General features: G+C 37.1%; 3 protein-coding genes across 6 annotated transcripts in view; 1 reads left to right on the top strand and 2 right to left on the bottom strand.

Moving 5' to 3' along the window:
* The window catches only part of LOC131544671 (uncharacterized), a 10204-nt gene extending 509 nt beyond the window's left edge, over positions 1-9695 (bottom strand). The window contains exons 1-9 of one of the 2 annotated variants that reach the window (XM_058783051.1): positions 9463-9695; positions 9293-9349; positions 3291-3329; positions 2673-2937; positions 2446-2591; positions 945-1224; positions 704-843; positions 477-568; positions 9-105 (exon numbers count right to left, since the gene is read on the bottom strand). In XM_058783051.1, coding sequence (XP_058639034.1) covers positions 9-105; positions 477-568; positions 704-843; positions 945-1224; positions 2446-2591; positions 2673-2937; positions 3291-3329; positions 9293-9329 — 1096 coding nt within the window. In that variant the 5' untranslated portion in view covers positions 9330-9349; positions 9463-9695. Of the gene's footprint in view, positions 1-8; positions 106-476; positions 569-703; positions 844-944; positions 1225-2445; positions 2592-2672; positions 2938-3290; positions 3330-9292; positions 9350-9462 lie in introns of those variants that run through there. The other variant, XM_058783052.1, reaches the window with a different exon arrangement.
* LOC131544677 (uncharacterized) lies at positions 4335-7100 on the top strand. Of its 2 annotated transcripts, XM_058783058.1 has the most exons (3): positions 4335-4872; positions 5764-6815; positions 7055-7100. In XM_058783058.1, exon 2 carries the CDS (start codon positions 6011-6013, stop codon positions 6749-6751), a length of 741 nt encoding a protein of 246 aa, XP_058639041.1. In that variant the 5' UTR covers positions 4335-4872; positions 5764-6010; the 3' UTR covers positions 6752-6815; positions 7055-7100. The 2 variants fall into 2 exon arrangements, with proteins under 2 accessions (XP_058639041.1, XP_058639040.1); XM_058783057.1 differs by lacking the exon at positions 4335-4872 and having other exon boundaries at positions 5609-6815.
* A 22794-nt stretch (positions 9696-32489) lies between the features above and the next one.
* Positions 32490-64704, bottom strand: LOC131544672 (uncharacterized). Of its 2 annotated transcripts, XM_058783053.1 has the most exons (9): positions 64303-64704; positions 63951-63986; positions 59100-59361; positions 50489-50631; positions 37450-37729; positions 37211-37350; positions 32926-33017; positions 32761-32857; positions 32490-32618 (listed from the first exon to the last, which is right to left on the bottom strand). In XM_058783053.1, exons 1-9 carry the CDS (start codon positions 64337-64339, stop codon positions 32593-32595), a joined length of 1113 nt encoding a protein of 370 aa, XP_058639036.1. In that variant the 5' UTR covers positions 64340-64704; the 3' UTR covers positions 32490-32592. The 2 variants fall into 2 exon arrangements, with proteins under 2 accessions (XP_058639036.1, XP_058639037.1); XM_058783054.1 differs by lacking the exons at positions 63951-63986; positions 64303-64704 and adding an exon at positions 60376-60404.
* Positions 64705-72089: the final 7385 nt, after the last annotated feature.

Genomic DNA, 72089 nt, shown 5'->3' with positions numbered 1-72089 from the left:
AGACTCACTTTTAGGAGCTTTCCCCTTCTGAATCACCTGTTCAGGGGTTTGAATCCAACTCAGTGTCACATTTGTGAATCCTTTGTCAGCCAGAACAGATCCAAACTGAAAATAACATTAATACTAAAGCAATTAGATCAGAATATAACAATACACTCAAATCTCTCTCTCTTTCTGTCTCGTATTTCAAAGGATATATATATTAATCACGACCAAACATTTAATTACATTGCAGCTATTTTTTTTTTCAATGAAAATCCATGGGGTCCAGTGTTGTTCGAAATATATTTAAAGAAAAAAGTATCTTGAGAACCCTTGCATGAAATTTATTGGAAGTATTTTGTTTTTTAGATGTGGTGATATAACTGAGGAAATGTTCTTGGAGAAGGAACATGTTTTCACTGTTGTTATGTGTGAACATTCTGTCCATTTACTGGTTATGTAGGGTACATACCTGTGTTCTGTCTTTCTCTCACCTGTATAAGAATGTTTTCTCTCATTGGCTGGTCAGTCAAATCAGCTCTGGAGTTAAACAGCATTTTTACAATTGATCTTTTTAAAACAGGACCTACACACCGAGCATTAATCATTATTATTTGAGCTTGCATTCATTAAAAGTATTAATGCTCCTTTCCGTGATTAGCGATATGATATTATTGTTAGTTGATTTTATATTAAAAACAAAAAAAAGTACTACAGGTACCTTCTCCAAAAACCTCCACCTCACAGAGAGTGAGTGTCTTCATGTCTCCAGGAATGATCAGATTGACGTAACGTCCCTCCATCCCACCGCATGAGTAGCTGTAGGACTCACCTGCAGGAATAGCAGGAATAACAGCACATCTACAGACAGAGAGAAACAGATGGAGATAAAGATAGTGTTGTATCTCCATGTACTCATTTGCGTTCAGTGTCTCATGTTCCTTCATCCTCAAGTTCCTCACATGGGATTGTTGCTGCCGTTGTTCTTCAAAGAGTTTCCGATGTGAATCTCCACTCCGTTCATTTGTTCAGCACAACAGTCTTTTCTGTTGGTAATGACCACTCTACTAACTCGATAAACATCACGCAGATCCAGCCTCCACCATGGGTTAGTCTGATTAAGTGTTGAGGAGCATCCCGTATACAACTGCTGGAGACCTCGATTACCATCAATAGCCTTTTCAGCAAACCTGTCCCCAGATGTTGATGACTGTATAACTGTTCCTCTTGATGCCCAATTTCCTTGAAAATAGGTGAGGAAATATGTAATACAATATGTAATATGACTAAGGATGCTCCTACTCAGAAGTACATCATGTGAAGTGTGAAAAAATGTAGCGTTGAGCCTATTTTCATTTTTGGGGTTATTTTTTTTAAGTGTTGGGTAGATTTTGTGCTAAACAACTACCATTTCGCTATGTACCTTTCTACGCATTTTTATGTAAATAAAGGTTTGTATACCTTAACTATAGAGTCTTCACTGCAATGCAGGGGAGAACAAATCAGGCAGTTAAACGCATGTCACATCAGTCAGGACAACAGGATTACTGTTAATTTTAATGTACTATTTTTTATTTTGTATAAATGTAGGTAATACTGTATTCATGTAGTATAAAACTATATAAAATATACTGTATTAAGAAATGTAAATAAATAAGGGATGTATCAGGGACACAATGCTTGTGTGGTGTATTGTAAAAAAAGACCCAAAAGTCTCATGCAACTGAAAGATTATTTGTTTTTAATTAACTTTAGTCAAATGTATTTGCAATCAACTGTATCCAGCTTATGTTTACAAAAGTGTGAACCAAATGGCCCATATAATTAGCCTCTTAGGTCAACATCAGTTCATCATAAGGTTACACTATCATTGGCTCTCCATGGGGTGTTATTGTATTGTTTGTAGCACATTTGTTACCAGGTATAAAGGTCTGGTCTCACAGACAGAACCTTGGGTTAAGATTGTTTGAAGGATTGACATGCTAACATCACTGATGAAGAACTGCTACACTGCTACCTTCAATAAATTCTTCTCCCCACAAGAACTTTGGTCAAGCTTACATATTTTATGTATTAGAGAAATCTAGTACATTGGCGAGCCACCCAAACTACTGCTCAGCCAAATACAGCAAAATCTAACACAACACAAACCATATATTCCAAGTGTTCTAGGACTATAAGATAGGCTTCGGTGGGAAGAAAAAAAAAATTTTGATATATATTTTTTATATATTATATCTTATATTATTTAACGAAAATCCTGACCTTGACCATTGATCTCTGTGCATGACTGTGCGTTCATGGGACTCTATTACCAACATAGTGTGTGTTTATTCCAATAAGCCAAGGAAATGCACAAGTTGTGCAATGGCTCACTCCTTCACACTTCATCTTTAATGTATTTATATATATTTTAATTATGGCATATTACATATTAAAAAGTGCTCTACAGCAGTGACTTACCCATCACCTTCCCGTAGACTTCGACCTCACAGAGAGTAAGAGTCTTCAGATTTCCAGAAATATGAACAATCACGTAACGTCCCTCAATCCCACCGCATGAGAAGTTGGATGTGGCTCCAGAAGGAATAGTAGAAATTACAGCACATCTACAGACAGAAAGAACATCTGCTATCGGATTCTGATCATTCTCAGTTGTAGACAGAGATAAACCGCAAAGAAATCCTCACACGGTGTTGCTGTAAATGTCGTCAGGGAAGTTCCCAACACGAATCACCGCCCCGTTTATCCTCTGATAAGCGGTGAGGTGATGTCTGTTAGTGATGGCCACTTTGTTCACTTGGTATTCATTCAGCAGATCCACTCTCCACCACGGGTTGGTTTCTGTGAGGGTGTGTGCACATCTGTTGCGCAAACCATCAACAGCATAGCTAGAAATCCAGCTGGAATCCCAATCGGACGATTGGTTTGTGTTGCGCCATAGTGCTGCGTTCTCTGGAAAATGTTTCAAGAATCGGGGGCAGTAAACTATCACCTAAATTGAGTTCTATTTGGAATTGTTTATCAATCTTAATGAATGGATGTCAGAGGAATCTTGAAGTTTGCCCTTGCGGAAGTAGATTTTTAAACTCTGAAATCTCTTTGCTTCTAGGCCTATATTGATTTAGTGATATTATATTATTAGGAGTGTATAATTTAACATAGGAACTGGACAATTGTTTGAAATGCAGTCTTGAAGAGTGTTTGTTGTCTAGATTGTCAATGTTTTACAATGTGAAGTATTTTGCAAAAAAAAAAAAAAGCTGGACCAAATGAAGGTAATGTCATTAAACTTAACAAATTCTTACCATCTGCTCCATTTGCGGTTTCTTGAATTGATAAAAACCCTGTGTGAACAACGAGATTCAAATAAATTCCAGAGAATATTTAAATGAAATGCTCATTTGAATTACTCTGTTGTGAATGAGAACATCACTTGGTCTTTTGGAGTTAAAAGTAAAAAAACCAAAAACATTGCAGTCTGTTAACAGATGTAACCTTGAGAACAAATGAATCAGACTGGATCAAATGATTCAACGAATAGATCGGAGTGATTTGTTCATGATACTTTTCTTATAACTGTCATCAGCATGTGGTGTGGAAAATGTTTGCCTGTTCCTCGCACACAATATTGTATGACTTCCGCACACAAGTCTTGCAGACAGATGTTGTGGTTCTTCATTTAGTACGATTATTAATGTTAAGAATTCTTCATTTACAAAGTTTTGTTTTGTGGTGAACGATCTCTAATAAAATAGTGCAGTAAATAAACCAGCCTTGAAACAAGTAAATTATGTCAATCTAACGTGAATCACGTAGAATCCCTACCCGACTTTAATGAATTTCAAACACTAAATTTGTTTTATAGAGCAAAAAAAAAAAAAACTATTCTAGAAATCTAGAGCTAAATGGTGCAAACCTGTATGATGAGAATAACGAAGTGCATGATAATGCAGAACATGAAAAATAACCATGAAAAAACAATTTATTATACATGAGCAACATGCAATGAAAACTGATGTAGAATATTTTGGTTTGGCAAGAATTCTTGCTGTGAATCCACATTAGAGGATGTGTTTAAACTAGGGATGTTCATTTTAACCGTTAACCGACCGATAAGAATTTTGACCGATTAATACAATCAGTTAAACGGTTATTTTTTACACTTATTTATTTATTTCTGTAATTTATCAAGATATTTTAACAGGTTTAATGCATGGTTAAAATAAGCTACGCGTATAAAATAAATAAATAAATAAATAAACGTTTTTTAGAAAGAGAAAAAAAAAGTCGCCTATAAGCAGTGTTGTAATGTAACGGAGTACAAATACTTCGTTACTGTACTTAAGTAGAAATTTCACGTATCTGTACTTTACTTCGCTATTTAAATTTATGTCAACTTTCACTTTTACTCCACTACATTTCCTAGATAAAATGTATACTTTTACTCCGATACATTTCCACTAAGCATCTTCGTTACTCGTTACTACAAAATAAAATGATCATAAGAAGAAATGTGTGCGACTGCAATAAGGGAGGTTTGGCGAATCACTTCTCCTAGATTCGCACACTCCACACGCTCTATTTCAGCGTAATGCTTGTTTGTTGCCAAAAAGGCGGAGGAAGCACAACTGAAACCGCCGGCGCCATATGGAAGCACCAACTGGAGGACCTCCCGTTATCTTAGACGACCACCCCGACGATAGTGGTGAACTCGGTGAACAGGTTGAAGATAACGTTATACACCCGTGGCCGTATTTGCAAGAAATGTTTCTGTACATTGGAGTGAAAGATTCTTCCTACCGGATGAAGTGCCTCTTATGCCTACCGAAAGTCACTGAAATTTTGGCATTCAAGAACTCCCCGTCCAACCTGAAGAAGCACATCGAGGTAGGTTAAATTAATAGTTATTCAGTAAAGCCACAATGTCAATGTGATTCAACATTAGTTATCATAAGCCGTATCAGATCTGGCTAGCTAACGTGATGGCCAGGCTAACGTCTGCTTGTTTTAAGCATGGCTAATTAACTGACATGGCGCACATGTTAAAACCCCCTCAGCTGTTCTAAATCCACTGTAAAACACGGCTTCAAGGGGCTTTTTGCTTTTATAAAACGGTTACTCTATTAAAATATTCATTTTAATATTTGTTTTATTCATAAAATAGACACCAGCAACAAAAAAATATAACGTTATAACACATGTATTCCTCCGCCAAGCAATGTAGTTCCAAAGAGGTTGCCAAGCAACAAAGCAAACAAATCAACAGAATCAAGGACTTGAACTAACCGTTTTATAAATTGTGAATGTACGCTTGCATTGTTCATCAAAGTCACAGTGCTTTTATTGCCACACAACGAATTGGCTGATTTTTTCTTAGTAGAGCAGTTAACTTAAGGTACATGCAGTGGGAGATAAACGATAACACAAGTACAGTACACTACAGGCTACAAAACACACAACAGCAGGTTGTACCAGTTAATAGTGTTATTGCCTAGGTGTCAAGGGTGGCAGTCTGAGTGTTTATAATTCTATGTTATTGAATCAAGATAATATGGTGACATTTAAGTTAACACGTTTTTAAAAATGAAACTAGGTTTATATTCCCATCAGTAATGCAAATTAGAACTAGTTTCTAGTAATTTGCATCACTGATGGAAATATAGTTTCATAAACATTATCTAACTGCAAGTAAGTTAAACAGTCAAATGACAATTGTTTGTGACTTTTAAATCTTGTAGCTAAAGTTGCTCATTAAATGTCTCTCCCTCTGAAACAGAGAAAGCATGTACACCACCTCAAAAAGTATGAAGGGCTTACATCAACAAAGAGAAAAAGAGCTCCTGAGACTCCCACCACCACCTCCAGCATCAAGCAGACCACATTGGTGAACACCAGGACTGTGTCTCAGAGGTCCATTGACAAAGCTATAGTGACTTATGTGGTCCAAGGATTCCGGCCATTTCATGTTGTTGAAGAACAACCATTTCAAGATTTTGTGAAGGAACTGCAGCCTATTGCAAAAATTATGTCACGGCTAACTCTGCGCTCCATGATTGATGATGCCTCCAGGGGAATGAAGAGGGCTGTGACTGAGGCCATGAGGGGAGTTGACCATATCGCCACCACCACCGACTGCTGGTCTGTCAGAAGGCGGAGCTTCATTGGTGTTACTGCCCATTGGATTGACCCCGACAGTCTCAAAAGATGCTCAGCAGCCCTAGCCTGTAAACAGCTGAGAGGTTCGCACACATTTGATGTGTTGGCAAGTGCCCTGAATGACATGCACTCTGAATTTGAAATTCGGGGGAAGATTGTGCGAACAACAACAGACAATGCTTCTAACTTCATAAAAGCGTTCAACATTTTTGGTGAAGATGAGAACAATAATGCCATTGGAAGTGATGGTGATCATGGCAGTGCACCTCAACCAGGAGAGGAAGAAGATGATCAAGAAGGGGATGAAGAAGTGGAGTGTGTTGATGTGTCAGCACTTCTGACTGAAGATGATGGTTTAGAGTTCCAGCTCCCAAAGCACCAGCGCTGTGCTTGTCACCTACTCAACCTAATAGCTACTGTTGATGCCATAAAAGCCACATCCAATGAGGCGTACAAGAAAGTGTACCGTTCAACATTTGGCAAGTGTAGTGCACTTTGGAACAAATGTGGAAAATCCACCCTTGCAGCCGAAATGGTTGAACCCTCCAGCTGCTGCGCCCGAATTCCACCAGGTGGAACTCCCTGTTCCTGGCAGTGGAAAGACTGCTGAGAATAATCAAAGAAAAGGGAGAGGGGACCATCAGAGTCATCTGCACTGACTTAAAGCTTCCAATGTAAGTAGGAATTATGTGTTTTATTTTGTTTTATTTCATCATCATCGAACATCTGGAATGTCTTTCTTTGTCCCATTCTTTCGTGGACACTAATAATAACTTTACATTACATCACATTGTATCCCAACTTCCACTTATTATTGGTCAATTTTACTGAATTACTCTTCCAGCAGTTATTTTGATGAATCCAATGAAATGGTTACAGTGTTATAAAAACAATGTTGTTTTGTTTTTAACAGGTTTAATCCAGCTGAACTCGCCTTTCTCGCAGAGTATGCTGCTGTCGCTCAGGCTACCAACATCTTGCAAGCAGAAGCAAATGCCATGATGGGCTGGCTACTTCCAACCATCAACCTGCTCACTGTCAAACTTGACAGAGTCAAGTTGCCACTGAAGTACTGCAAGCCTCTGGTGGATGCTCTACAGGTAACTTTAATTATTTTATTTATTTTCTATTGTCTTAACTCTTCAATGATAAATATAATGATAAATTATATTTAAGTTCCTTTGGCACTTTGTCTCAATGCTTAAATGTTTTATGTAAAGTACATTTTGAATTGCCTTGTTGCTGAAATGTGCTATAAATAACCTGCCTTGCAGGTGGGAATCATGAACCGTTTTGGCCACATGTCAGGAGAACCAGAGTTGATCGCTGCTGCGATTCTGCTTCCGAAATTCCGAACGATGTGGACAAAGGATGAAGCCACAATCAAAACGGGTACGATATCATGGTGATAGTGAAACATTAGATGTATATTTTCACAATTTGTCATACTGGCAATTCACAAATCAAGATTCTGATTGCTGCACAACAAATGTACCATCGGTAATAATAAAGAAACCTTGAATTATAGGTGCATGGATAGTACATGAAACTAAAATAACAAACCTTAAATTAAAAGTTTGTGTTGGGGTCATGGCAGATTAGACAGTTGCATAATTTATATTTTTATCCACACTATTTCAGGAACTGACTACATCAGGCAGCATCTGGAAGAGCCCTCACTGCAGATAGGCGATGCTTGCAGGTCCACTTCGTCTGATGAAGATGACTTTTTATCTGCCCTGCAGTCGTCTCAAATACAAGATGGCACCAAACAGCTGGATGGGTACTTGGCCTGTTCAGCAGATCACATGGACTTGCTGAAGTCCTTCCCAGCAGTGTGCAAGCTTTCTGTGAAGCTGAACACCTCTACCTGCCTCAGCGGCCTGTGAAAGGCTATTTAGCATCGCAGGACTTGTCTTCAGTCCAAGAAGAGTAAGACTGAATTCTGGCAACTTTGAAAACCAGCTTCTTTTGAAGATGAACAGACACCTTTTCAGTTTCAACTAATGACTGGCCTATTAGTAGCTGCTGGACGTGTGTGTGTGTGTGTGTGTGTGTGATGGGGAGTAACCCCTACAAATGCTCATACCACATGACCAAAATGTTCTCCCTACCAGCAGGTGTTTTGTTTTTGAAAGAAATTAAGTTATTTATTTTTCATTTTACATTTTTAGTTCATACAAAAGTGAAATTTCTGTTTCTGTTTTTTTCTTTGATGTCAGCTCAAAAAATATGCTGTTTGTTTTTTGAACTTAAGAGAATTGTGCCTGAAAAGTCCTGGAAAATACTAATTTTGTGAGAGTGAGATTAAGAAGATACCCTGAATATGCTTCATGCTTTACTATAAGAAAGCCACAATAAAGTTCACAATCAAAGTTCTAACCGCTTGCTTTAAACATTTTTACTTTTTACTTTTACTTCAAATGCTTAAGTACATTAAATATCAGAAAATTACTTTTGGTACTTAAGTACAGTACATATCAGATACTTTAAGACTTTTACTTAAGTACTATTGTAAAAGGTAACTTTCACTTCTACCAAAGTATTTTTCTAGTACGATACTTGTACTTTTACTCAAGTATTGCTTTCTAGTACTTTATACAACACTGCCTATAAGTCGCATTTTATTATTTCATTCAGAAATAGGCTGACGCGAATTACAAATATTCTAATAAACACTGTAAACATAGCTATGCTATTTTAGTTCCCCTCACTCCACAACAAATCCTTTAAATTAAAAGTAGCCTATGAAAGAACAAGAATTAAAAATGTAAGAAGCTATAGCGACAAACGAATTAAGGCTCAATGAAACTGAAACCAATGTTGGGTCTCTCGTCCTTTTAGTCATGAAGATAATCGGAATTGTAAAAGGTTGCTTGCTGCTTTTTGCGTATGTAAAATAAATCCCCGGAAAACAAATGTTAGTATTTTTAACGGGTCACAGACACTTATTCCTTCTAATTTAATTTTAGTTCTAATTTAAAATAATCTTGTAGGCTAACGGTAAATAATCGGTTAAGGAGCGTCGGTTGTCGGTTAGGAAAAATAACCGAAATGAACATCCCTAGTTTAAACTAAAATATTAACAGTGACATCTCCAAACAAAGGGGAACATCTAGTAAAACAGCATATACTGAATGTTGTACATTACCCAGTAAGATCCACAGGCACTTGCAGAGCTTCTTCATGGCTGATTAAAGGTGTCAGTCTTTCTTTTGGGATGGAGAGTGTGAGTGTTATCAGTTTTATGGAGGATGGTCTGTGTAAATGTGCATCACATGACCAACCTCATCTCTCCTCCTCTCCATCTCCATCACTTACCTCTCAGACTGGAGGGTCTCGCGGCCATCCCGAACTCCCACGCGTTACTGTCGCGGGCTATGGCGAGATGAGGAGTGCACGCTGTGGGGCAGACAAACGGACAGGAACCAAACAAAATGACTTTCGAAAACGAAAAACAAAACGGTGAAAAGGGGGGCGCCGCTTACTGTTACGGTCTGGTCTTCTGTCACGGTGCACACAGCAGGGAGGAACGAGGAACACGGAGACGAGGATAAACTTCAAAATAATAGTCTTTAATGACGACATCAGGGCCAAATGTGGAAACAAGAGGCGGGAACACATGACACACACGACAGATGACTGACATACATGTTCTGATGCATCATAAATAGCTGACTACTCGCTTTGAACTCCATATTCTACACTGTAAAAAATATGTTGAAAAAGTCATGACAACTTATGTTTTAAAGTTACTTTAACTCATCACAATAATTTAAGCAATTTCAACTTTTTTTGTAAGTTATGCTAGATTCAACTTGATTTTTTATGTCAGTTTAATGTTATTGAAATTCAAGGAGACCAATTTAATTCAGTGAACTTAACATTTTAAGTTCTAACTTACTGGCACACTGTAAAAAAAAAAAAAGTTGAGCCAACTTAAAAGTTTGCTCGACTTATTTTTGTGCACTGTAAAACCCAACAAGTTAAGTTAACTCAAACTGTTTGAGTAAACGTATTGCCTTAAACCATTTAAGTTTATAAAACTAACAATTATGAGTGCTCTGAACTTATTTCAGTTGAGTTAACTAAAATAAGATATACATTGCAATTAAGTGATTGAGTAATAATTGAGCATTAGTGATGAACACTTGCTGTTAACAAACATAATCACTGAAGAAAAAGAAACACAAGAAGAACTAACTTTACTCACAGCCTTAGATGAAATCAATTGAAATAAAATACACTAAATCTCTCAAGACCTGATTAAACAACCCCACAAACAGCATCACCAGCTCCACTTATTAATAATCAGACTGACTTTATTTCTGTCAGACATCTACAAAAGATCTTATTGAGAATTAATAAGATGTTGAATAATATTGAGAATTAACTAAGGTTTAGATGTTGATTTATTGTTTCATTTGAAGTAACCATGTTAGAGATCAGTGTCTGCTTTAGATTGGCTCTTGACCCTTGACTTCTGTTTTAGTTTTTTTTTCCCTCCTCTTTTTCTCTGGTTGTTGTAACCATGTGTTCCTCAAACATATTTGTTATAACTCAAAAGCCCAGAGAAAATGATCAGTAGTTGGTTGTTATATGTTTATAATGACAATCATCTGTTAGCGAACTGATCTCATTGTGTGTCTAATCTCTGATTAAAAGAATGTTGTATTGATTATAGTAAGAGTGATTCTAAGAGCCACTGGTTCTGTGACCGTCAGTTAATAGAAAGGACTTTCCAAACAGTTTGTCCACAGAAAGTTTTAATCTATGGTAGCAACTAGACTCACACAGACATCAAGAATCAGCTTGTGAACCTCAACAATGGTGACCATTATGAAACAAGAAAAAAAAGAAAATTCATGCTGCAATGCATGCTGGGTACTAGCATAGTACAAAACTCATCCATGGATCCCAGCATGCATTGCTGCATGATTTATTTTTATTTTTTTTATATGGTCACCATTGTTGAGGTTCAAAAGTGATTACTTTTTTTTTTAACTTGACATGATTAGTTGAAACAACTAATACTGAAAAGTCCAATCAACTTACAGAGAGCAGTTCAGGGCCAGTCAGGATTTTACAAAGTGAGTTGAAATGACTTGTATTTGTAATTTTTTATACTTAAAAATTTAAGGCAGCTACAAAACTTACATTTTTAAGTTGAAATAAGTGGAAATTTTTTACAGTGTACCAGTTCCAGTGAGCCATTGGAAGATCATTAAATGTTTCCATCTTCATTTATACATGTATGTGGCACTGAACTAAAATGAATTATAAAGTATCTATTGCATTTCCCCACATGTTCCAGTGTCAAGGCACATCACAGTATGTTCCCTTTGGCGATGCGACTGGAGAAGAATCTCTCTGCGTGCTTCTGTCACACTGTCAATTTTGACAATTTACAGACTGAACAAAGATAGCTACACTGTTAGAAATCGCTGTAGATTTAGCAGCACACTACTGTAAAAACCTACAGTACAATACCACATTTAGCCATTACAGTAAAATACTGTAATTTATATTGCATTCTGGGTAATTTTGTCTTGGCAGGAATATTTTACAGTATATTTTAGTACTGCTGTAACCTTGCTGTAGCCTGACTGTAATACAAGGGGCAGGACTGCTGTAAATAGTGCACCACCTGACGTCACATCACAGACAACACAGCTGCTGCTGACCGGAGAGAGACGCAGAACAGAGGATTTATGCAAGCTCAGTAAGTTAATTTGATTATTATATGTTTTTATTCTAGCTTACATGATTTTTAATGTGTTATGAAACCGCAAGCTTAGCCAGTGAACGTTAATAATCTCCCTCAAAGCTGTTTGTGAGTTAAGTTACGCGCTCTTTCACCCGCTGCTCTCCTGACATTTTGTCATCTAGTGAATTAGTGTAGGGTTAATTTCGATCAAAACTAGAGTAAGAAACTGCAGAAAGACAAACCCAGACCGTTTTGGTGAGTTTTATTTTGTTTCTGTGGAGTTTGAACGAAGCTTACTTTATTGTGGTATGCGAGGTAAAAATTATCGTGTTTGTCAATGGAGTCTGAGGTGATCGATAAAGGCCTTTAGAGTTCAAACAAAAGGGATATTACCTTAAAACAATAATCTGTCTCTACCCTGCTGGAAAAACCAGCATAGGCCAGCATAATTCCCATGCTGGTTTATGCTGGTCTATGCTGGTATATGCTGGTTTGGTGCTGGTTTAGCTGGTGGACCAGCAAGACAATTCTGGTCTACCAGCATGGTCTTGCTGGTGATACTGGTCAACTAGCATGGTCTTGCTGGTGATGCTGGTCACCAGCATCTCATCAGCATCCCATGCTGGTCACCAGCATCCCAGGTAGCCAGCGGAATCGGGCCGAATGCGGCTGAGTGCTGGCAGCGGCTTGCTAGAATTGAGCCAGGTCCGGCCCAGTAATGGTTGCCAGATTTGGCTAGGTTTTGGTTCTGTGGATCTGGCCCGATTCTGGTTGAGAAACGGCACATTTAGCCACATTCAACCCGACTGTGGGCCAGAAGTCTCAGTCCTAAAATGTCAAAAATTCAGGTTTTACTCCTTATTTGCTCCTTATCTGAATATTTGGTCCCCACAATGGAAAATAAACCTGTACACAGACAATCAATCAATTAGGCTGAATTATAAAATTACAAAAATATATATTTTTAAACAAAACGCTTTAGAGTTGTCAAACCTTTTGCCTGTCAGAGTTATTTAATCAATTTTATTATTATTTTAATTAATATTTCTATTAATTTTTAGGCTGACCTCAAATAGATTTTGCTTATCATTTAAAAATGTTCCCTTCCTCTAAATTGACACTTTTTGACTGTGTGTGATTGCAAAAACTGATACCTCAGTAAGAGGTGGTAAACTTTTACAAAATATGATTTCTGATGTTATAATAGGGATTTTATTATGTCCAAATAAATGTACCACAGCAAAACTTAGGCTAGTGGGTAGAATGAGCCAATAAGTGATTCTCTGCTGCCATCTTCTGAAATCAGTGAGTGAAACTTTATTATTAATAACTGTAACAATATATTTGTGTGTGTGTGTGTGTGTGTGTGTGTGTATGTGTGCACGTTTGGAGATGGTCCTCACTGCAGAACACAAGATCCAGGGGGTGTGGATGGATCTAGATCCAACTCCTCCCACCTTACATTTACCTAAACCTAAACCTACCTGTCTCCACCCCCTGGATGTGGATCCAACCCCGCCCCCTGGATCTTTGTTCTGCAGTGAGGGGCTACTGCGTTTTTGTGACAAATCAGGACATAGGTTTGTATAATGAGAAGAGTATGACAAGTATTACAAGGAGAAGGTGACTTTTCAGGACATTACTCCATGTCCCCACTTTTCAAAACGCTTATGAATCACACAGAATGGAGTGTATTGAAAATCTGAAATAGCACAAAGTCTCCTGTAAGGGGTAGGGTTAGGTGTAGGGTTGGTGTACGGCAATAGCACATACAGTTTGTACAGTATAAACACCATTACGCCTATGGTATGTCCCCACTTTTCACAAAAACAAACATGCGTGTGTGTGTCTAATTTTTTTTTGCCAGGGAAAATATAACATGAGGTAATGACTTAAATGTAGCCTACATCTCAGATTATTAAAAAAAAAAAAAAATCAATCATTAGATATAAATGTAACTTTAACTATTTTACACCTCATGTGCAAAGCCCGCGAAAGAACCAGAGGTTATATAGGGCGAATTCCAAATGGCTTTTTTGCACCCTTGAAGGGCACTTCGAGAAGGGGACACCATTTGTAGGAACGTTCCAAACGAAAGTGAGCAACTGATTCCCTTCACGAAGGGTCCTTCCAGAAGTCCGTTAGTGAAGGGAACATGCGATGGTCACTTCACGGAAGTGATTTCCGTTTGTGATTATATGATCTTCACTTAGGAGATCTTGAGATGCATTTTAAAGCAAAGTTGGGGTTTATTTTGACTTTACATACAAACGTAAGTAGAATAACCTAATTAATTTTTTCTTTATTTTTATGTAATACAAAATATTTTCGTCAGTGATAAAAATATGATTTAAGACTGTATTGTTAGCGAGTTTAAGCAAGTTTAGTTTGAAAAAGTTTAATAGTAAATAAGACACAGTTAGACAATATTTGAATAAAATAATAACAATAAGAAGAAATATTTATTTGCAACAATTGTTGGAGCGCTGAATGCTGCACGCACGCGCAGCGTTGTCAAGGAAACATTTTGTCCATCATTCCCTTCACCAAGGGAGTTCCAAACGCTTATACGAGTCAGTAATGCCCTACACCCTTAAAGAACACACTTCAAGGGCTCTGCCCTTCAAAGGGAGTAGGTCATAGGGATGCTCACTTCTGTTTGGAATTCGCCCATAGACCCTTTTTGCGCCGACGTCACGATTACGTCACCGCGCTAGCTGGAGGCAAAACAAAGGGAAAACTGGAGGCGGCCCATTAAAACCAGCGCAGATTCGGCTACACAAGGAGCTTAAAATATCATCTTGTTGTGATGTTGGATGCATATCTATGTAGTACAGGCTCCAATTTGAAATTTTAATGCATACCTGCTGCCACTCCCAGACAAAAAACTTACGACGGCTGTGTTTAAACGCGATAAAACGAGCGGACTGGACAGAAACGATTGTCAAAAATGCTCACGTTTGCAGCACACACTTCAGAAAAGGTTAAATAAAGTATTGTCTTTTGTTGTTATGGATTATGGTTTGTGTTACGTGTCTAAAGATTTCTTATGCATCTCACAACTATGAAATAATGTCTGTGTGCTTGTGTGTAAAACAACAAACTGACGATGTATATGCTTAATCATCTGTAATTGTTGTGATTGATAGTGGCTGGACTTTCTAAGAACTTAGTAAGAAAGAATAATCAAATACAGAAAGTTCAAAATTAATTTCTGGAATTTTTATTTCTAGAAACTATTCACATCTTCCTTTAAATGTACTGTATGTAAAGTATTGTAAACTTAACTTACATAATTTACAGGATGTATATACTTTAAAATAACTATTTGGCCATGATACATACATCTTCAAATAATATATCATCACATTGAATGTTTAACTTATTGTATTTTGACCCAGTTCACTCTCACATAACATCACATAACGATCTGATTAAGATAGTTCACATTAAAGTTGTTTAGATATAGTCCACAAGAGAAAATGATCCACAGCTGGTTTTTTTTGTTTGTTTGTTTTTAGTGATAGTTGTTCATGAGTCATGACTCATGGACAACTATCACAAAAAAAAAAAAAACTCATTCAGGTAACCACACAATATTAAGAATCAAGTGTATGCAAACTTTTGAACGGGGTCATTTTTATAAATTCAACTATTATTTTCTCTTGTGGACTATATGTAAACATCTTTTATGTGAAATATCTTAATCAGATCAGTACTAAATAAACAATAACATGCATTCTGTAGGATCCCTCTTATTTTGGTAAAATAATTAACATTTTGTAGATTATGCAAGGTGTATGTAAACTTTTGACTTCAACTGTATTTATTTATTTATTTTTCATCTATGCTGCATAATTTTCATTCACTATTTTCCCTATGCTGTCTGTTCATCTTTATTGGTGCTGTGGATAACAGGTTTTGTCTTTGTGTGTTTCATGACTGTGTTTCAGTTTCACCACTGATGGGAAGAAATGTACTGGCAGACAGGGAGTGAGCAGAAGATCAGGACGGTGGTGCAGAGTGATGGTCATCAGCTCTGCATGTCAACAGCTTCATTCAGTCCAAAATTATGTTTAAATGGAGGACTTCACAGACAGGGTCAGTGGCCTGTTTGCCACCACCCACATGCCCTACATTTGGGGTCAATTGTTGTGAGACAATTCTTGTTGTTTTTGCTAAGTTTTAAGATAGTTTTAAGATAAATCATGTTCTTTCTTAGGACAGTGATTCCCAATCCAGCCCTCAAGATGTATGTGTTTGTTTCATTTATATTCTTGCACACTTAAAATGTTTTCATGGCTGTAATTTGTTGATGCACTGTACTCTGGGTAGCAAACACAGTACAAAAATATTTTAAAATGTGATAATAAAAATATTTTTGTAAATATGTTTGGATTGCCTTTTGATTTGTAATGTTATTCTGAAGTATAGTAGTATCACAATTTTACTAACTATATGTATGTACTATTCCAAACACACACATACATGCTGTATATATTACACAATATACTGTAGAAACAAAATTATATGTAAAAATACTACATTTAGATTAGATTAGATTAGATTAGATTCAACTTTATTGTCATTACACAAGTACAGGTACAGGGCAACGAAATGCAGTTTAGGTCTAACCAGAAGTGCAATAGCAGCAAGTGCAGGATATACAATGGTTGAATAAGTGCAGGACAAGGATATGTACTGAATATATATATATATTAGTGGTGGGCATAGATTTATTTTTTTTATCTAGATTAATCTCACTGTAATCTTGGAATTAATCTAGATTAATCTAGATTAAAATGGCTCATTTGAATTCTGCCAAGTAGATCAGAATAAGTTCTAGTAGTAAACAACTAGCAGTCATCAAGAATTTAATATTGATAATAACATTGAAGACATTGTATGATTATTCCTTAAAGATAAGGTTTTAATAGTTTTAGTAGTAGTAGCCTATTACGTTCTGCCCAATGTCTTCAAGTGAAACCGAACTTTTATTTTGACGGGTTGCCGTGAGGATAGTTTTTCTCAAATGAAACGCTCGAATGCTCATGAAGTGACTCTCAGAGCAGTTCTGGAGATGTTGTTCGTGTATTTACGTCCTCATTTAGGGAGACGACAGACGTTAATATCGCCGCAAGCGTCGCGCGGTCTTCTGTATGAGTAGTGAACAAACCCGTGCGTCTGCGCCATACATTAACACAGAGACACACAGAAGTCATATTTAAATAGACGTTTTGCGGCTTAATATTTACAAATAGGAGTGGGAGTGTGCTCACTTGTGTGTGCGCCACGCTTGTTTGTTTGTGTGTGTGTGTGTGTGTGTGTGTGTGTGTGCGAACCGGGGCGGAACTCCGCTGTGCGCGCGATACAGAGAGCGCGACCATGTAATGTAGAGACAGAAATGACTTGGCGATTTCCATTGGGAAGCTTCTTAAAAATAAATTTTCCCTGAAGCAAACCCGGCGGCTTCATAGCTGCATCCATGTTAGCACGCATACACACAGGTTCGAAGACTCGCTCTCGCCCCCTACAGTGCAATTCAGCTAGGTATACATCCGCGCTAAAATATCAAGGTGAAAGTCATCATAGTTTGCGTAGTATAGATATAGTATAGTTAACGGCGATATTTTTTTTATCGCCCGATAAGAGTCTCACGTTAACGCAGCACGTTAACGCCGATAACGGCCCACCACTAGTATAAATATATATAGAAAGATGGTTATTAATATAAACAGAATTTACAGATGAATATGTATAGTGAATAAATATACAGATGGCTATTACTATGAACAGAATTTACAGGTGATATGTACTATCAATATAATATATATACAGATGACTATTACTATAAACAAGGTGTAAAAGTGCAGTGGAAGTGATTGCATATTACAACTAGACATACGGTGCAAAATGTTAATGTAAACATTGATAATGTAAACAACAGTCGGCAGTGCAAATGAGCATAGTCCAATTTAGGTATGGTAGTGCAAGATACAAAAGTAAACAGTTGTTACTGTAATAAAAATTTACATTCAGTAGTGCAAATAAGGCCGATGTGAGGTAGGAGAGAAGAGTTAACAATATATGAGGAAGTGGATCAACGGGGGTTAGAGTTCAGTAAAGAGACAGCTCTGGGGAAGAAACTGTTCTTTAATCTGCTGGTCCTGGTCCGGAGCAGGTTATTTTCAGTGCACCATGTGGCCAGGTGCTGGATCTCCTCCCTATAGGCAGTCTCATCGTTGTTACTGATGAGGCCAATCACCGTGGTGTCGTCTGCAAACTTGACGATGGAATTAGATCCATACACAGGCTTGCAGTCGGAGGTGAAGAGGGAGTAGAGAAACGGGCTTAGCACACAGCCCTGTGGTACGCCAGTGTTAAGTGTGATGGATGTGGAGCAGGTGAATCCTGATCGAACATTCTGGGGTCTGTAAATTATTTTTACATAATTTACAAAATTATGTAAAAATACACCCTGCAGCCCAAGACCGGTTGCCCACTGAAGCTAAGCAGGGCTGAGCCTGGTCAGTACCTTGATGGAAGACCTCCTGAGAAAACTAGGTTGCTACTGGAAGAGGTGTTAGTGAGGTCAGCAGGGGGTGCTCACTCTGTGATCTGTGTGGGTCCTAATGCCCCAGAATAGTGATGGGGACACTATACTCTCAACAAGCACCGTCCTTTGGATGAGACTTTAAACCGAGGTCCAGACTTTCTGCGGTCATTAAAAATCCCAGGATGTCTTTCGAACAGAGTAGAGGTGTGACCACAGCATCCTGGCCAAATTTGCCCATTAGCCTTTGATCATCATGGCCTCCTAACAATCCCCATATCTGCTGATTGGCTTCATCACTCTGTCTCCCCTCCACCAATAAGCTGGTGTGTGGTGGGTGTTCTGGTGCACTATGGCTGCTGTCGCATCATCCAGGTGGATGCTGCACACTGGTGGTGGATGAGGAGATACCCCCTGACAATAGAGTGCTTTGAGTGCTTAGAAAAGCAGAAAAGCGGTATATAAATGTAATGAATTATAACTGTAAGGATCCACCCGCTAGTTCAAACAACGGAATCCAGCGGCCTGGTCGAAGGTTTAATGCACATTCGGTCTTTTACTTGCGCTTCTGAATTTATCAGGATTTAGTTTCAGTTTTAGTCTAACTCCGTGCTTGATCTGACTCCAATTTCAAGTGATCATTAAATTTAGACAATATTTATAAGTAAAAATTGATCACAGACATCGATTGTATATTAATTTAGATATTTGATTATTCTAGACATCCCAAATTTTCAATCATCCGTTCACTGGTGACCTAATGTCGCACAAAGTCTCACGGCCCGGGTTTTGCGTAGATCTCAGGGACACAAACTGGCCTCACCGGTCTGATGCTAGTCAGAGGGTGTAGGTAGACTAACACCTGTTTTGTCTGCCGCCTGCTGCTTGCTTATGACAAAAAGTGTAGTTCATTTAGTCCTTTCCCGTACAACTTGCAATCACCAGTGATAGACAGAAATCTGAGGTCTCCGATGACGTGCCTACTGCTCCGTTCATTCATGAGCCTTCAGTTTGATGTATCCTGGCCGTAGATTTGCGGTAACAAAAGCCTCCTCACAGTCTAATAGTCATAATGATTTCAGGACAGTTCAGAATAAATCAAATATAACAATTTATTATTAGTCAGGTAAAAACGTGTCATGCCAATTGCATAATTAAACAATAAGAAGCCAATTCAAATATATATATAAAAAAATACATAACATCAGTTGTTCAAAGATGAATCTAGGAGTAAAATATTTACCTGACTTTAGGAAGATACATAGTATGGAGCATATGAAATATAATTCACACTATGCGCTGATCTGGCAACAGAATCAATGACTGATTTGCAACTTTCCCTTAAATACTACCAGAACAAAAGGGCCATAAACATTTATTTTCGGCCCCCCACAGATTACATCTGTGTATGGGGAATGAGAAGCCTCTGTAGGAGCTGCTGTCGTGCCCCAAATTGTCAAACCTGGTGCAGAGTAACGTTTATCAGATTTTGAAAGGAGACTGCCTACCACAGAAGTACAGAGTTAACTTAAGTTTTCAATATTTCTCATAATACAAGTGACTACTTTGAAATTGAGACCAATTTACCCATCGCACAGAGACCTTTAAAATGATACCAAACATGAAAGGGTTAAGATCATTAATTCTTAAGATATAATAAATTCAGTTTGTAAGTCTGGCAACTTGAGTTCTTGACACTTCTACGTCATGCCCGGGGGGGAAGGAGGGAGAGGCAGATAGGGCAGGGGGGAGAAAATTAACGTAAATTGACAAGGGGAGTGGTGCTGTTTGTTGTCTTTGGAGATCTCTTCCCCAGATTAGTTTTATGGCTTTATTGCATGGCATCTGTCTTTGGGAGAGTTCCTGAGTTTTGGCCTCAGAATTAATTTAAGGAAATAAATTCACTCCCTGTATAATAATAATAAAAATAATAATTATTATTATTATTATTTAATCTGATATCTCGCAGATGTGTTTATCCAAGAGGGAGAAATGCACGTAACTTCATTTACAACCCGAATTCCAGAAATGTTGGGACGTTTTTTTAAATTTGAATAAAATGAAAACTAAAAGAAAATCACATGAGCCAATTTTATTCACGATAGAATATAGAGAACATAACAAATGTTTAAACTAAAAATTGTTACACTTTTATCCACTAAAGGTGCTAATTACAAATTTGATGCCTGCTAGAGGTCTCAAAAAAGTTGGCACCTTTGTTGGATGCCCGTGGTCTTTGGACCCTCAGACTACACTGCATCACTCATCGGCATGATTCTGTCATTGACATTACTAAATGGGCCCAGGAATACTTCCAGAAACCACTGTTGGTAAACACAATCCACCGTGCCATCTGCAGATGCCAACTAAAACTCTATCATGCAAAAAGGAGGCCATATGTGAGCATGGTCCAGAAGCTCCGTCGTGTCCTGTGGGCCAAGGCTCATTTAAAATGGACTGTTTCAAAGTGGAAAAGTGTTCTATGGTCAGACGAGTCCAAATTTGACATTCTTGTTGGAAATCACGGATGCTGTGTCCTCCGGGCTAAAGAGGAGGGAGATCTTCCAGCGTGTTATCAGCGTTCAGTTAAAAAGCCAGCATCTCTGATGGTATGGGGGTGCATAAGTGCATAAGGTATGGGCAGCTTGCATGTTTTGGAAGGCACTATGAATGCTGAAAGATATATAAGGTTTTAGAGCAACATATGCTCACCTCCAGACGACTTCTATTTCAGGAAGGCCTTGTGTATTTCAGCAGGACAATGCAAAACCACATACTGCAGCTATTACAACAGCATGGCTTCATAGTAGAAGAGTCTGGGTGCTGAATTGGCCTGCCTGCAGTCCAGATCTTTCACCTATAGAGAACATTTGGCGCATCATTAAACGAAAAATACGTCAAAGATGACCACAAACTCTTCAGCAGCTGGAAACCTATATGAGGCAAGAATGGGACCAAATTCCAACACCAAAACTCCAGAAACTCATAACCTTGATGCCAAGACATCTTCAACTGTTTTGAAAAGAAGAGGAGATGCTACACCATGGTAAACATGCCCCGTCTCAACTACTGTATTTTGAGACCTGTAGCAGGCACCAAACTTGAAATGAGCTCATTTTGTGCATACAATTTTAGAATTTCTCAGTTTAAACATTTGTTATGTTCTATTGTGAATAAAATATTGGCTCATGTGATTTGAAATTCTTTTAGTTTTCATTTTATTCAAATTTTAAAAATGTCCCAATATTTCCAGAATTCGGGTTGTAGAATACATTTTATATGACGAATATAGGTACATCTACTAAGGCAGCATCATTTGTTTTGCAAACAGTCTTATCACTGCCTGAAGGGAAAAACAAACATCATAATGCAAATTATGCAAATAAATACAACCCACACGAGCTCTAAATTCTCAGAAACCCAACTTTCATTTTTTTAAACAATATTTGTTTACACATTGTGTTCTGTATTTTGAGTTGAAGGAAACATCTGGGGCCTGTTTCAATAGGGAGGTTCAACCAACTCTGAGTTTAAACTTGAACTCTGAGTTGACTGGGAAAGTGAGATGGGAAACTGAGTTTTCGGTTTCAGAATGACTGGAAAGTGTTAGTTCATTCAACTCTGAGCACGTTGACTCTGAGTTTAGAGCGTCCACCACAACTATGAAAAGTCACGATCAGTGGAGCTCCAAAATTAAGATTCACCATGGCAACAGCACCCAACAAAAAGTTGTCTGTGTACTTCTAAGTCACTGTGTAAGTTTTATTAAGTTACTAACAGTTATTAAGAATTACTGTTATATTATCAGAGGTGAAAACTGTAAATTATTGAACTAATATTATTTTTAATGGTATCCCATGGCAAAAAAAGAAAAAGGAGAAAGACAGAAATAATAAACAAGAACATGGCAGTAGCTAAAAATGAAGTATAAAAACACAATTCAATCAAGGTAAGGATTTAAGCATAAAATGTTCATGGGTGTAGGCTAAATGACTTTTCAAACATTTGACATTAAATATCATTCAGTGTCTATTTCAATGCACTGCAGATTTTTCCACATAGTCTAACACTCTTTTCACATAATTAAATATTCTCTAATCCAACCTGTTACATTTCTTAATTAGAGTAATAAAATTAACTACAGACTTGTACTCAGTCAACAGCAAGAAAGGAAGAGGCTCACAAAAAGGGGGGAGAACCTGCACCAGCACCACTGACAGATGAAGAGGAGATGGTCAAATATTGGAAGAATTTTAAAATCCAAAAAGAAAAAGAATAACTGTTGCTTTTGTATTTGTAGGAAATAAAGATGACTAAATAAACATTTATTTAACAGCTGTGGTTACGGCATCTCATAGGTACTATCCCTCCATCTGGCATCCTTCCATTCCACACGGTAATTGTAGAAAATTGGAAGGAATATTATGCTGGTTTGGCTATTGCTACCGGAATGGTGAGTCAATTAAAACTTATTCAGTCATTGATCTCATATTTCCAGTTTATTTTCTCAACATGTAAGAGTAGACATATCCATGGAAACAAGTGCTGGTAATTGTTGGTTTATTGTCAACAACACAACAATTCCACACAGGCCATGTATGAGTAGAGAGACGGCTTCTCACACACACACAAAGATATCAGGCTTTTTCGAGATGAACTATACTAGCCTGCCACCGGCTGGCGAGAGAAGCCGCTTGCAGTCGGGGCAGAATTAAAAGTGGAGACGTCAAGTCAGACTGTGTTTGCATCACGATAAAGTGAATTAAATACAATATTTGTCAAATACACAGAAACGTTTTTATGAGCAACAGAAACACTTTTTAGATACTGCTTAATACAGCACCATCTGTTCAAGAATAAATTTCAACATTTCATATAGGGTACTAACTTTTGTATTGTCCACTTCTTCTATGAATAGGTTTATCATGTATTGTATAAAACTAGTGTCAATGTCTAATCATTGTTATCCAAGAAAATGTTATAATATGCTTTTTCAATTAGATGAAGTAGTTAGAAAAACATGGTTTACTTGTATTAGAGTTCTGCTGTACTTTTGTGGTTTTTCTAGTGCTTGGGAGCCTCAAAGTGTAGGTGCATTTACATAAAGAACATTTACAGCTATTCTTAACCAACGACTGAAAGAAAAAGCACATGAAGCATGGTATACATCAGTTTTGGAAAATTATAAGTTAAATATATATTCACAATGCAAGTCGTCTTTGATACAAGAGAGCTACATTGCGTCTGTGTATAACATGCAACTGGTACGATCATTGTTCCTTTTTAGATGTTCAAGTCATCATCTTGCTATAGAAACAGGCAGATGAGTAATACACCAATGGCAGAAATAATCTGTAGTTATTGTAAGTTAACATCAAATATTTCTGTGATAGAAAATGAGAAGCATTTTTTGTATGATTGCTCCTTGTATGAGGATTTGCATAAGAAATACTTTGATCTTGTTCTTGTTGGTGGTGTTTGTATTGATGTGTCAAGTGTTTGTGATTCGGGGTATGCATGGAGATTGGCATTGTGTATATATATATATATATATATATATATATATCATGGAATAAAGAAAAGATTATCTGCCATGTAATTATGATTTTGTGGAACTATGAGCCGAGAGGCCACGTATTCCTGGAATAAATTTGAAACTTGAAAACTTGAAACTACAAATAAAGTGTGGGTAAATGATTCAGTGTTTTTTATATCAACATAACAGTGTGACTACACTAAAAAAGCTTATACTGTTATGCCCTCTCGAAGTGGAACAGATCAAACGAGATCAAAGGCAGATATCGCGTTATTTTCACTCATGTGCTGTGCTGCTAATAAATGTGATGTCATTTCAGTTCTGTTGCTTTTATATGATTTAAATATGATGAACAAGACTATCAAAGTGCTTGCTATTTAATTTCATACGAAAGGTGTATTTATCAGTCATTTTTACTTGAATACAAACATGTAGCCTATTTTAGATTTTTATAGAAATATGACAACAATCACATATCTCACACAAAGATCGCGCTGTCATAGTGTTTGGGAATATTCATGCACAATTTAAATACATAATCACATGAAACCAGGTAAAAAAATAAATAAAACATTTTAGAAGAGAACGCAGCATCACGGTTGTCTGAACCAATGAGCATTAAGCTGTGTCGTCAGTCAGTCCTTTCCCATCATGCTTTTGATCAGCGCAGTCGATGGAGAGCAACAGTAGGCTTGTTTGAGATGAGCAACATCTGCGCAGAACCGATCACCGGTGATCACCGCGAGGTGCATGCCGGTTAGAAAAGTGTCCGAGTTATGTCCGCCTTGCTCTGATGTCATGCTGACTTGTGCCAAAAAGCTCTCGCGACGGTGAGGCGGCTGTGTCGGATTGAGCAGTCGCGCGCAGTAGCTCTCCACCAACTGCGCTGATCAAAAGCATGATGGGAAACGACTGACTGACAACACAGCTTAATGCTCATTGGTTCAGACAACCGTGATGCTGCCTTCTCTTCTAAAATGTTTTATTTTTTTAAATCTGATTTAATGCGATTATGTATCTAAATTATTATGCATGAATATTTCCAAACACTATGACAATGCCATCTCTGTGTGAGATGTGATTGTTGCCACATTTCAATAAAAATCTAAAATACACGTTTGTATTAAAGTAGAAATGGATGACAATTACGCATTTCGTATGAAATTAAATAGCAAGCACTTTGAGTGTCTTGTTCATCATATTTATATTCATATAAAGCAACAGAACTGAAATCATATCATGTTTATCAGCAGCAAAGTGTATGAGTGAGAATAACGTGATATCTGCCTTTGATCTCGCTGGTATCTGTTCCACTTCTAAAGCTCAGAACTGTCAGTCTTGACTGCGCTTATTTCACTCCTCCCCTCACTGCAGCCGCCTGCTCTCGCCTACATTCCAGGCGAGGCGAGGCGCATCTCAAACAAGCCTATTTTATCCTACCGGTCATATTTTCCTACCAGGGCTTACTGCGCACATGCGCACATCGATATTGCGTCATTTTTGTCACGCTGAACAACACGCCCATAATTTTTTTACTACTCGCGCGTGGATTTTTAATGTAAGGTAAGTTTTTGACTATTTCTGTTATTTTTATTATACCTAGACAGCTAGCAGTTTTTTTTTTTTTTTTTAAGGTATGGAAGATAAGTGGGAATCACTGTATAAGCTCCTGTCAGTGGGAGCGTACCCATCAGAGTATGATAAGTCCAGAAGGCAGAACCTTCGTAGATATGCACTCAAATTCAACCTAAAGGGTAGTTATTTTGACTTAAAATTTCAATTATGTTTATTGCTATATTGATCTTTCTTTTCCAACAATGCCAAACAATGCCAAACGCCCTTTTAGTGTACTTCAGTCATGTTTCACTTTAATGTAGATGGAGAACTTTTTTATGGAAGTAGAAGAGTGATCAAAACCAAAGAGGAAGCTAGGATGATCTTTGAAGAATTGCATTCCTCTCCAATTGGTGGGCACACAGGGATTGGTAAAACACGTGCTGCCATCTGTGCCAGATTTTACTGGTATGGCATGTGTGTTGACATTGAAAATTGGGTATGTGTTATTTTATGTAGTTATTTTAGTTTATGTGTCAGCACATATTGTATATGTGTGTATATGTATATATGTTTGTATGTATATATTTCTTTCTGATAGGTACTGGAATGTGATGTCAAAAAGTAGAAAAGCCTTTGACTGGTGTGCAGACCTTACAGTGCATTGAGGTAAATAAGTGCAGTATAGGGTCAAAGAAAAAAAAAGGGCTGGTTTTCAAGCATCGAAACACGTATTTTGTGAATACATTAAAATGTGTCCTGTTAAATTAAATAGATAAAATAAAATAAATTATTTAATCAGAATCAGAATGAGCTTTATTGCCTGGTATGTTTATACATACAAGGAATTTGTTTTCGTGACAGAAGCTTCCACAGTGCAACAGAATGACAGCGACAGAACAAAAACACAGAATAAAAGAATAAAGATAGAATAAGTTAACAGGGAATAACAATATTCAAATTGACAATTGTATGTACAGGTATATTACAATAGACAGTTTTTTTTTTATTATATTATATAACATATACGTATAACATATAATAACATTTTATTTTTTTCTATCATACATTTTAAATAAATTCATAAATAATATATAAAATAAATAATAAATACACATTTTTACCATGATCTACAGAAGACAGAATAAAATGTCATTCAGTGCAACAATAGTTTATATCTTGCCATGCATATTTAAAAATAATAATTTAATGACATATTAAAAGAGTAATTTCTTGTAATTGTACATTTTTAAACTTTGCCATTATCCTAGGTTTTGCCCATTTATCAGCAAGAAGTTTTTAATCATTAAAACACAATACAATTTAGTATGGTCACTTATTCTTTGATATATTTTAATATTTACAGGTCAGAATAAGTATGTTGTTTTTATTTTTTTTTTTCTCCATAAATATAAAAGTTACACTGAATAACAATGGAACATTATTTCACCCACATTTTGACATTTTATTTTCCCAAAACATATTTAAAAATATTAAAGTTGACACTTTACTTTCATTTAATGTGCTTTCTATGTATATAAGATCACTTTTGTAAATTTCTTTTGATGCAGACACCTAAATGTATTTGACCTAGTAACATTATAATAATATACACACACACACACACACACACACACACACACATACATACATACCATACATACACAGACAGACTTAACCTACTTTGTATTTTATAGGTTTCTGCGGTTTGGGAGCTTGTTGGAATCGATTTAACTGGGCCATTACCTGAAACTGCAGAAGGCTTTCAATATATCCTAACAGCAGACTACTTCTCAAAGTGGGTTGAGGCCTTTCCTTTAAAGACAAAGACAGCAGCTGAAGTTGGGAGACATCTCTGTTCCCTAATTTATAGACATGGCTGTCCCCAGAGAATTCTCTCAGATCAGGGAAGAGAATTCGTAAATGAAGTAAGTCAAGTGGGATTTACCCCTTTGTACTCACCACTGTTCTCTTACCTGACCAGTGTCCAGTGCAGGCTCCAGCCTCTGACCAGTGCCCAGTGCAGACTCCAGCCTCTGACCAGAGTCCAGTGCAGGCTCCAGCCCCTGACCAAAGTCCCATGCAGTCTCCAGCCCCTGACCAGTGTCCAGTGCAGGCTCCAGCCCCTGACCAGTGTCCAGTGCAGGCTCCAGCCTCTGACCAGTGTCCAGTGCAGGCTCCAGCCTCTGACCAGAGTCCAGTGCAGGCTCCAGCCTCTGACCAGAGTCCAGTGCAGGCTCCAGCCCCTGACCAAAGTCCCGTGCAGTCTCCAGCCCCTGACCAGTGTCCAGTGCAGGCTCCAGCCCCTGACCAGTGTCCAGTGCAGGCTCCAGCCTCTGACCAGAGTCCAGTGCAGGCTCCAGCCTCTGACCAAAGTCCGTGCAGTCTCCAGCCCCTGACCAGAGTCCAGTGCATTTTTATTCCATCTCCTATCCTAAAAAGTTTGTCTTGCAGGATTGACTAAAATGAGCTCCTAAAACTTACTGCCAGATTCTGGAAGATCAATTCTTCAAACAGTGGTACAAGAGGATGTGATGCTGGTCCTTCAAGAGTCACTCTCAACTTATCTGTCCATAAAGCCTATACAAAATCAGTCTTCATGTATTTCACAACACTTCAGCATGTTATTCTTATTAAGTGAGGGTTATTTTTGAGCATTTTTTACCCAAGCAAGGTCTCTGAGAAACTGACACATTGCACTTCTGGAGACTCCAGGAAGGTTGCAGTTCTGGAAAATGGTGGCGCTGGAGACTAAATGGTTCCTGATGGTTTCTCAACTAATTCTTCACCTTAATTCTTGTGCAGTTAACGTGTCTTTTCTTCTCCACCTGTTTTTTTCTGACCCTGCTGACCCAATGAGCATTTCGCTGCCCAATGGTCATGCCTTAACTTTGATAATTCTATTATTGCATTAGTATTGCATCCTTCTCATGGGCATTTAATAATTATTATTATTATTACTTATTTTTTTACTTTTACTCTGAGTTCAATCTCTTTTTTTGGCTCATTTTATCTGTAAAAGAAAACCTGCCTAATAATTCAGCACACCTGAAATAAGGAGTTTTTGACTTTCAGCCTTCATGGACAATTATATATAACTTAGAAATGATTAAATACAAAATCGATAGTAGTTATTAAGATTGATGTGGTTTGGAATTGGTAAAATTTTCTTGGCAAAAAAATATGACCAGAATATCAACTTGCCTAATAATTCTGCACACAGTGTACAGAGATCTCAGTTCGTCATTAGTTGCCAGTTTGGCCTACCTGACCAGTTTGGTCTTGGCGTTATGGTTGCGTGACCATTTTGACCTGTTGGTCACAGGTCACAGTTATTTACAGGAAGTGGACATAATAACAAATAAATCATAAAATAACACAGCCCCATAAATAAGCTTAAAAAGATCAAAATGCATGAATGGAGACAAACAGCATCAGTTTGTCAAAGCTCATTAGTGATCAAAGTTCACTAAAAAAAACCTACACATCTTCAGCCACCAAATTATTACATTTTTCTTCTTTAATATGGATACCATAAATTGTTTTTGAGTTATATCCACTTGTGTTAGTGTTTAGTTAAAACTTAATTCTTTAAACTTAAAACTTTAATTCTGCTACAATTACTACTGGCAGTTGATATAAATAATTGTAATAATGTTAAGTCAGTTCCTCAAAATATTGATATAGGAATTCCTAAGGGAACAATTTTGTGCCCGATTCTTTTTAGTATTTATATTAATGAACTTCCAGAAGTATGTCCAGATGTCTTCAAATGTACATATTTCATTGTACACATGGGGTACTTTTTATCCCTGTGTTCACCAAACCCATCTTGAGTGTTTGCAGCTAAAAAGCTCATTTTTTAGTTTCAACTGACCATAGAAGCCAGTCCCATTTGAAGTTCCAGTCGTGTCTGATAACTGAATATGCTGGAGATTGTTTTTGGATGAGCGAGGAGAATTTTTCTTGAAACCCTCCCAAACAACATGTGCTGATTTAGGTGCTGTTTGACAATTTTTTTAAGGTTTTCTGACCCCGAGACTCAACTGTTTTCTGCAATTCTCCAGCTGTGGTCCTCGGAGAGTCTTTAGCCACTCAAACTCTCCTTCTCACCGTGCATTAGGACGATATAGACACACGTCCTCTTCCAGGCAGTTTCTAACATTTTATGTTGATTGTAAATTCTTAATTATTGTCCTGATGGTGGAAATGGGAATTTTCACTGCTCTAGCTCTTTTCCTAAAGCCATGCCACTAATTTGTGAAGCTCAATTATCTTTTGCTGCACATCAGAAATATATTATTTGTTTTTTCTCATTGTGATGGATGATTAAGGGAATTTGGGCTTTGTTTTCCCTCCTATTTATATTTCTGTGAAACAGGAAGCCATGGCTGGATAATATCATGTTCATAATCACCCTGGAGTGCTCAAAATTGTGAATATGAATGGATATACTTCAGAGATATTTTACTCATAAGAATTTCTAGGGGTGCCAATAATTGTGTCCAACGTGTATTTGAGAAAAAAAAACAACAACAAAAAAAAAACATTTATTTCATAACGATATTTTCCCCCATTTTAAATTCTTATTATCCAATGAAAGGTTAGATTTTTGTGAATTTTTTTAAAATAAAAGATCAAAAGGATTAACAATGCAGATTAATTTTCACAGCCTTCTTTGATCATATTTACCAAGGGTGATGATATTTTTGGCCATGACTGTATATATATTACCATTTCCCTTTGCTTCAGATAATATGTGAATGTAATAATTTGATTTTGAGATACACAATTTCTTAGTTACTCGATTTTTCAGTCCTTTAAAGAACTGCAAATCTATTTCATGTCTAGTTTTAAGAAAAGTCTTTAAGGCATGATCTCTGTTTCATTAATTGATGTATCATATCGTTATCCAAGGAAGCTGTATTTTTCTATGCAATTTCATACAACATTTAATAAATTTATCTACAATACGACCAATATTAATCATAAATTCATCACAACATTTATTTACTTGATTATGTTGTAATACTTCATTCCAACTTACTGCCATTAATTCCTTCTCAGATTCAGCCTGGTCTTTCTGGGGAATCTCACATTTTATTAATCCATCATATTTATTGTGAACCTTTTTTTTTTTCACTAATCAAATTTTTCTAGCTATTAATACCATATTATGATCAGACAAACCACAAACTAAATTATACATTTTTGTTATATGTTCAGGTTTATTCATAAATACCAAATCTATTAATGCTTGAGTTTTCCAACTAATACGAGTGGGTCCACGAATCATCTGTTGATAATCATATTTTGAAGTCCGATCCTTCAGCGTTTTTCTGCAATATTTGTCTAACCAATTTATATAAAAAGTTCCGAAAATAAGTACTTCAGTTACATGTAAAACTCTTAAATAATTATTCTATATTATCATAAAACGTAACTGCACATCCTGAAGGGGGGTTGTACGATACTACAATATTCAATTCCATACGCGGGGAAAGAGAAACGTTCATGCGCAGAGATTCTACTACAACGTTTTCAGATAATGGAATCTCTTTAGATTTAAATGAATCCTTAACGTATGTTAATACACCACCACCTCTACCTGTAACTCTATCTTTTATAAAACACGTATATCCTGGAATATCAACCATACTAGTTAAAATATTATCATGCAACCATGTTTCGCTTAAACATAAAAAAAAAAAAAAAATCAAGAGTAGATAAGTTAGCAAAGTTCTAATTGCATCACATTTAAAAATAGGACTTCTGATATTTAAATGTCCTCCAAAAAAAAAAAAGTTCTGATGTTGTTCAGAAGAATCACATTTTAGATGTGTTTTACCATTAGCGACATTCTCGAGGTTGGAGCTGTTGCTAAAACACTTTAGAGTAGCTGCCACATTGTTAGTTGTTTTCACTCCAAGTCCCGCTCCGCACTACACACAACAGCGATCTGGACTTCCAACCAACTCGTCCCACACTCCACTCTCCAATGCAACCGAATCCACACTGAAGGCCAAACCATCCCGAGGATCCAGTCCAACCTGCCGCCATCAAAATCCATCCACCAACGCACCAGCTACAGGGCACAGTCTCTCACAATCCACCTGGGCCACGCAGTCGCGCAGCAGAATCCGATCAGCAAACCGCAGTCCGAGCTCCTCATCCCGACAGCCCGAAGCTCCTGCCGATCCATCCACAAGCAAATCAACGCCCATTTCACGGCCAAACTGCTCAAAATGAACAATTACTACTCTGATTGTACAAAGGAGCCAAGGTATGGGGGCCCGGATTAAGCTGTATATATCTCCCGCCAACAAGATCAAAAGAGAAAAGTATATTGACTTATGTAAATAGTCCATATTAAATCGACTGGAGTTCAATTTGGTATTTGTAAAGACACTTGATTTGTATTTCAGGGTGGAACAATAAATAGCAAGCTGACCATGTCCAAAATAATTCAGTTGTTGCTCATTCACTTGTGGTTTGCCAAAAGCGAAACAATATTGTTTATTCTGTTGCAACTTTGCAGCAGAAATTCCAGATACCATTAATCCTGAGGTTTGAATACAGAGTAGTACCAGACAGCTGATGGATAGTAGATCAAATCGCCGGAGATAATTGTTTGGCTTGTGCGGTCTTTCATGGCATTGTCTCTTTTAAAAATGACTTCTTTGTCTTTATCCAATTCTGTGGTCCTATCTTTAAAAAGTCTTGTATAAAGAAAAGCTAAACCGTTTTAAAAATAACACAACAAGCACGGAGCCCAACCAACAGTGCAAGTGTGCATGCGCCATCTTGGTCCAGCCTCCTGGACCAAGAATGTTTATTGTTTTGTTGCATGGCATCTGTTTTGTGTGAGTTCGTGATGTTTGGTTTCACGAGGAGATAATTTTGCCTTATAATAGAAATAAGTTTGCATGTTTCAAAATTAAGTTTCAGGAATCAGTAGTTTCAATTTTCACATACAACTTTATTGTGATCAACATTGAGTGATGGAGAATATTCCAGCAGGTAAATGAAGAACATAAGATTTTCTGAAAGATGTTCTGATCCGAAGTTTAGGTTTCCCCATCATCATCATCATCATCATCATCATCTCTTTCTTACAGCACATTGAGCTGTAAATAAAAGTTCATTACATCATAAAATGTCATTTTCCATTTTATTTGTAATATATGCAGATTTATTTTAATAATTAGATTTTTACTTAAAAGTCAACATTCCGTTCAGGTTTTCCAGTATTTGTATGAACACACTCACCTGGTGCAGCTTTCTTCTGCATCACTTCCTTTTTGGGCGGTTGAGACCATTGCAGCGTTACGTCAGAAAACCCTCGTTCCTCCAGAGCAGACTGAAGCTGAAACGAGCAGAACTCTTAAAAATGCTATCAGTGCACTTAGATGTATGTGTGTTTCCCTCTCTCACCTGTGACAGGAGCTGGGCTCTCATTTCAGGTTCAGACAAACTCAAATTGGACTTCAGTTTCATCCTCACAAGGGTCTTCTTCAGTACAGGACCTAAAAGAGTGACACATGAGAGTGGACACATACATGGACAGAAGGGAAACGAAAATGCTAAATGCAAATAAATCATAAAATGCATTGTGACTTCAATGAAATTCGATTGCTTAGGGTGCATGCGCAAGTGCTGACCCAGACGCTGGTGTCTGTTTAAGTTTGTTTTTATGTTATTTTATCTATAGACTTTTGGAAATATGCTTTTTAACTCTTTCAACGCCATTGACGAGATATCTCGTCAATTAAGAGACAACGCTTCCCCGCCATTGACGAGTTTTTACGGCAATCCGTGTTCTAGGTGTATTACGGTGAGGAAAGCCCTAGCGCATGTCCTGAATGAGTTACGGGACTTCCGGGTCTTTAGGGTGAGAATAGAAGATGATCGGCATAAATAGAAGGATCAGAGAAAATGTAGATCATATATAGATCATAGCCTATGTAGATCATGCTTTGGCCATTTTAAATCTGATCGGGACGATGTAGTCAGTGAGAGAGATGCATTTACAGACACAGAAACATCTGTAGTTATAACCGATCCGTCGATCTGAATAGGGGTGTGTGTGTGTGGGCTCTATCTATCTATCTATATGTGTGCGTGTGTGTGTGTGTGTGTGCGTGCATGTACAGTATATGTATGCATATGTATGTATGTAGCCTGTGTGTGTGTGTATAATCATATGTATGTATATGTTTGTGTGTGTGTGTGTGTCTGTTTGTTCTGTTTATTCAATGCAATTTAAATTATTCATATAATTATTTACAGGTGAAAGAATATGACATCTGAATGTATTTTGCATGAAAATGCACTACTTTGATAAAAATGCCTTTTTCTCAGTTTTTTGTCCAAAATGTTGTATTTGTGATGTTACCCACCTGCATTCAAATGGTGATAAAACATGAACACATGAAGATAGAATAAAATGTTTTTTTTTTTTTTTGTTTAAAAGCAGAGACTTGGTTCTTTATTTTGATATATAATATGTTCTTATATTCATAGCAGAAAATATTCTGAGGGCCGTCAAATTTAGGTGAAAATCATCAAAAATGCTGGCGGTGGCTGGCAACTTTTTAAAAAAACGCTGGTGGGGAAAGAGTTAAATTTATCTTGGTCTGAATCTGGAGTTTAAAATGCGCTGTCAATTGTATTCTTGCACTCGAAGCTGAAGTGGAGTTGGGAAGTTTGAAAAACGATGGACTGATTATTTACAGCTGTGATGATTTACTGAATCTTCGATATAACATGAAACTCCCGCCGAGTTCCCTTTGTGAAGTTCCCATCTAAATTATTTATTCCCTACAAACAACGTTGAGGAAAAGAAAAAAGAAGTTATAGAGGAAGAATTCGGAATCAGCTCAAACGACACGGCAGCTGCTTTCCCCTGCCCACAATAACTCTTGACTGATGTTCTTTCACTCAAGAACAAAATGCCTGAACTCTGAGCATTAATAAAATATGATCGAGATTACAAGAGAAGGAATCTGCTCTGCATTACTGAAACATGGTTAACAGAGTCTGACAATATAAGCCTTGAGGGATATTCGTTAATTCGACTGGACCGCGATAGTCAGAAATCATCCAAAACCATCAGAGGAGGACTATGTATGTTTGTCAGCGACCGCCGCGCAACAAATTGTATGGTACATGGGACCTACTGTTCAACTGATTATGAATTATTGTCTCTTTCATTTAGACCACATTACTTGCCCAGACAAATTACTGTTACAAATTACTGTTATCCTGGTCTATGTACCTGGGCCAAACTTCACACTTGCCACAGAGGGCATTGAAGTGAAGTGAAGTACGGCCAAGTATGGTGACCCATACTCGGAATTTGTGCTCTGCATTTAACCCATCCAACATGCACACACACAGCAGTGAACACACACACACTGTGAACACACACCCGGAGCAGTGGGCAGCCATTTATGCTGCGGCACCCGGGGAGCAGTTGGGGGTTCGGTGCCTTGCTCAATGGGCACCTCAGTCATGGTATTGAGGGTGGAGAGAGCGCTGAACATTCACTCCCCCCACCTACAATTCCTGCCGGCCCGAGAATCGAACTCGCAACCTTTGGATTACAAGTCCGACTCTCTAACCATTACGACTTCCACAACTGACATTGCTGACAGTTATTACAAGGTGCTGCGCAACTCAGCGGATGATCCAGTTTTCTCCTCTGTGATTGTAACAACTGTGAAATATCCACGTTTTTGCCGAATTTGGAGCAGTATATAACTTGTCTGATGAGGCTGGGTAAAATTCTGGACAAGTATTTTGGTAATGTGGACGGTGCTTATGTATTGAGGTCGCATCCACCATTAGCTCGCTCAGACCATAACATCATCCACCTTTTCCAAAATACAGACCGATTGGGAATTGTTCTTTAATGATTTTAATTGCTGTGTAGATCTTGAGCTGTTGAATGACACAATTACCAGTTACATTAATTTTTGTGCAAAGACTATGGTTCAATCTAAAAAGGTTAGAATATTCCCAAACAGCAAACCCTGGATTAACAAATGTCTTAAACAACTTTTAAATAAGAAGGGAATGGCTTTTTTATTGAATGAAACGCATAGGGTAAAAGAGCTAAATAAAGAAATTAAACATACAATAAGGGAGGCACAAAGACAGTATAAAAGGAGAGTTGAGGATAAATTTGTAACTGGTAATGTCAGAGATGCATGGAGAGGATTAAATATAGTGATGGGTAGACAACAGAAACAAGTGCAACTGTTTGGCGATGACCCCCATAGCTTTGTTAATAATTGAAATGTATTTTACTCACGTTTTGATACTTTTGCAGGCACTGCGAATAGTTCTAGATGATGGCTGTGCGCCAGCAGCATAGAAGAAAATACTATTGTCATTCCAGTACCAAAATCATCTCAGGCTAGAGATTTCAAAGATTTCACCCAATTGCAATAACATCTATTTTGTGTAAGTGCATGGAGCGTATATTATGTTGAGAATTGTTAGCGCAAATTGATGACTCTGTGGATCCATTACAATTTGCTTATATACCTAAACGGAGCTCTGTGGATGCCTCTCTGACTATTATATAAGGTCCAGCACCACCTAGTTAAAACCAATGCCCATGTTAGAATTATTTTTATGGATTTTACATCAGTGTTTAATACCATGCATCCACAAATTTTAAAAGAAAGACTGCTAGATTTAGGCACAAGTAGTTGGTTGGTTTTATGGATTGATAATTTTTTAAGTAACAGGCCCCAACGAGTTTGTGTCAATGGAATTTCATCTGATTGTATAGTTTTAAACTCAGGTCTACCACAAGGATATGTATTATCACCTCTGCTTTTCTCTATTTACATCAATGAAATTCAATGTAACAGGAATGATCTTACTCTGATAAAATACACTGATGATTTGGCCAAATAGACCCGAACAGTTTAATTTATTTTGATTATATTAAAAGTATTGTACAGTGGTTTGATTACAGTCATCTACAATTGAACATTGATAAGACGAAGGAACTTTTTTGTGGGAACCAAAATAAGGCAGTTACGGCTGGTATTTCATTTGAACAAGTTACTATAAAAGGCATAAAGGTGGAAAATGTGTCTAATTTTAAATATTTAGGCACAGTTATTGATGACAAATTTTCATTTCAGGAAAATGCAGACCACACTCATAAGAAGGCAAGCCAGCATTTAGGTCTACTCAGGAAACTAATGAATCTAAGTATCAATGGGACGGTTTTGACCATTGTTTATAGATAGATGATTGAAAGTATTTTAACATATAATATAATTTCGTGGTATGGCAGTGTAACATTGAAACAGAAAAAATTTAAATAAACTAACACGAGTAATTAACGAGACAAATAGAATCATCGGCCAGAAGCAGAGTGTCACAAATCTGGTCTGTGGATTTCCGACTGCAATTTAGTGCAAATGTATCTCAAAAATATTAAATGGATGCAATGAGAAGTTGTGTAACGATCCTGGAAAATCAACAAAAAAGAGCCAGACAACACTGAATACAGGTTCACTTTAAATAAGGATGGACTTGGTTTAATGTGAAACACAAATGCATTTTATGTAGTGCATTATTGACTGTTGAAAGCATGCATCTCTTGAACTTAACATTTTCAATCAATAATTTATATTTAAAAAAATAAAGCCATTAATAGTTTCCCAAAACACTAAATCTGCTTATTTGATCTCACCTTCTCCATAGACCTCCACCTCACACAGAGTAAGAATCCTTGAATCTCCAGGAATGATCAGATTCACGTATCGACCCTCCATATCGTTACATGTGTAGGTGGAGGAAACACCAGCTGGAATGCTAGAAATCACAGCACATCTAAAGAGAGACACAGAAACCATCATTTAGACTTCTAGTCTTTCTTCATGTGTTTTCAGGGATTGTTATGGATATTAAGCCACAGAAAGAGGGTCTCACATGGGATTGTTGTTGCCGTTGTTCTCCAGAGAGTTTCCGATGTGAATCTCTGCTCCGTTTATTCGTTCTGGACAGCAGTCTAGTCTGTTTGTGATGACAACTCTACTTATTCTGTAAATATAACGCAGATCCACCCTCCACCACGGGTTAGTCTGAGCAGTGGTTGAGGAACACGATGATGATGGTTGTACGAAACCTGGATTGAAATCAATGGCCTGTTCAGCAGACCAGGTGCCAATGGTTGATGACTGTGTGACGGTTCTTTCTGTAGCCAAATTACCTGTAAGATGTCATAGTGTCAAGAATGGTTTTAGTCAGCTTATTTTATACTCTTTGAACGTGCTTTAGGTTTTCTTCAGACTAGGAATGCATTTCTATCAGATCTGCCCAAACTGGTAAAGTCCTTTTCAAGGGATATATTTTCTCTCAGCAACCATATTTGTAGTGCCTCTAAGCAGCTATTTCAGGCATCCAAGACCAAGTCCTGTCTACCTGAATGGGCAAGTAACGACAGCTGCAGTGACACGATGACTTTAACAATTGCCGATAGGCTATTTGGTAACACTTTAGAATACTGTTCCGTCGTTAATGAATAACTACACAGGAACACATGGCTAATGCACTATTAACATTGTAGTAACTACTATTAACTAACAAGAAACTCTGATTAACGATTTATTAAGTAATAGCGCTAAGTTGAAACTGGTAGTTCACTATTAGCTAACCAATGACTACAATTTTTTTCATATATCCTGAGAACTCCTAAGAACTACTTTATACAGGTTCATAATTAATGTGAATTATGCATAATGAATAATTAATTCTAAAATGAAGATCATGGTAACCCACTAGTAATGACTCAAGTATTACCAAATCTTTCTAAATTAACTACTAATTACTTGGATCAGTATTCTAAAGTGAAAATCATCATAGCTTTTGAGATATATGTAAGGTTTTGGATAGTAATGACTCAAGTGTTACTACATCCTTCTGAAGAAACTAGTAATTATTTGGATCAGTATTCTAAAGTGAAGATCACGGTAACCCACTAGTAATGACTTAAGTGTTACCAAATCTAGCAAAATGAATTACTAACCAGGACCTTACAAAAACCACAAAAGTTCACAATGTCTTCAGTAATTACTAGGGAGTTATCACAATCTTCACTTTAGAATACTGATCCAAAAAATGACTAAATCCTTTAGAAGGATGTAGTAACACCTGAATAATTACTATCCAATACTTTACAAAAACCTCAAAAGCTTACAATGATTTCAGTCATTACTAGGGAGTTATCATGATCTTCACTTTAGAATACTGATCCAAATAATTAGTAATTCCTTCTGAAGAATTTGGTAATACTTGAGTCATTACTAGTGGGTTACCATGACCTTTACTTTAGAATGAATTATACATTATGTATTATTCATATTAATTATCAACCTGTATACAGTAGTTCTTAGTAGTTCTTGGGAAGGTATGAAAAAATAATAGTTACTGATTAACTAATAGTGAACTACCACATTCAACTAAGCACTATTACTTACTAATTCATTAATCAGAGTTGCTTGTTAATTACTAGTAGTTACTAGAGTGCTAATATTGCATTACTCATGTGTTCTTGTGTAGTTATTCATCAGTGATGGAACAGTATTCTAAAGTGTTACCGGCTATTTTATTCAGGGTCAGGACCAGAGTGCACAAAGTGAGGGGGCATGCAAAAATTTTTCTTTTGTGTGTTGAAAAAGAAATGCATGACAAACTAGTTTAAGGAAACAGAACCTTGCACACCTCCGCCAGGTATGAGACATAATCCTTATTATTCTTTTATCATTATTCTTTATACTGGCAATAAAACGTTTACCAGGCCACATCGCTTCAATCCCAGTATACATTTACCCAACTATTATCAAAAGTATTTCTAAATAAATACAACAAAACATTTCTTGCGACCTTACGTGAAGTATTATGACAAAATGCATTATGAAGAAGAATTGGACATGTTCTGCAGCTGCATTAGAGCTAACATTAGCATCATGCTTCATAAGACAATTTATCAGATTAATAGTGCACTTTTACTCAGAACTCACTTCAAACCACCATCGAGTGTTTGTAATAACTTCCTTTTACGATCACATGGAATTTGGTCATTTACTGTTGTTAAAATATGCTATTTATAGCCTTTTATATCGCTGCACAAATTAGCATTTCAGATGTACACATTCATCTAAAACAAATCACATACAGACCATATCCTATTGTAATCGTGTGTTTATTATCTTATATAATCTATAGTGGCTGTTGCCATGTTTATTTCTGCTGTGTAAAAGCCTGAACATGTTTGCTCTGCTGAAACTCAGGTTGTTTGTGATGTTACAACCGCCTCTCCGTTCTTAAGTTGCCAGGTATACATTCCAAGTATAATACACATTAGTAAAAAGGATCTATTTTAATTTTTAATTAAAATACACTTAACTATATATACTTTGGGCGGCTGAGGTACATTATAAAAGTAGCCCAAAAAACAGCAAACCACGGCTCTGTAATTTTTCCCACTTGTGCCATTACCCATTCGCTGAACCCTTATCACACAATGATAGATAACCTTCCGTGCTGCGATGACGGCAAGAAGTTGGGGTCAAACCTTATTAAACGATTAATTTGCGTTAAAAAAAAAATAACGTTGACACCCCTAATATATATATATATATATATATATATATATATATGTGTGTATATATATATGTAGGGAAGATGTAATGTGTTCTCCCGTCCTTTGGGGGGAGCTGTGTGTTGTTTCTCATTAGGCGAGTGAGCCCTCCTTTTCACCCACAGTTCTATTTCCTTTGTGAAGGGCTGTCACCATTCTTTTCTGCTGTGAGAGTGACTGTGTGGAGAAAGGAGCCTAATAAAAGAAAGCTGATCTGTTTGACTCAACGATTTTGGTGTCCTCCTCATTCACCCTTCACCTCAACACAACGCAGAGACATTTGGGGGAGCACACCGACGAAGAGGGTTACATTTTATATATATATATATATATATATATATATATATATATATATACTCTCAGAAATAAAATAAAAGCTGTCACTGGGGCAGTACCTTAAAGTGTACATATTTGAACTTACTAGGCACAAAAGTGTACCTTTTGAAAAGGTACTGCCCCAGTGACAGCTTTTGTACCTTTATTTCTGAGAGTGTATATATATATATATATATATATATATATATGTAATGTATTAGAGGTGGGAATTTAATGCATTAATTAGATTGATTAATTACGGTGAAAAATAACATGTTCAAATTATCAATACATTTAATGCCCCGCCCCAGACCCACGTGGGTCAACTGACATTTCATACAGTTGATTGATGACAAATTGGAGGCAGGGCAACAACTCACTGCGTGATGGAGCCTAGAGAATGTAGTTAGAATGTCCCTAAAGTTTAGGATATGGTGCAAAAATGCCCCTGTTTCAGTTTTTGTCTCATATTTACATCATATAGTTAAGCAATATCACACAAGCAATAAGTGAAATAGGCCTATCACACGAGTGCAAATGTGATACTGATTTTATACAACAGTTCAATAAGTAATAAGTTAATATTGTTATTTTAGACACAATGCTGTCTGTTTTGCTCAATTTTGCCAACGAAAATATAAAGACAAAGAAGATCTGTTTGTCTCTGAGCAACACACAGCGGCATTTCATTTCTTAATCCACGTTTTGAACGAATTGGGTGAACCATATGGCGCGTTGAACCTGTTACGTCTACAACGTAATGTATTATAGGTTGGTTCCATCGTTGCTGTTGTCTCTTTCTTTCTTAGGATTGGTCCTGGACATAATGGGAGTCTGCTGGTGGTTGGACCGGAGAAGAGACCTGGGGGTGTATTACAGAAAGATCCTAACTTTAAAATCTTATCTTATCTCTTTGGTAACCATGGTAATTTCAGTTAGGACCACATTTAGGACAAAAGCTATTACAGAACAGCATTTCCTAAGTGCGTTATCCTATCTTAACTACAGATAGGAAAGGGGTATTATAGGGGTAAGATACTATTTTGTAAGATAGGATAAGAATCCCAAATCAAGTTAAGATTTGCTTCTGTAGTACGAATTTGCGAAAAATCCTAATTTAACATATCATATCTTAAGTTAAGACCTAAGATAAGAAATTTTCTGTAATACGCCCCCTGGACTATAAATTCCTTGGAAATCCACTGGAGGGAGCTTTCTGCCTCTTTTATCGATTGCTCATGTCTGTTTGTTGTGGTACTGTGCTAGCTGGTGAACATGTGGTGCGACAGAGTGTGTTTTCTGTTTTAACCCAGTGTTGGTGTGCCATAGTGTGATACTGTGTGAGCCTTACTTTTAGGACCTTGATGTCTTGTTGACCATGTTTGTAAACTACTTCACTGTTCTGGGAAGCTGTAAGGGGTGAGTGCCGTGTTTCTTTTGTAGGCCGGTTGGCCGGTATTTTTTCTCCTGTTTATTGGGCAGATAAGGAGATAGGGAATTTGATTGTATGTTTTGTTTCTTTTATTTTTGATCCATAGGGAAGGTAGAACATTTGTGGGGAAGTTAGTTTATGTTTGTTTATTATTTTGGCATTAGCTCACCCCTGAGATTTAGCTCCTGGATTCTGTTGTTTTGGATGCATTGCTTTTGTATACAATGAGAGAGAAAAACAGATACAATTGCTTTGAAAACGAACAAGGGAGCAAGGAAAGAAAATAAAAAAATGAGAAATTAAGTTAATGTGGTTGGTTCATTTGTTACACTCTGACCTAGACCAGGGCTCGTAACAAACCATTGGCCATAGGCCTCAGACATCACGCTCACGGACCGCTGGCTGAACTTCTGATGCATATGGCACACAAAAGTGGAAATACTTCAGGAGTTTCGAAGTCGTCATCGGATTGGTTGAATTATACAGGATTTCTTTGAGACGTGCGTCGCGTTCTTTAACGTTCCGCCTGGAAACAAAAATGCCATGATGCCAAACCCCCTCACAAAAGACGAAAACCATCATGTTTACAACTGTGATGACGAGCGCTTATCAGGATCAACTAAATGCTGGATTTTCAAAAGTATGTGAAATATTTAAAGTCTAGCATAGAATCTTTAAAATGCGTCCGAGAGTTTTACACACCGGTCTGTTATTGTGGTGACATTTCCACACCCCGAAAATTGACGCTGAACGAAACGAACTGATTGGTTGTTTGATTTGTCGGTCAAGCGGCCTCATGGGCAGGCCTTGGCCAATGAAAGCTGCCATGGATTCCAGACCTTCAGCTGTTAGTCTGAAGGTCTGACTACGCGAGACTATCCTGCACAGACCGATCGGTGTATGACATCAAAGTACCGCGATGGCGATAAGGAGCTGTCTGCTCTCTAAAGCTCTTGTAGTACTTTGATGTCATACATCTATCGATCTGATGGTGATGATCCGCTTCATGTCGAACAAGCCTAATGATTCAATGGACTATTCATAAAGAACCATTTACGTCACTCCTGAATGAATCAGCCATTTGAACGAATCAAATGAATTAATAAATGACTCAATGACTGAACCATTAAGACATTTACCACCGCAGAACCTGATTTTACCAAGTGCGACATGTTTCTGGATCAACACCTTTGTTGACTCTGGGACAACATTGTGATTAACCAATCAGATTTCAAGAATCAGCTTATAGTTTTTGTGAAGTTTAGGCTTACAGTCAGTGTTTGGTGCTTGTATATCAGTGTCATTCATCTGTCATTTCCTCTGATTTTAGGGATTACTCATGGGTAAGGTTAGGTTTAGGTGTAGAGATATGGTCAAGACTAAATTTTTGGATAAAAATGTTGTCCCAGAGACAACAAAATATGTTGAATCAGGAACACATCTAACTCAGCAAAATCAGGACGTGCATTAACCATCACCTACTGGCAGTTTTAATTTATTATTTAGAGAATCATTACATTAAATAATTTCATATTTCCATATTAATAATAATACAATTAATAAAATAGATCATCAAAGGTATAGTTCACCCAAACAAAAATGAAAAAAATTGTCATCATTTACTCACCCTCATGATCCAAAAGGGCATATGTAATACATTTAATGCTGAATCAAATTAAATATTTCTTGCTGAATCTACTTTTTGTAATGTCTGTTTGATGTTTACACAACAATGACTTTATCTTTTGGGAGTAATTTCTCAGGCAAATTTGATATGCGACTAATTAAAAAATTTTATTACAGTAGCAACTGTTTACTTTTGTATCTTGCACTACCATACCTAAATTGGACTATGCTCATTTGCACTGCCGACTGTTGTTTACATTATCAATGTTTACATTAGCATTTTGCACCGTATGTCTAATTGTAATATGCAATCACTTCCACTGCACTTTACACCTTGTTTATAGTAATAGCCATCTGTATATATATTATATTGATAGTACATATCACCTGTAAATTCTGTTTATAGTAATAGCCATCTGTATATTTATTCACTATACATATTCACCTGTCATCTTTCTATATATATTTATACATATATTCAGTACATATCCTTGTCCTGCACTTATTCAACCATTGTATATCCTGCACTTGCTGCTATTGCACTTCTGGTTAGACCTAAACTGCATTTCGTTGCCCTGTACCTGTACTTGTGTAATGACAATAAAGTTGAATCTAATCTAATCTAATCTAATTTGTGATTAATTAGATTAATTAATTGCCACATCATGTGTAATAGAACGCTCAAAGATACAAACGGGGTAAATAATGTTTTATGTTTTGATTAAGAGATAGTTAACATTGGCCGAACGCATCATGTTGTTTATTACTTATCAGAGCTGTTGAAACTGAAGATTTGCACTAAATAAACCCAAATAATCCAACCATAAGATGAAATCAACAGATTCAAGAAGTATTCGATGAAGCCTGTGTTTTGTTACCATTTGATATGTTTCAAGTCTTGTTTTCGTTTTTGAAGCTGATCTCTATGCTTTTCTTTATTTGGTTGTGGTCCCTTTAAGAATCTTAAATTTCAGTAAAGAGTCATGCCATGTGACCATTAATGAGGAAGTGAGCAAGCATGACACAGAGACCTACAGGCCAGTTGGCGGCGGTCGTACACCATAAGTTGGCTTGTCAACCGCCATTACATCTTACAAGAAGAAGAAGAAGATGACAGACAATAGCATGTTTAGTGTATCTGAAGCTGTACTGTGATATTTGCATACATTTTGTGTCTGTTGTAGCATCGTGGGTATGTATTGATTGTTTTTAACAATATCTACGATTGCAGATCATTGTTTGGGGACAGTGTTACATTTTATGGAGCTGATTGTTAGAAGCCTGTTATTCTCTATCTACCTCACTATAGATAATGGACACTTCGTTGTGGTAATGGTTATACTATTCCTAGACCATTAAAAGTTCATATAAATGTAGTACAGATGAAATAGTGATTGGAAAATTTAATGCATGTTAAATATACATACATTACATTTAAAGATGTTTGTTAAACACATGAAACTTGTGACAGTAAAAGGAAGAAATGGAATTTAATTCATTTAATTTGAGTATATCTGTTGATTATGCATTTTGTATGTTTCAGTTTCACCTTTCCTCACAACGACAATAAACCTGTCGACGATGGGGGCTATGTCTTCAGAGTCTTGATGTCAGGGAAGAGTTTACCTGGCTGTCAAGTTATATACAGTACATACCGAGGGCAGCACAGCCTGTGTGCAAGTTTACTCTAACTGTATAAAGATTTTCATGGAGGAAATGAACAAGTCCTTCAATTTTGTCTGTCTTTGAAGCATAGCCAACTGCCACATAAAACTCCATGTGATCGCATAAATATGAGCTGCTGTGAAAACTGCTCAAACACAGCTAGTTTTATCCAGGCCTGCTTCCAGAATTAAATACTAAAGATGCTTTAGAAAGTGTGCTCTAGCTTTAGTGCACATGGATTTTCACATATATTTTTGTCCTGTCCATTGCTCTTTCGTGTTTGAATCCCGCATAAATATGTGGATGTCATTCCCGAAACCTTGCAGTGTGTATGTGCCCGGAAAATAAAAGTTTTATAAAAAATTCTGAATGGATTATATATAGCCTAGAAAGCACACAAAGAGCACTCCATTTAAAATCACAAAAAATCTGTATCTCGTCATCTTCGCGCAATCTCATGAAGTTTTGTTATAATGAGAGGATTCGCAAGCTTGCACTGGACAAAAATAAACAGTTTCATTTTCTCCAGAGCGCAAACACATACATTGTATAGTTTGCCAGATCTGTTTCGACAATGTAATAGTGAATAGATAAAAGTCTTGAGTTTTTCGGAGCCTATGTTCCCAGCATTCAAAAATAAAATTAGAAATGTTATGGAATTTTGTACCCTAACTGATTGAAAAAAATATTTCACTCTGCCCGGATCACGGGAAGTGAAACTTAAAGCTGTCAGAGGGATAGTTGGATTTATTCATGCACGTTAAAAATATTTATTAAAAGCTTCTTTCTTTTCACATTCTTATTTACAGCATTATCATAATAGGCTGTATATCAACTTATTCGGAGAAAACCGTTAGTTGAGTTCAGACATGAGCACCCCCGTATAGTCAAAATCAAGCATAGCGTTAGTTCTGGTAGGTCACTTTAGTAAAGCTCGCATCAGTTGACTCTGTCCCCTTTAACCTAGTCAAGTTGCCTTTATTTTTATAGCACTTACAGCACAGATTTAAACAGCAGGAAATAACGACCATGGTGCAAACAGAATAATTTCTGCTGCGGCACGACAAGAAGATAACTCATAAAACTGATATCAGACATCAGGGGCATAGATTTTGTCTAACAGTAGGGGAGGACAATAAACATAACATTTTTGAAGGGGACACAAATAATACAGCTAAAATTGTACTTGTAAGGATAAGTATCCACAGAGGAAAGCCTACTATTAGTGTAGCAGGGAGACCGTCGGAAAACAAGATTATTTTGCTTACCCCATTGACAGATTATTTAGCTTTTTTCGAGCAAAAACTCACTTAATATTCACTTGTTTTTGCTGAAAACAAGACAATAATTTTAACTTATCTAGAAAATCCTTCTTGATTTAAGAATTTTTCGATATTTTGGCTGGAAACAAGACAAAAAATCTAAGTAAGAAAAGCATTTTTTGCAGTGCACTTGCTGATGTTTACGTTTAAGCGCTAAACAATCAGAAATGAGATGTCACGCCTTGTGACAATAAAAATATTTTTAGGTCCTTTCATTCTGCGCTGAATTAGTTTTAGTACGAACATTCGAGTTTTGAACTAAAGGCAAACTAAGAGTTCCCCTTCAGGAACTCGAGCTGCATCAAGACGCTTTGGGAATGTCTTCAGTGTGACAACGCTCTGAATCACGTGTGTAATCACTCCAATGGATGGGCGAGACGTCACAGAATGGGTGACGTAGCGACCAGGAAGCTATAAAAGCACTTCTGTCAGGACCACTATCATCAAAGATGACTGACAATTAGCATACAGTTTGGATTGGTGGTATGGTTCTGCTCTGGGCAAGAACTCCCTGTGCATCCATGCAGCCTAGCAAGGATAAGAGCAGGGAGAGCAGCAATAACCCCCAAAACAAAACCATACGCCATATCCAACGACACAAAATGACAGCAAAAATCTCAAGCCTTAAAAAAAAAAAAAAAAACTGGGTGAATTTTTTTATCATTATAAGGTGGTTGTTTACACACACTACCAAGACACATTTCAGTTCAAGCAACATGTAAAAATTAATTTTGCATCCGATGACCCCTTTAAGAAAGGAGAGACGTGATTGCAGCATTGCCATGGTCATGCGCTCTCAGTGCGGGCATGAACCATCCTTGAACTCACCTTCAGCATGCACAGACATGGAAGACAAAGCTCGTGGCTGTCATTAGAAGACAGGAAACAACCGCAACCAAGAAGACACAGACGAAGCTGCATCTTTAAAAAAGATGCAAGCCATCAGCGATTGCTCTTTCTTTTAGTAGAAGCGCCCAGGGGAATCGCTGAAAAGGGACATCGCTGTTCATGCCCTGTCACCACCTAGAACAGCCCTCCGACACACAGCACATGACTTTGTGGAGTACAACAGCTTACAACCACTCGGCTCCGAAGCAGAAGTCTGCATGAGTGGATGCACGCTGCAACCTTATATACCTGTGTGTACGGGGAGTGGCTCAGCATGCAAAATCCATTAGCCTAATTTCATTGACATTTTCTCATAAACTCAGAGATGATTGGGGCTCCCGAGAAAACCCTAATGTCGTCACAACATAACTCATAGTGACTGACAGATAGGGAACATAACTTGTACATTTTTGAGAGAACCGATAAGTCACATTTTATTCCATTCTGAATGCCGGCTGTACCAACATTATAAACACAGGCTTTTTAGTTCTCCTCACTCCACAACAATCCTTTAAATTTAACTGTATTCAGAACAGAACAAGAATGACAAAAATATAAGTAAAGTTGGGCACACAGCCTACCTCTCTCATTCGGCACACATCCAAATGTTTCCTATATTCTACAGGCATAATATATGTATTTGAAGCTATTATTTATTATAAGGCGTTGTACTCCACATGCCTTCCAATATCAATGGGGGAAAAAAAGCAAATAATAAGCAAAAATGTACTAACGTGCACCAGAGTGCTCACTCTGAACAGCACGGTAAACGGCTGTATATATAGTGTGCGCGTGAGACCCCGGCACAATCAAACAGCTGAAAAATAAAATAGGCCTATTTCAAATTTTTGGTCATACAGTAAAGGCATAATTCAAAACTGCAAAGTGTTAGCAGTTTGGAGATTCAAGAATATCAGCAAAGTGTAAGGTTCCACTCGCCAGCCCAAAAAGCGGAATCCAGCGGCCTGGTCGAAGGTTTAATGCATGTTCATTCTTTTATTTGCGCCTCTGAATTTATCTGGATTTAGTTTTAATTTTAGTCTAGCTCCGTGTTCTTTCTGACTCCAATTTCAAGTGACCGTTAAGTGTAGGCAATATTCTTAATTAAAAACTGATCACAAATATTGATTATTAATTTAGATATTTGATTATTCTGAAAATCCCATACTTTAATTTCTTCGTTCATTAGCGACAGTGAATGCACGGACACAAACTCGCCAGTCCTGTAAGTTACTCAGAGGATACAGGGTGACTATAATACCTTTAAGTGCCACACCCAGCTTTTTTCTTATGATCACGAAAACTGTAACTTGTTAAGCCAGTGACAGACAGAAATCAGAAGATCCCTAATGATGAGCCCCTGTTTCATTCATTGGTACTTCAGTATGATCTATCCTGGACGCAGATTTGCGGAAATACCACTAGACATTAATCTACTTCAAAAATGATTTCAGAAGTGATCAGAATAAATCAAATATAACAATGTATTATTAGTCAGGTAAAAAGGTGTCATGCCAATTGCATAATTAAACAATAAGAAGCCAATTCAAAAATAAGAAAATGCATAACATCAGTTGTTCAAAGATGAATCTAGGAGTAAAATGTTTACCTGATTTCAGGAAGGGTAACACTTTAGAATACTGTTTCTTACTTACTGCATAATTAATAAGGAATTATTGAAGATAACTACTTCATAGTTACTTTTCTTGAACCTTAACTAGTAGATAATTAATAGTAGTTCTTCAGGAGGTATGACAGAACATTAGTTATTGATTAGCAAACTGTTACTTAACACAATCATACAATTGTATTGCATACTGATTAGTTAACACATCTTCCTTAGTAGTTAACAATAGTGAGTTAAGTGTTAATGAATGATTACCTGTTAGTTCTTCAATAATTCCTTATTAGTTATGCAGTAAGTAAGAAACAGTATTCTAAAGTGTTACCTCAGGAAGATACATAGTATGGAGTATATGAAATACACTTCACACTACGGGCTGATCTGGCTACAGAATCAATGACTGATTGATTGAATGACTGATGGCGGACTGTAATCCAGAAAGGATTATGTGTTTATGAAACACATGTGAATGAAATGAAATTATATTCCAGTTTTAAATGTGCTTCTGATTACAGATAGCTTGGGATTACACATGATTTGTATTTGAAAGAAAACCAGTTCGAAGGGAGCATAGTTAGCTTTTTGGGTTAAAATAATTTCTTAACATTAAATGAATGGTATGACAATTAGAGATTAGACTGTACAGAAATCTACACGCTAATACACACTATACTCATTATCACGCAATGCTGATGTTGTTAACATTAATAATTTGAGAATAAAGTATAACAATAATAATAATTAGCATGTAATATGAGCTAACTGATCATTAGATTTAATCACCATTGTTAGCGCGATTTATTTTAATTATTTTTCCTCAGTTGGGCAGAACAAATGTGGCAGACTTGTTACTTGTTCAGATGGCAATATATGGTGAAAATTCTTATTTGGGTCATATATTCCAACACATAGGCTAGAATCTGTGATTCCTGAGTGCAGTATGCCACACATTCACCTCAAAACATTAGATTCATTAGCGCTGGAGCCGTGCCAGAACACCGGATCACAACCCCGCACACGGAAGATAATTCCACACAGAGCTGCAATTCCAAGTTTTCAAACAGAGATGGCGACAAAGAGGCAAAACTTACGGACTGCAGCTTTAAATACTACCAGAACAAAAGCAAAAGAAGTCTTTAAATCAGTTGTAAAAACATACTGTAAAAGACCTTTTGGTGTTTTTTGTTCTCGTGCTCCAGAGTCGCGCCTGGATGAAGATGGATGAAGTGACCGATGTGGCAGGGCCAGGTCCCCTTAGGCCTCCCCGTGGCACCCATTTTATTTAGAAGGCAGGACTTCTTCTGTCTGAGTATATGTTAAGTCATTGGACCTTATCTCGACTAGAGCGAATTATATTAAAAACTACTGTAATGAAATAAGAATAGCTTTAAAAAAAAAAAATAGTCAAATTCGCCTGGAAAGGGTTTAGACCAAGTTGTTAAGTAGCTCTGAATTACCTGAAATCACATAGACTCCCACTTCACAGAGAGTAAGAATCTTTGAAGTCCCAGGAATATTCACAATAACATAACGTCCCTCCATCCCACGACACAAGTAGCTGTAGGTAGCTCCTGCTGGAATAGTAGAAACTACAGCACATCTGGAGAAAGACAAAAGAGTGAGTCGCTCCTGTGCTTTTGTTGATCATTATTAGTATGACTATTCATTTGTATTTTTTCTTCTCTTATCCCTGAATGTATTTTATATTATTATTATTATGTTTAGGACTATTTTTTTTTCTTCTGTTGCAACCGAGCTGCAATAGAATTAATTATTTGTCACACAAATGAAACATTACACATAGAAAATAAAATGTTGCTGTTTTTATGTCATGTTACTAACCTTCTCGTAACCAAGGCAACCACCAATATTAATGCCTTTAACACTTGATCTACATGTTTTCCTCAGCGTTTGATCAATATTTTTTTTTTTTTTTTTTTTATGTAATAGAACCCAGGGAATGTAGTAATGCAAGCATTTTCTTTATTCTGGAACAATGTTTAGTGTTGTATTTGATTGTAGGTGGCGGTAATTCATTCTGTGATCAGTGGAGGCACGGTCTTGTGCTCTGAGGGAATTGTCTCTGTGCCATTTTAAAAAGTCAATAACGTCAACCGTCTGATCTGTAAACCAGGGTTTCTGCACAGATAATTGTAACAATGAGTTCGCAGTCTGTATTGAGTGTGATATTCGGTGGCCGAGACAGCTCAACGCGCTGCAAATAGAAATAAAAATACCTATAAATTAAGAAAACAACTTTGTCAATTTTACAACACGCGCTGCAAATGCTCACAACACAACCACAAAGAAACACGCTGCAAATAAAATGTTTATTTGGTTGTGTTGTGAGCATTTGCAGCACCTGCTGTCAAATTGATGAAGATGTTTTCTTGATTTGCTGGTGCTTTTTCTATTTGAATGTGTTTTCTGAAGTTGCAGCATGTTGAGCTCTCTCAGCCACTGTTGTGATATAATAAAATGACCATGTACTGCAAAATAACAGCATGAATGCATTTGTATAGTGTTGTGCTCACACACTGGTTGCAAAACAATAAACACAACACGAACACTTATGTCCTGCTTCTTTTAAGTTTAAAAACACTCTGCCTAAATGTAGTCCGATTTAGGAACAAATGACTCTTATGATGAGAGTGACCAGTTTGAATCAGTCAGATGAACCCTTCATTTATTTGCAGTGATGTTTGTGTTGAAATCAATAATGTTTTGGATTATTTATATGACAATGTATTGTTTTGCAATACATTGGGGTAATATATGATCCCTGCTGATTTTGTACATTTGCCCACTGACAAAGAAATGATCAGTCTAAAATTTTAATGGTAGGTTTATTTTAACAGTGAAAGACAGGATAACAGCTAAGAAATCCAGAAAACACATTTTAAAAAGTTATGAATTGATTTGCATTTTAATGAGTCAAATAAGTGTTTGACCCCTTCGCAAAACATGACTTAGTACTTGGTGGCAAAACCCTTGTTGACAATCACAGAGGTCAGACGTGTCTTGTAGTTGGCCACCTGGTTTGCACACATCTCAGCAGGGATTTTGTCCCATTCCACTTTGCAGATCCTCTCCAAGTCATTAAGGTTTCGAGGCTGACGTTTCTACCTCCATGTTTGACGGTGGGGATGGTGTTCTTGTGGTCATAGGCAGCTTTCCTCCTCCTCCAAACACGGTGAGTTGAGTTGATGCCAAAGAGCTGGATTTTGGTCTCACCTGACCACAGCACTTTCACCCAGTTCTCCTCTGAATCGTTGGCAAACTTCAGACGGGCTGTACATGTGCTTTCTTGAGCAGGGGCACCTTGCAGGGTCTGCAGGATTTCAGTCCTTCACGGAGAAGTGTGTTACCAATTGTTTTCTTGGTGACTATGGTCCCAGCTGCCTTGAGATCATTGACAAGATCCTCCCGTGTAGTTCTGGGCTGATTCCTCACTGTTCTCGTGATCATTGAAACTCCACGAGGTGAGATCTTGCATGGAGCCCCAGTCCGAGGGAGATTGACAGTTATTTTGTGTTTCTTCCATTTGCGAATAATCGCACCAACTGTTGTCACCTTCTCACCGAGCTGCTTGGCGATGGTCTTGTAGCCCATTCCTGTAGGAGCTCTTTGGTCTTGGACATGGTGGAGAGTTTGGAATCTGATTGATTGATTGCTTCTGTGAAAATGTTGTCTTTTATACAGGTAACAAGATGAGATTAGGAGCACTCCCTTTAAGAGAGTGCTCCTAATCTCAGCTCCTTACCTGTATAAAAGACACCAGAAATCTTGCTGATTGATAGGGGATCAAATACTTATTTGACTCATTAAAATGCAAATCAATTTATAACTTTTTTGAAATGCATTTTTCTGGATTTCTTTGTTGTTATTCTGTCTCTCACTGTTAAAATAAACCTATCATTAAAATTATAGACTGATAATTTCTTTGTCAGTGGGCAAATGTACAAAATCAGCAGGGGATCAAATATATATATTTTATTTTTTCACACTGTGTGTGTGTGTATATATATATATATATATATATATATATATATATATACATACAGGTGCATCTCAATAAATTAGAATGCCGTGGAAAAGTTTATTTCAGTAATTCAACTCAAATTGTGAAACTCGTGAATTAAATAAATTCAATGCATACAGACTGAAGTAGTTTAAGTCTTTGGTTCTTTTAATAGTGATGATTTTGGCTCACATTTAACAAAAACCCACCAATTCACTATCTCAACAAATTATAATACTTCATAAGACCAATAAAAAAAAAAACTTTTAGTGAATTGTTGGCCTTCTGGAAAGTATGTTCATTTACTGTATATTCGTATGTATACAATTCGTCGTGGCATGGAGGTGATCAATTTGTGGCACTGATGAGGTGGTATGGAAGCCCAGGTTTCTTTGACAGTGGCCTTCAGCTCATCTGCATTTTTTGGTCTCTTGTTTCTCATTTTCCTCTTGACTAGATTCTCTCTGGGGTTCAGGTCTGGTGAGTTTGCTGGCCAGTCAAGCACACCAACACCATGGTCATTTAACCAACTTTTGGTGCTTTTGGCAGTGCGGACAGGTGCCAAATCCTGCTGGAAAATGAAATCAGCATCTTTAAAAAGCTGGTCAGCAGAAGGAAGCATGAAGTGCTCCAAAATTTCTTGGTAAACGGGTGCAGTGACTTTGGTTTCCAAAAAACACAATGGACCAACACCAGCAGATGACATTGCACCCCAAATCATCACAGACTGTGGAAACTTCACACTGGACTTCAAGCAACTTGGGCTATGAGCTTCTCCACCCTTCCTCCAGACTCTAGGACCTTGGTTTCCAAATGAAATACAAAACTTGCTCTCATCTGAAAAGAGGACTTTGGACCACTGGGCAACAGTCCAGTTCTTCTTCTCCTTAGCCCAGGTAAGGCGCCTCTGGCGTTGTCTGTGGTTCAGGAGTGGCTTAACAAGAGGAATACAACAACTGTAGCCAAATTCCTTGACACGTCTGTGTGTGGTGGCTCTTGATGCCTTGACCCCAGCCTCAGTCCATTCCTTGTGAAGTTCACCCAAATTCTTGAATCGATTTTGCTTGACAATCCTCATAAGGCTGTGGTTCTCTCGGTTGGTTGTGCATCTTTTTCTTCCACACTTTTCCTTCCACTCAACTTTCTGTTAACATGCTTGGATACAGCACTCTGTGAACAGCCAGCTTCTTTGGCAATGAATGTTTGTGGCTTATCCTCCTTGTGAAGGGTGTCAATGATTGTCTTCTGGACAACTGTCAGATCAGCAGTCTTCCCCATGATTGTGTAACCTAGTGAACCAAACTGAGAGACCATTTTGAAGGCTCAGGAAACCTTTGCAGGTGTTTTGAGTTGATTAGCTGATTGGCATGTCACCATATTCTAATTTGTTGAGTGAATTTGTGGGTTTTTGTTAAATGTGAGCCAGTATCATCACAATTAAAAGAACCAAAGACTTCAGTCTTTGTGCATTGAATTTATTTAATACACGAGTTTCACAATTTGAGTTGAATTACTGAAATAAATGAACTTTTCCACGACATTCTAATTTATTGAGATGCACCTGTATGTATATATATATATATATATATATATATATATATATATATATATATATAAGAAAATATACACGCATACAGTCATGGCCAAAATTTCAGCACCCTTGGTAAATATGATCAAAGAAGGCTGTGAAAATTAATCTGCATTGTTAATCCTTTTGATCTTTATTTTAAAAAAATCACAAAAATCTAACCTTTCATTGGATAATAAGAATTTAAAATGGGGGGAAATATTATTATGAAATAAATGTTTTTTTTTTGTTGTTGTTTTTTTTCTCAAATACACATTGGATACAATTATTGGCACCCCTAGAAATTCTTATGAGTAAAATATCTCTGAAGTATATTCCCATTCATATTCACAATTTTGAGCACTCCAGGGTGACTATGAACATGATATTATCCAGCCATGGCTTCCTGTTTCACAGAAATATAAATAGGAGGGAAAACAAAGCCCAAATTCCCTTAATCATCCATCACAATGAGAAAAACCAAAGAATATATTACTGATGTGCAGCAAAAGATAATTGAGCTTCAAATATTAGTGAAGTGGCTTTAAAAAAAGAGCTATAGCAGTGAAAATTCCCATTTCCACCATCAGGGCAATAATTAATAATTAATCAACATAAAATGTTACGAAACTGCCTGGAAGAGGACGTGTGTCTATATCGTCCTAATGCACGGTGAGAAGGAGAGTTTGAGCGGCTAAAGACTCTCCAAGGACCACAGCTGGAGAATTGCAGAAAACAGCTGAGTCTCGGGGTCAGGAAACCTTAAAAAAAAATTGTCAAACCGCACCTACATCAGCACATGTTGTTTGGGAGGGTTTCAAGAAAAATTCTCCTCGCTCATCCAAAGACAAACTCAAGCATATTCAGTTATCAGACACGACTGGAACTTCAAATGGGACTGACTTCTATGGCCGTTGAAACAAAAAAAAAATGAGCTTTTTAGCAGCAAACACTCAAGATGGGTTTGGTGAACACAGGGATAAAAATTACCCCATGTGTACAATGAAATATACTGCTGTATTTTTGATGTTGTGGGCCTATATTTCCGCTGGAGTTCCTGGACATCTTGTTTAGACGCATGGCATCATGGATTCTATCAAATACACTGGGGATTTCTTTAAGACTGCAAAGGAAGCTCGGCTTCCCCTATAATGTCAAAAAAATAATGGTCAAATATGTACTATTGTGTTAACCTTTTATTGACTAAAAATGCGTTAGAACACGTTCATCTCGAAGACGAGTTCGTTCAGAATCAGCTACATATAGCAGGTCAGCTGACTCGATTTCCTTCTCATAGGGCTGCTTTGAACAGTTTTTTTCAGGGCTTCGAAACTAGACGGTCATTGGATAAATGCTGCGATTATGTCCCGCCCACAGACGCTCAGTGTCTCTGGGAGTGAATGGAGGAGTGGGCTGGTCTGGACTCCAGGCTTCTGTGTGATGATTAGAGGGTCTGTCAAAAGACTGCATCTTCTTTTGATTGACAGCGATTTTGTACTATAAAAAGTCGCTGATGCTGAAGCTCGAGCTCAGTCCCATAGCGGGTTTTGCAAGTGTAGTCGAAAGACAAACTGCTGCAACCTATTTCTTGGTATTTGCTTGGTGAAATTGCTAGCCGATTTTCATCATACATTTCACACAATTATACACCACATTCCTTGTTTCAGTTTAACCTAATTCCCACATTTCCTCCGTCGAGTTTAATATCTTTTTTTTAGATCGTTTTTTCATTCATTCATTCATACAGTAGGCTAGGCTAGCGCCGTAGGGGTGAACTAGCCAGCTAGCAAACTGCACACGATGGCAGACAGTGCTAATATTGTTAATATTGCTAATAAAATCTTCCTTATGAGGAGAAACTTAGAATTAAACAGCAGGGCAGATCAACACCTAAGACTGATTTAGTGCAAAAGATAGGGAAATGTAACAGGTCTTTTCAGCTCTCCTGGTATGACAAAGTTAGCTGGCTGACTGGAAGTGCTGTGACAAAGAAAATGTACTGCTGGCCATGCCTCTTGATGAAACCATCTCACGGATGTGTTGTTTGGTCAAAGGTGGGGTTTGGAGATCTGTCTAACTTTGGCAGGGCATATAAAAGGCATGAAAAGAGCAATGAACATGTGAGTGCATGTGCAAGATTAAGTTGCATGGACAGGATCAGGGTTGAGCATGCAATCAATGAAGGTGCTCGCATTCAGGTGGCTAAACATAATGAAACAGTCAAACAAAACAGGGCCTTCCTAAACCGCCTTATTGATGTGACATCCTTGCTTGGCCGGCAGGAGCTGTCATTTAGGGGACATGATGAGAGTAGTGAATCATCCAACAAGGGGAATTACAGGGAGTTCACAGAAACATTAGCTAAATATGACTCTGTCCTATCCACACAATTCGAGTCCTCAACTGTGTTTTCTGGTATGTCCCATACTAATCAAAATGACTTGATCTCTGCAGCCACCGTTTCTGATCAGATCAGAGATGAAATTCAGGATGCTCCCTTTTTTGGATGGCAGGTGGATGAAACAACTGATATATCCTGCCGTGCCCACCTCTCTGTCATTGTTCGCTATGTGGATAGTGCAGGTAAAATTTAGGAGTGCTTTATTGGATTTTTTTATGTTTCTGGGGGGCGAGATGCGTTTTTGATTTATTAAATAAGTACATGCAGGGCTACAATTTTAAGGATAAGCTTGTGGCACAGACCTATGATGGGCTGCTGTCATGGCTTCAGCTCTCAATGGTCTGCAGGCCAAAGTGAAAGCAATAGCCCCCAGTGCAATGTTTGTGCATTGCTATGCACACAGACTGAATCTGGTGCTGTCACAGGGGGCTAAATGCTTCCCTGCGTGCAGAATTTTTTTTGCATCACTCTCTGGGTTTGCCACATTTTTTTCAAAATCCACAAAGAGGACGTCTTTTCTGGAGTCTGCAGGCTGTTCAAGGTTGCCCAGAAACGCTCCTACTCGATGGAATTTCACATCACGGATAGTGAGCAGCACTGTGGCAAACAATTATGATGGCCTCCTGCAGACATTTGATAACATCATTGCAGATACGACAATGGATGATGATACACTGGATTGTGCCAAATGCTTGAGGAAACTGGAGGATTTTGAGTTTGTGTTCATGTTACACATATGAACAAATCTTCTCTGAGACTGATGTGGTCTTTGATATTGTCCAGCAGAGGGCGATGGATGTTCTTTACTGCAAGAAAAGAATTGAGTCTCTCCTTGCATTTGTCAAAGAGAATAGGTCAGAGGGGGCTTTCCAAGCTATTTATGCCAAAGCAGCAATTCTCACATCAGACCCACGACATGAGCCCATGAGAACATTTATTTCATAATGATATTTCCCCACATTTTAAATTCTTATTATCCAATGAAAGGTTGGATTTTTGTGAATATTTTTAATAAAAGATCAAAAGGATTAACAATGCAGATTAATTTTGACAGCCGCCTTTGATCATATTTAGCTAGAGTCACAATATTTTTGGCCATGACTGTATACACACACACACACACACACACAGTATATATTCAGAATATATATTTTCAGGCTTAATTACTTTAGTTACTCAGTTCTGAACATCAAATCATTTGTTTTTCCAGCTAATGTATTCCAACAGTTTGGCTGGATAAAAATATTTGGATTTTATATTTAAAAATGACCTCAAGTTAACATCTGGTTGCTTGTTAGCTAGCCAGTTAGCATCAGCCAGCAATGTTTTTCAAAATTTTGTTGTCATTGATTGTATTCTTTTTAATTTTAACCTAAAACTCTTGATTTTACTGTAAATATGTAAGCAAATAGTTTTGTCAGACTGGGGGGCATTTTACCCCACCTATGGAGCAAAACGCCCCCTTACTAATTAAATTTGATTAAATTATTATTATTATTTTTTGTTGTTGTTGTTGTTAAAAATCTAATAACATGAAAACTCTGGACATTTTTTCATACTTTGTCTTTTATATAGATGTCCTAACTAAAACTATTCTGGACACATTTAACTTTTGTTTCACAGAAGAAAAAAAAAAATCACTTAAGAGGGCGTTTTATCCCACTCTACCCTAACATAGTCTGAACACATGCAAATAGGCACTATATACATTGCACTCCTACAGATGACTTGCAGGACCCTGTTCGTTATTGTATTAAATTTAGTTTTAATCGTTTAACCACCACAGCGTCTTGTCTCCATGGGCAACGCACACGATTCATGTCGAATGCAAGTGATGTTGCAGGTAGCGGAAAGTGCAAGCGGCAATTGCAAGTGACATTGTAATTTAGTTTCTTTTTTCTTGTCTTCACCACCTGGCTACTGTTGTAAAATGTTGAGAGATTCAAACAAAAAATAATCAATAAATAGAACAAATAAAAAAAATAAAAAAGAGAGTGCAAGCACTGAGAGTGCAAGTGCAAGTCTGCCGCCAGATCCTTCTCCAATCTGTAGCTATTAAAGTATGCCAGAGAGACTCACAGTGGGTTGCTGAAAAGATCTGAAGAATCGTTTCCAATCCGAATCTCTGCCCCGTCTATCCTGCTTTCACAGCAGTCGTGTCTGTTAGTGATGGTCACTCTGTTCACACTGTACGTCTTCATCAGATCCAGCTTCCACCACGGGTCGGTTTGTGTTGTAGTATGACTACAGGTGGAGCTCGACTCATCCAGAGTGCTTTGGGCAGACCACCCGCTGTTATGTGATGTAGACTGAACGGCTGTTCCCCATGTTGCTATGTTCACTGGAAAAACCAAGTATAATTACAATTATTTATTTCTATTTTGATTGGAATTTGACATGTAATAACAGTGTTTCCCCTGCCATTATATGCCCCCCCCCCATTTTTTAATTTTATTTTCTCTATAGTGCCAGATTACACCACAACTCATTTAACATTACCTTTCCTTGAACAGATCTATGCCTTGTTCTTTTATTGAACAAACTAAATAGCCTTATGTTATTTATCTTATCTACAAGATGGCATGTCATTTCTGTCTCTACCTTACATGGTCACGCACAGCCCCGATACGCACACACAAATGAGCACACTTCCACTAGTATTTGTAAATATTAAGCCACAAAACGACTATTTAAAAGTACTACTCGTAAGCGCACGTGACGCTTCGGGTTGTAACGAGTGCATGTGTGCGGGTCCGATTGTTTTATTTTCATTTCTGTTTCTCATTTAAGTTGTTTTCTTCAAATAAGTACCGCTGTTGACAGAGGAATAAGGCTCGAGATGTGGAATGCGACCTGTGAGTTTCGACTGATTTTCTGTAACTTGAAAGTTAGGCGAGCTATCCTTTACATTCATCCTAACTCAGAATGTTACACGGTGATATTAATGTCTACCGTCTCACTAAATGAGGACATAAATACACAGTACCGCGGGAAGTAGGGGTGCTGAGGGTGCTGCAGCACCCCCTGGCTCGGAGCTAAAGAAAAAATGGGGGTGCTGGTGGTGCGGTGTTAAAAATAATTCAATTTAAATTTTGTAACAAAAAAGAAATAAAACTAATTTTATTAATTTGAATATTCATTAAAAATCATAGGGGGGGGGAAAAGCTTAGGGCTATAATGACAATAAGCAACAATTGTCGCGTGACGTCACCACGTCCGCATCAGTCATTGAAGATTTAAAAATACACCAGGCAACATGGCGCAAAAACGCATTTCTGATTTTTTCACGAAGCCCAAACAAAATAAAAAGAGACCGAGCCTTGAGCTGGCGGATCAGTCGGATAAGGAAGCAGACCTGGTCCTGGAGCCTATGCCTAGTGGGCAGCCAATCAACAGCAGCTGCAACAGCTCCTCCAAAGCGACCACCACATCAGCCCCGGATCTGGGCCCAGGAGCCGCGCTAATTCAAGGTAACATGAACGTCGCCGCCGCGGCAGTACCACCAGCACAAAATACTAGGGTTATTGATTTGGTCGAGGCAATCACTCCCCACCAACCAGCCGACTTCATTTTTCCTGGAAGGCAGTTCGGAAAAGAAACATTTTCTCGTTCATTCAATACAAACTGGTTTGACAAATGGAGGTGGCTGCATTACATTGAGGAAGGTGATCGCGTTGTCTGTTTTAACTGTGTGAAAGCAGTGGAAAAACGTCTCATTAACATAAAACTTGAACAAAACGGATAAACTGATGACGTGTAACCGCGTTGCAACATAAAAATAAAACGTCTTTGTATTTTCCCCTTTGTGGCTCATTATTATTATTATTATTGTTAATAATAAATAAATAAAAAAACATATAGGCCCACAATAAAATAGTATCATTAAGAAATTCATTTTTAATTAAACTGAAGAATATTAAAATAATATTAAACTTTGTTAATAAAACTTCAATTACAATTTTGTGTATAAAATTTGTAACGCAAATAAAATGGATTTCCCCTTTTAAAACGATCGTTTGTGGTTCGTTATTATTAAAACAGATCAGTCATAAAGTAGTACAATGGCAAATTTGCATTTATTAAACATGCAACTAGGCTACATCTTCTTCAATTTGTTAATATTAACTACTTGCTAGGCCTACTTGGTTTCCCTTATTTAAAACGAATGCTTAGTTTGTGGTTCATCATTATTTTTTTTAATGAAAACACAGCAACAATAAAGACCAACTCAGTTATTTTAAACGAAATGAAACGTTTATTAACAAAAATCTTCACGCCTTGAGTTTTCCTCTTTTCCTCGCTTTCCTTCAGATTTAAATAAGCACCGTGAGCGTTTTACTTTCACTTTCAAATTAGGGCAATTCGGTGTCAAGCAGTTGTTTGCTTTTAGTTCCTTTGAGTTTTCTCTTTCCTCACTTTCCTTCAATTTTAAATAGCCTAGTTTGAAAAAGCACCGTGCACATTTTACTTTCACTTTTAAATTGGCGGTTCTGTATCAAGCAGTTGTTCGTTTTAGTTTGTTTGTGTTTTCCTCTTTCCTCACTTTCCTTTGCTTATATAGCTTATAAAAGCATCGTGCATTTACTTTCACTTTTAAATTAGCGGCAATTCGGCATCAATTGCTTGAATTCAATTCAAGCAACAACAAAATACAATGTATTACATATAACATATAACTTTTACTAAAAAAAAAATGAATAAAAATAAACCATGATATGCCTAATATAGAAATAACAAATAGCTTACTGCTGCTTATATAAAGTTTAAATATGTATAGAAAAACTAAAAATCAGTGAAGAATGAGGAACAAATAATTATGAAATGTAGAAGCAAAACGAATAAGAATGTTTGGAGGCAATGACGCCTAACACCTTGATGCAAAATAATGAAAAAAAATAAATAAATACATAGTTTAAATAAAATAAAAATCAGCAAATACTGTGGAACCAAATAAATGAGAAACTAATGTTTTAAAAAAACGTCTATTATTACCTAGATTAATGGCAGAAATCAACAGGCTTTTCAAAATCCAAAATATTTTTTTAAAACAGGCGTTTTTACATTTCATTTTGAAACTCTTCTGCCATCGTCTTGTCTGTCTCACCTCACTGTTCTTGTCAGTCAGCTCGATTCACTCTCCTCACGTGATAAATTAAATCTGATCTGTGATGCGCGACTGTGGTTCTTTCGGTGTGCTGAGCAGCCACGTTCAGTTTTAATTGTAGTGTACTCTAACTGAACTAAAATAATTGTATTACTATTAAAAAAAAAAATAAAATAAAATCAAAACGACGGTGGGGGGGACGGTGCCGCAGTGGACAATTGGTATCACCGCCAACACCGTCTATCGCAGCAAGCGGCAAGCCTAATGTCCAGCTGAACTAAATTGATTTTATTTCTATAAAAAGGCCCTGTAACACCGACTACAGGACCAAGCCTGTGTATTGCACACTTATAACTTCGCTACTGGCAAAACTCTCCTCCCCTCCCCTTCCCTTTTTTTTCCCTCAGCCCCCCCTGCTCAAAATACGTTCCCGCGGCACTGTAAATACATGAACAACATCTCCAGAACTGCTCTGAGAGTCACTTCATGAGCATTTTACCGTTTCATTTGAGTAAAAATATCCTCATATCATATACACAAAGAAATGTAAAGGTATTCACGGAAACATGTTAAAAAAAAGTTCGGATTAACTTGAAGACGTGGCAGAAATACATTACTATTGTTCAGTAGAATGTACTAATAGGCTACTACTACTACTATTAAAAATTATTAAAACCTTATTTTTAAGGAATAGTCATACAATATTTCTTCAATGTTTTAATTGTAACATTAAATTCCCATTATTTTCCACAAAATAAAATTTGTTTAATTTTAATTAATTAAAAAATAATTCAATGAATGTTGTATGCCTTAAATGTAAATACACAACACAATTTCTGAGAGAAAAAAAAAATCATAAGGCTATTGTAAGAATAAATTAAACTTGTCTTTTTATGCTTTCAAATAATTAGACATGCTAAAACACAGAATTTGGTGACAATAAAACATAAGGTTGGAAAAACTAAAACATTTCATTGGGCCCTAAACATGTAATTTTTGTTAAACTTTTAATAAATTGATGTTAATTATTTTAAGTTTCATGATTTTAATTAGACATGCTTGTTGATTAATGAGAAGAGTCCAGAAAAAATGGACTCCCCCCATTAAATTGATCTGAAATTGCATTAAGGATATTTTTAATGAACAGTAACACAATATTTCTGTTGCAAATAAATGCTTTTCTTTTGATATTTCGGTCCCACTTTATATTAGGTGGCCTTAACTACTATGTACTTACATTAAAATTAATCATTTGGTACAATGCACTTACTGTGTAAATACATGTTTTTACATTGTACTTATATTTTTAAAAATACCTATATGTAGTTGCATCTGTAATTAATTTCTGTAATTACACTGTTGACCCATCCCTTTCACCTTAACCCACCCTTAAACCTACCCAGACCACCAAACCTGTCCCTAACCTCACCCATACCCCACCTAAAAGCAGCAAAAGTGTTTTGCAATACAATATGAACACAATAAGTACATTGTACTTATTTTTTGATGTAAGTACATAGTAGTTAAGGCCACCTAATATAAAGTGGGACCGCTATTTCTATTCATTAAAGAATCAACAATCAGATAATTATCATAAATGTTTCTTGAGCAGGAAATCAGCATATTAGAATGATTTCTGAAGGACCATGTGACACTGAAGTAATGATGCTGAAAATTCAGCTTTGCAAAAAATAAATTACAACATCTTACCACAAAAAAAGTAATTTTAACTTGTAAAAATCAAGTTTTTACCCCCCCCCCCCATATCAAAATAAAGTGTAACCGCACAAACTCACTAACAAAAGATGTAATTAACAAAATCTCACCTTCTCTTCCTGCCTTTGTCTGAACTGAGAAAAAGCCTTCAAATAAAAAAACACAGAATGATGCTTAGTATTTGGCAACTTAAATGGATTGTTAGTGTAAACCTAGAATTATACATAAAAAAGACAGTTGGGTAAAATGTTGTATTATTTTATCAGGTATTAATATCTCACTCAATTTAGCTCCTCAAATGAAAGTATAACGTTTAGAGATATTTAGATAACATTAACCAAGAACAACACATTCAATTATGTTTTAGGATCTTCTGTTAAGTGTTTCTGTCGGTAAGATAGAGCTAAAAACAGACTTAAGATCACTAAGTGCAGTATTAGAGAGATTGTATGTTTTACTCACCCAGTAAAAATGACAGACTTTTGTAGAAATCCCTCATGTTAATTTCTGGCAATTTGTGAATGGTTCTGCAATCATTTCAGGATGTTTGAATGAACGTTGTTCCTGGGAGAGACACATTAGTTCAACTTTACCTCAGTCACATGATCCTGTTTCTCCTCCCATTTTTTTATTCTCTTGACTTGAGCTGGAGAAATGTTTACAAAAAATAAAATAAACAGGGCTCCAAACTGCGACTAAAAAAAAATATTAATTTGCGAGTGAAGTTTTTGCTGAGGTCACCAATGGCGACTATGTTATGACTTGATTTTTTTTTTTTTCCTGATTGTTTTGCGATCACATCTTTTATGTCCACGTATTAAACTGAGACGATGGCGCATCAAAGTTTTAATGGAGAAAAAAAAAAAGAGTTTCAAACAGTCCTCATCCCTGCTAAACGCAGCTCAGTTGTGCAGCGCGAGAGAGATCAAAATGACGGAGACGTGCAAAGTGAAAGTGCAGAAAAGCAGTATCTATTTCATGCACAACTTGAACAAACTTCAACAGGTAACGCTGTCAGCTGTGTGGATATTAGCAATATCGTTAACAATTCTCGTTTATAATCATTACTAATATGGTTTCTTGTTATCAAGATCTTAGTCTATATGCTGAGTTCTGTATGCTGTATGCGTGAACTTCATATTAGCCTGTTTGCAGCGCGCTTGCCATCCAGTAATCACAATAAGCTTTGTGCTTTGTTACTTTTTAATAAAGTATCAGCTTTAACATTCTGCCAAATTCATAACAAAATTCATAAAATAAATACGGTTTTGGCGCTCTGTAATGCGGTAGGCGCAATCTCTTTAGCGCCTCAGTTCAAGCGGCAAGTGAACCCATTATATCTTTCTCTATTATAGTACGAAATGAATGTGAATTAATATCAAAAGGTAGGCTATTTTATAAGAGAGCCTACACTTATTGAAATGTCTCATGTAATCGCTCATTCTGTGTCAAACTGTGGAAATCTTGTAAAGCTTGTAAACAATGTCACGTAACAATACCTAACCATCCATAAGCTCATCAGTCAGCTAGAAAAATAATTATAAAGAGGAGCATTTTGCTGTATTTATTCGCTCTTGCATATTAATATTTTTACTTAACCTGTTGTCTACGTGATAAAAAAATGCAAAAACCGACTGGATGTGTGAGAGATTTGACAACATTTCTATAGGATGCATTGAGGAGGAGCCCAAACTAACACTGCAAAAAAGCGATCAGTTGCATTTAGTCATTTTGCAGACGCTTTATCCAAAGCTTGACTTTTCTTTAAAAAATTGAGGAAACCCAGGGCTCGCAAAACCCAGCTGGCTCCAACCTCCGTTTATACCTATCTCGGAGAAGCCGCTATATTTGCTCCAACTTAATGAATAATTAAAGAAATACATTAAGTGAACTTAATGTTACACTGACAAATAACAGTTTGAAAATGTGTTGTTCACTTTTTATTTTAAGTTGGACCAACTTAAATTTATTAAATTGCAATTACTTAAAAGTTCTTATGGTCCATGATATTGGTGCAGATTCTGTGTAATAAACAATTCTTTGTGACTGTATATTTCAAGTTGGAAAAGACGTTTAGTTCCCACTTTAAGTGAACCTTAGTTCCCAGGTAGACCTGATCATCTACAACAGGGGTTCTCAACCTTTTGCAAGCTGGGCCCCCCAAAGCTGGTTCATTGCAGTTGGGGCCCCAGTGCTATATAATTATATGAGGTTACATGCTTTATTATTGTTGTTGTTATTATTATTAATATCATCAGTATAGGCCTATTATCATTACTAGGCTATTGCTATAATTGGCAGTAGCACCAGACTTCTAATGTGAGCTTGCAGACATTATTATTATTATGAGTAGTAGTAGGCCTATCATCATTACTAGGCTATTGCTATATAATTATATGAGGTTACATGCTTTATTGTTGTTGCTGTTGTTGTTGTTGTTATTATTATTATTATTATTATTATTATTATTATTATTATCATCAGTATAGGCCTATTATCATTACTAGGCTATTACTATAATTGGGAATTGGCACCAGACCTCTGATATTAATTTATGCTTTATTATTGTTATTATTACTAGGCCTAATAGTAGGCATCATCTGCATTTTTTACAGAAGCTTGCAGGTAGGTGATGTTAATGTGAGACCTGAGCCTGCTTTGCCTTGCAAAGATCCTCAATTCTTGGCTCAATGTTTGATAAACATAGCCTCAAATCATCCTCGATTTGTGCACGATTGCGGTATTTCGTTTTGCGTGCAGTAATTTTTGAGAATCCTGCCTCACACAAATATGTTGACGCGAAAGGAAGGAGAATCTTCAAGGCGACATCACAGAGTTCAGGATATTCCTGCATCAATGCTGCCCAGAATGACGAAAGAGGGCAGGAGCTAAAGAGTTACTTCAGTCTACTGTCACTCTTCCGCTCAATAAGCTGTTCCTGCATATCAATTGATAGCTTGTTTGCTGTGCACACAAACGGATCTCGAACCCACGCAAAAGAGCGATAATCCTCTTTAAAGTACGTCGCAAATTGTTTTCTCATTGCAGACAGGTGCTCAGACGCTGATTGAAACAGGGAGGCGAAATTGTGTGACGTGCCTGCATCAGTGATAAAGTCTGCAAGGCTGGGGAACATGTCGCAGTTCCCTCGACTGATGCGGCCATGCCAGAGGTCTAGTTTTTGCGTGAAACACCTCCTCTCGCAGCTCATACAACCGCTGTAACACCCGCCCCCTGGAGAGCCAGCGAACTTCAGTGTGCAGAAGCTGTTCGTGCCCTGACCCCATCTCCTGGCAGAGGACCCCAAACAAGCGAGAGTTTAGCGGCCGTGATTTGATGAGATTTATCATTTTCATGGATTGGTTCAGAACGGAGTCAAAAAGAACCGGCATTTTTTTAGCAGCTAGTGCTTCGCGATGGACCATGCAATGTGTCCATTTCACAAGTGGAGCTACTTGCTGAACGCGAGCGGCTAGGCCACGCTCACGCCCCTTCATTGCCTGCGCACCATCCGTGCATAGGCCAACGCATCGGTCCCAAGCCAAACCATTTTCACGGTTGAAAATGGCTTCTCCTGTAGTGTGCGACTGAAGAGGCCAGCAAAACAGGACATCCTCCTCAATCCTCAGCCTCTGAAACTTCCATCTGTCATAAAAATTAATTCGGATGGTTCGATTTTCTGCATTTTTCGCATCCGTAGCAAATATTTTGAGGGGTGTTTTTGACAATTGAGAGCCACCAAATGACGAATATGAAAAAACGAATACAACAGTTTCAGACTCAGTCAGGGTGCAAGGACCTTAAACTATTGAGGCTTGCGCAGCTTCTCGAGGAGAAATCAAACAAATGAGCGCCGTTTTCTAAAGTCTATGAGCGCAGCACACACAAATAAACTAAATTGACATACTGCAGTTAAATTTCAAAATGTGGTGTTTTTATATTTATAACATTTGAATACAGTTCAGGAACATACATCACACGACCTGACGACCAAGAGAGCTGACAATTGACCATCACTTAATTTACCATCACCTCACGATTGAAAATGTGACACTGATTTCATATGACAGTTCAAAAAACAAGTTAATAATATTAAGTCACTTACATTTTAGACGAAATAATGACTGTTTTGGTCTATTTTAGCAGCGAAAATAGATCCGATGAATCCAAACAAAGATCACAGCATAGCGCATCTCACAGCAACACTCAGTCGTGTTTTGAATGATTCAGTGTTTTGAACGAATCTGTTGAGTCAATGACCCATGCACAAACATCTGTCTCATTCTTGATGAATCGGCCGTTTGAACGAATCGTTTGAATGAACGACTCAATGACTCGCTTAATAAAACCACTTATCACCTGCATTTGCGCTCACTATCGACAAACCAATCAAATTTGTTCAAAACTCTTTTTTTTTTAAATCAGTCCAAACACATTTTAATTTTTATTCAGGAGTTATGTATATACAAAACTATAACTTTTTATGACAGTGGTTTAGCGATTAAAAAAAAAAGTTTTTTTTTCCTCCCATCCTGTAGCCTACTCGATGGATTAAAATACTGATAAAGTCAAGAAAAGAGTAGACAAACACATGACTGTATGATTGAAATGTCAAAATGTAAAAAAAAAAACAAATAAATAAAACACATTTATTCTGTAGCACCTAAAAAATAATTTGGCGCCTAAGTTTTTTCTTATAGGAGCCAATGGCTCCTTACTCGATTTTTTTGTCTGGAGCCCTGAAATAACGATAACTTGAGACTTCAGTTTAGTGATTAAATTGTCATTGCTATTGAAATTTATCTCTTTGGAGGACAGTCAAGTTATAAATTTCATGTTGAAGAGATTTCTTGTAAATAGCGACAGCAAATCCACCAAACCGGATCTGTCTGTCAGCTGGCCTCTTAAGAGAAAACTGAGGGGCAGTCTTCCTAAACTACATTAAGGGTTGTATTCCCTTCGGTATTCAAATTCAGTCGCATCACATTTGTACTTAAATTCTGTCATTATTCAATGTTGTTCTAACCTGTATGTATTTCTGTGAAGCACCAAGGGTGACTTTTTGAAGTGAATGAGAACTGAAGCTGACCAGCTCCGAAATAACAAAAAAAAATATATATATATAAAAAATCATAATGGTGCCATAGAAGTGGTTCATAACAGTTTCCCCAGTTTCTTTATCTGTCATACGGCATGTTGTTTCCATCTTGTGAGTGTTGCACCTATAGGGGCCACGTAGCACCAAATATTGGGCCCTGGTCACAGAACCAAGGGGTGGGCCCCTCACCACAACAAAAACACACTGCTTTATTTTCACGATTCACAACTTATATTTACAAGTAAATTATGTATTAAAACTAGTGCTGTCAATCGATGAAAAAATGTAATTGTGTTAATTACAGTCATGGACTGTGATTAATCATGATTAATCGCAAATTTAAAATACTAGGATTTACCTGTAAATGTGTTGAAAAAGAAATGCATGAAACTAGTTTAAGGAAACAGAACCTTTCACACTTCCGCCAGGTATGAGACATAATCCTTATTATTCTTTTGTTTTTATTCAGTCATTATCAGCCTTTAAACTGGCAATAAAACGTTTACCAAGCCACATCGCTTCAATCCCAGTATACATTTACCCAACTATTATCAAAAGTATTTCTAAATAAATACAACAAAACATTTTCTTGCGACCTGAAGTATTATGAAAAAAATGCATTATAAAGAAATATTGGACCTGTTCTGCAGCTGCATTAGAGCTAATATTAGCATCATGCTACATAAGACAATTTATGAGATTAATAGTGCACTTTTACTCAGAACTCACTTCAAACCACCGTTGAGTGTTTGTAATAACTTCCTTTTGCGATCACATGTGGAGTTTGGTCATTTACTGTTGTTAAAATATGCTATTTATAGCCTTTTATATCGCTGCACAAATTAACATTTCAGATGTACACATTCAATCTCAAGAAAATCACATACAGACCATATCTATCGTAATCGTGTGTTTATTATCTTATATAATCTATTAGGGATGCACCGAAATTAAAATTCTTGGCCGAAGCCGAAGCCGAACAAAATGGAACACTGGGCCGAAGGCCGAAGGCCGAATACCGAACATGGTTTTTCGCATTCTTTTTCCCCAGGCCTGTTTTTCCATTTTTTTTATTTATTTTTTTTTGTCACCACTGCATAAATTAAATATCCAAAATGTGCTTTTTACTGTTTTGTCCTGCTTTTCAAAATAAATAAATAAATTACAAAACAACAATTTAAAAATATTTACTTAACACTGAACATTTTTTTTACATTCTATCAGACATTATACCAACAAAGCAAAATTTAACTAAAAATGAATAAGTTACTAAAATAATATTTTTGGGCCATTTTTGAGACCTCCTTCTTGAATCAGGCATGTATTTTTTTTACTGTACAAATAAATGCAGCCTTGCTGAGCAGAAGATAATTCTTTTAAAACATACTACAGATCCCAATTTGAACACTATTGTGAATGTTATAATAAATGTATAGAGCTGTTGTAGGGTAATTATTATTATTTTTATTTTACTTTACAGAACAACAGTAAAATTACAATACTAACATTTATGAATGTTGATGGAGTTGTTGCTTTTTCTTAGACTTTATTTTGGCAGAAACCCGCTGGAAGATTTTAGTGCTTCTTTTTGTTGACAACAGCATGCAGATATTTAAATGATTCTCATTACGAATTTGGGAAGATGTTTGTAGCACTTATCACATTGTCATGTGTCTTTAAAAAAAAAAATGTTACTGAGCAAAAGACGAGTAGGCTACAGTGTTTTAACGCAGATGTTCCTCGCGCTTTGGACTTTGAACCCTGGCACCGCGAACTCGTGCAGCGCTGTTTGAATACATGCAATCCCTGCTTGTATTAGAAAACATAACATTCTGCAGTTTATTTACTAATCAGTTGAGGCTATTTCGCGATTTCAATCATCATAGTAACCAGCATCAACCACCTCTTCCTCTTCTCATCGGAGACATGAGATGCAGCGCTAAGCATCTAACTGTCGGTGCTTCGTGCTTGGAATTATTTTTGCGTCTCTGACAGTTTTAAATACTTTCATGCTGCATTAGTGCGCGCCTCTATTTGATCGCGTCACGTCATTGTTCGGTACAATTTATTCGGTCTTTTCGCTTATTCGGCCGAACACCGAAAGAGATTTTTTTGGTATTTTCGGCCGAACAATTTCAGGTGCCGAACATTCGGTGCATCCCTATAATCTATAGTGACTGTTGACATGTTTATTTCAGCTGTGTAAAAGCCTTAACATGTGCTCTGCTGAAACTCAAGTTGTTTGTGATACAACCGCCTCCATTTTTAACCCTCTGGGGTCTGAGGGTGTTTTGGGGCCGCGGAGAAGTTTTGACATGCCCTGACATATGTGCTTTTTCAGTAGCTTATAAACATTTTAATGGCTAAAGTCTAAAAACACTGCATTCAGAACAAACTGGGCTACAATAATATGTGAGCAGCATGTACGTACGTGATTGTGCTTTTGAGAAAACAACGTTTATGCGTGGTTAGAAAGAAACTAAAATTTTAAAGTAACTGAAATAAGGCCATAAAACACATACAGAATATTTGTTCACAAGACTTTTGAGAACTGGATCTTGTAGCCTAGAATATTTGCTTCAAAAGTCACTTTTTGAGTAGAAAGTGTAGCGTCAGAACGAGTCAGACAAAACTAAGATTCATTCAGAACATCGAAACATGAGGAGCTGAAATTCCAGGAGAACAGGACAACATCGTAAAGATTCCTATCTCCGATTTCTGGAGCAAGCCTAACCAACAAGCCTCTTCCAGAACAGCTTGCAACATTTAAGACAAAAGAACACTTATTGATAAGTCCAACGTAGGAAGGAGATCGTCAAATTTGGGGTAAATAATCAAGATTAATGGTCAAAGAGATGGCCATCACATGTGTTCCACAAGAGAAATCACAAGCTTCTTTAGATTGACTTTTCCCCACACATAGAAGACAAAAGAACCAGACTGAAATTCCTCTGTCCAAAGAACATGTCTTTTGGTCTCCACAGAACTATACAGAGACTTTCTTTTCATATGCACATAAAACCATCCTAAAAGGACATTGCTAGACATAACACTGTATTATGTATGTAACCACACATTAGACTATCATGTTTTAAGCACATATTATGTATGTCTTTTTAATAACTATTGAATGACTTTAAGGTTTATTCAT

The sequence above is a fragment of the Onychostoma macrolepis genome, chromosome 07 (genome assembly GCF_012432095.1).
Source record: "Onychostoma macrolepis isolate SWU-2019 chromosome 07, ASM1243209v1, whole genome shotgun sequence".
NCBI classification, from domain to species: Eukaryota; Metazoa; Chordata; class Actinopteri; order Cypriniformes; family Cyprinidae; genus Onychostoma; species Onychostoma macrolepis.
The sequence above is the reverse complement of the archived record's forward strand: the minus strand, read 5'-3'. Positions and strand labels throughout refer to the sequence as shown.

Coding starts and splice junctions, on each gene's coding strand:
- LOC131544677 (XM_058783057.1), top strand. CDS start 5,741: ATGTCTCTCCCTCTGAAACAGAGAAAGCATGTACACCACCTCAAAAAG.
- LOC131544672 (XM_058783053.1), bottom strand. CDS start 64,339: ATGAGGGATTTCTACAAAAGTCTGTCATTTTTACTGG. Junction 37,730..50,488: donor GGGAGTCTATGTGATTTCAG/GTAATTCAGAGC, acceptor GACATCTTACAG/GTAATTTGGCTACAGAAAGA. Junction 32,619..32,760: donor GCAGAAGAAAGCTGCACCAG/GTGAGTGTGTTC, acceptor TTTTATTTACAG/CTCAATGTGCTGTAAGAAAG.